The following is a 71149-nucleotide window of genomic DNA, read 5'->3' as shown; positions in this document are numbered from 1 at the left end:
AAAGGCCTGTGGGTGACAGAAGCCTAATGGTTAGTGCGCGTACCCCTGTATGGAGGCTATAGTCCTCCAAGTGGGCAGCCCAGGTTCGAGTCAGACCTGTGGCTCCTCTCCCCCATGTCATTCCCCACTCTCTCTCTCTCTCTCTCTCCCCAATTTCTGACTCTATCCACTGTGCATTCTCTAAGTAAAGGCATAAAAAGCGCAAAAATAAAACGAAAAATAACCCCCAAAAATTCAAAGGCCTTAGTCCTGCTGTGCTTAAAAACCTCTCTCCTTCTGTGAGTCCTGCTGCACTGAAGCCAGGCCTGCTGCCTCTATAACCTCTGCTGCAGGCAGGTCAGGGGAAAATTAAACACAAAAATATACTCTGCTCAAAAACCATATATCAAACTCAGCACTACTGGGTTTTTTTTTCTCTGCCCGCTGAAAGAAAAACGGCCTAGAGAATTCTGCATCTCCATGCGAGAAAAAGTGCAATAAGCGGCGGAAAGGGAAGAAAAAACACAAGGCTCTTTTTGTGCGAAGCGGCCGAGGTTTTTTATCCCTGCAAGGCCGAGTGTTGTGTAGCATTACAAATCTCAGCCCGGGCCTGGACGGACACAGGAGGGCTCTGCTGGCCCTGCTCACACACTGTCTGCATCCTTTACGCTCTGCCATGCAAATAAAACCAAATGAGAGAGAGCAGCTGAGGAAGGATGGAGATGGAAGGGGAAAAAAAGATGGAAGGAAGGAAGGGAAATAAAGGAAAGGATGAAAAGGAAATGAAGAAATGTATGTTGGGAGTAAAGCAAAGGAAGGAAGTCGATGGTTTGAAGTAGTTGCAAAGGGACAAAAAGGGAGAAAGTCTGTGTGTGTGTGTGTGTGTGTGTGTGTGTGTTTGTGTGGGACAGAAAGAAAGAAAGTAGCGGCGGTTGGAGGGGAGAGGAATGCCCGGGCCTGGCACAGCAGAATGGGACGGAGGGTGGAGTATGTTCACACTGTTGCTGCCAGCCGAGCACATTCCCTCTGCAGAGTCATGGAGACTTTTTAACCTACACATCCTGAGACAGCAGCTCGTTCCTTCAGGAGAGTTTTTCCCACCGTGCTATACGGACACTGTAGGTCTGATGGGGCTTGATTTTTATGAATCATTGTTGATAAATAAGGCCTGAAAAAGAATCTCAAATGATGCTGAAATCATCTTCTGAGGCCAAGAACATGCATCATTAATTCCTCTGTCTCTTTTTAAACCCGAGCTGAAGGCAGAGACGGGATATTTGGGAGGAAGAGTGAGGGCTGTTTGACGTGTAATGATAGAGCAGAGAACAATGTGAACACGGTTTGTGTTAGGGTTGTCACAAAACCAGTATGTTAAACTCTAATACTTGAAACAATGACATCAATACTTGTTTTGATACCATGGCAACACAAATAGAAGTCCGAGGCATCCAATATTGGGTCATTTCAGGTTTTTAATTAGAAAAATACCAGGCAAGCTCCTGATCGCTGTCTCAAGTGTATAAAATCATGAGCAGCATTTGGTTGCAGAAATGTTCCAACGTTCTCTCTCTTTGGGTTAAACGTAAAACATGTTTAGTTTCTTTTTCTTCATACTATCGATCATTAGCAAAAAAAAAATAAAAAAGTTTTAAAAACACACCAGTATCAAAAAAATATCACCGTATGAAAAATGTTGACCTTAGCACATGTGAAGTCCAGCAGGCCTTTTGTACGTTTGTACCTTTTGTATGTTTTGATTAAAGGTGAGTACACAGCACTGATTATGAAAGGGTGACGAACTCATCCACACACAAACACGAGCAAGTCCTGATAAGAACTTAAATGAAAAAAAGGAACAGCGTGTTCTTTCTTTGACTCAAAATGTGAGTTTAGTGGAAGGTTATTTTAAAAGACAAATTCATCTTTGACCCGACTACACTTACTAACTTCTCATTACAATCACCAGTCCATTGAAGATATTTGCAAACACTTGCCATAATAAAGACTTTGAGTGGCAGATAAGTTATTTTCCAAAATTACATTCATTGACAGGGACCAATCACAGACAAGAACAATCTAAAAAGAAATATATATATATATATATATATATATATCAGAATGCAATTCTAAAAACATAACGGGCCACAGCTGGTAACACATTTATCACCACAAACGGCACGCTATGTTCTCCAGTTAGACCTCAGAGTAAGGAAAACTAACAAAAGCTTGAACCAGAACCATCCATTCAAGAGACCATCCAAACTGCAGACAGGGGCGCCGATAGCCTAGCGGTTACGAGGTGCGGCCAATTTATGGAGGCAATGGGCTTCAGCGCAAGCGGCCGTCGGTTCGAATCCGACCTCGGCCCTTTGCTGCATGTTATCCCCCTATCTCTCCTCCAAACACTTCCTGTCTCTCTTCAACTAGAACAGTTGAAGAGAGACAGTCAGTCAATCAGACAGTCTGATAAGAAGGCAAAACGCCCGAAAAATATCAAGAACTGCTGAGTGACATGGAATAAATGTGAGGTTTGATGCCTCTGCTACGGCTGGTTTAGCATCAGACCTTTACTGCATGTGATTCATTTTATACATTTACTCACCCAGAATGATAAAATGTACTTTTACTCCACTACTTTCATCTGAAAGTAGTCAAACTCAAACATTTGATCCCTTAAAGAAATATAATGAATTGTTATCGATTGAAGTGAAAAAAGTAGTTGAAATAAAGCTTCAACTTCCTCCTCTGCAGTCTTAAGAGGGCTGATAACATGCTAATGCATCATTAATAATAATGTGATTTTGTAACAAATAGAATTAGACTTAAAGGGGTCTTTTAATCCATTTGATCATTTCAGTACAAATGTTTAATACTTCAGCAGTTCAACACTCTACTTGCAGGAGTTTCACTACCACGCGCACGTTTGTTAAATTGTAATAAACGACTGAAGGACGGGAATATTCTGTGTACCACTGTTGGAGAGTGTAAGTCTGCGGTTTTAAAGCTTTGTGTGAAGCTCGACACTTTTAACTGCGAGGAAACAGCGACAAAGATTGTGAGCCCGAGTCAAACATGAGCAGCGAGCGGGACGAGGAGCCGTTTGTCTTTCTGAACACAGACCTCCACTTTCCAAGAAATTTGCTAAAGTAATGTGTGCACAAGTGTCTTTGTTTATCAATGGCTGACATTAGGCTCAGCGCACACACAGACACACACACAGACACACACACAGACACACACAGACACACACAGAAACACACAGACACACACACACACTCAGACACAGAGAGTTAAGCAGATAAAGAAGTTCAGTTTTTCAATCAGACATTTTGGATAAGCAAATTTAGGAAAACCATAAAGACAAAATTATGAGTATTACGGTTGTTATTATCAGTTTAGGTATAAGCAGTATTAAAGGTATTATTATTTATCTTTTCCAGGTTTTATTAGATGATTGATCACCATTTATTTTGACACACTCGGCCCATTTTTCAAAGTAAAATCTGGAAACACAGCTGGTTTGACTTGGTTTTGAAACAGGATTTTCTATTTCTTTTATACTGAATATCATATCATATTATTGTATCACGTCAAACATCATACTTTTCAATCTTGTGGAAATCTAAATTAACAATTTGGATTTCGTTTCCGAGTTGTGTGATGGCCATGTTTCAGACTTTTTGTCCTCTCAACAGACTAAACTACCAGCTGATTATAAAAAAATAAATAACAGTACGGTTAAAGAAATACCTTCTTAATTATTTTAAATATTTCTTGCGACAATTGTTATCATAATGATGACTATTATTGCTAGTAATTGTTCAAACAGGGACAAAAATGAAGCACACATCCTTTCCTTGAGGACACAGTGACACACTGCGGCCTGTGTGTGTCCAAACTCTGTGTGTGTGTGTGTGTGTGTGTGTGTGTGTGTGTGTGTGTGTGAGTGTGTGTGTGAGAGTGTGTGTGTCCACCACCCTCTGAAGCAGGCCGATCCGCCCTGACATCACTCCTCTTTGTGTCATAAACAATTAGCAAACGTGACCTGAAGTTAGCTCATCTAAACTGCGGCGCGCACACACTGCCATTGTGTCTCCACCTTCTCCACCCATCCACCCGGCGAGCGGGGACGACTTCAGCACCGGGCGGATTTGTTCTGGGCTGGGCAGGTCAGGGGGGGGAATTATAAAAGTTAGTTAGTTTTAGGTTTGTGAGGAAAGGAGGCGGAGGAGGGCAGTTAAATGGAGGTTGTGTGTGTGTGTGTGTGTGTGTGTGTGTGTGTGTGTGTGTGTGTGTGTGTGCTCCCCCAGGAGAAAAGAGGACTCCTAATCTGTTTTCCTGGCTCTCCTTTAAAGGGAGAGCAAGACACACTAGAGGCTCCCTCTGATCTGCTGCCCCATCCATCCCTCACTTTCTCCCTCTCTCTCCTCCATCCCTCCTTTTCCTCGCCTCCATCATCTGTCTCTCGCTCCCTCTGCTTTTAGCCCCTCGTTTTCTCGGCCCCCCGTCCCTATGCTCTCTCATCTGTCGTGTTGGCCCGCTCTGGTCTTTGTATGGCGACAGCTCCCGTCTCCAGATACTGCCTAAGAGCTCTGATTCCACTTAATCACTCCGTTTTTTATTAGTTTTCCCTCGCAGGGTATTTTGTGTTCTGAATTGCGTTTATCTATTATGCTGTTTCAGATTTATTGCTTTAGGAGGCAGACTGTGTGGCACGCTACCCACCAATACGGTACACGATGCTGTGATCTCTCTACGTCTGCCCCTCTTTATGCCTGTCTGCTTTCATCCCTTCAAAATTAAATGAACAAATACACAAGCAGGGTGCCGTGCCACAATCGCTCACAACTCCTCGCATACTTTTTCCCTATACTTTTTTTATTAGTTTTCTCTTTATTGGGCGTCTCCAGCTCTCCGCTCGGGTTATTTAGCGTGGAGCAAAGACCTCGGGGGACGAGAATATGGCATTGGTTTCTCAGGATGGTACTCTTCTCTTGGATCCATCTGGCCTGGCATCTTTTTCGCCTCATTGCTTTACTTTTCCAATTTGAGAAATAAAAAATGAAAGTCACAGGTATGGCTTTCTCTGTGAGCACAGATGTCAGTCTTTGAACAAATTTTCAGTAATTAGCGGGATATTTACAGTGGCTTAGCAGTGACTGTGGCACCTTTAAATCACAGTGTGTTCCGAAAAGGCAAAAAAATAAACTGTTTATTGTTCATTAATTTTGAGCTTTCAGAATTTTTTTTGCAAACAAACAATGATGCGTGAGGTCATTTCTTTTTTGTTGCCATGGCTTTGCAGTGCAGGCTGAGCCGCTTATTTCTACTCGATAACGAAACATGGCTCGCATACTCAAAATATTTTGCCCCAAAATGGCGGCAATACCATCCCGGCCCTCCATTTTGTTCTGTCACTGGAATCGAGTCTGGTTCCTGCACCTGACTTGTTGGACCAGTGCTCGCATTTGAAAGTACCCCCTCTTCATGCCCCGCTGTTACTATGCTCCCCTCCAATGGTTACCGGTCACCTCAAGTGTCGTTAACCTGCTGCACCAATAGGAAGCGGGCCTTCAGACTGACATTCCCGCCTTCTCCGCTCTGCTTTCCAGGGGCTTCCTGTGACCAGGGGGGGATACATGGGCGCTGGCCATCACCTCGACTGAATCCAGAACCGACAGAGAGAGAGAGAGAGAGAGAGACGGAGAGAGAGGGAGAGAGAGCGAGGGAGAGAGAGGGAGAGAGAGCGAGGGAGAGAGAGGGAGAGAGAGAGAGAGGGAGAGAGAGGGAGAGAGAAGTCCAGAGAATCAGAGAAAGGCATAAACAGAAGCAGAGTGGAAGTGTGTTTCTAAAAAAAAAAGTATACATCAATAATCAAGAAATCAAGACAACAGCTCCTTTTTAAGTGGAAAAAAATCAAATCAAATAATTAATATTCATGACCCCGTCCCACCCATCCAAATTCTGCGCCCTCCCTTCTTCTCTCCCCACCCCAAATTCCCACCTCCTCCTCCTCCTCACTTCCTCTCCCCTCCATTGGGTGGCAACACTTGGTAGGGCACATGGTGAGACAGCTGTTGCAGGGCAACATGGGCATCTGTGGTGCTACATAGAGGAGAGGGGATAGCATGGGGAGAGGAGGGGCGGGGGGGGGGGGGGGGTTCTGTGGGGTGGGGTGGGGTGGGGTGGAGACGACATCAAGACATCGAGAAACTCCTCTTTCTTTGCTGTGTGTTTGTGTTTGAGCTTGTCCGAAAAGTTTCCGCCTTTATTGTCGGATCCATGTGGAAAGGTGGAGAGGTTTTTCAGGGACGGACAAGAGAGAAAAAGAGAGACTGAGGTAAGATGAAGAAGGCCTCTCGTCTTCTTCTTCTTCTTCTTCTTCTCCTCCTCCTATGCCAAGCAATGGATGAAAAGTAGCACCTGTCCTCCAAAGCTACGGCAGAAACACCATTAGCATAAGAACACTTAGATGGACTGCTCCAAGACTGGAGTTGATGCCTTCAACACCTAAACCCTCACACACACACACACACACACACACACACACACGCTTCTCCATGTCTACATTATATACGCTCTTTCTCTCACACATACACAGACTACACCCTCCTCCTCCGTCTGCACCTTCTCAGCCTCTTCAGAGGGGTTTTTTTCCCAGGGTTATTATCAGATGCCAGGTGCCCCCTATTTCTCTTCATATATACACACACATACATCTCCCCCACCCCACCCCACCCCTTTCAATCATTTCCCCCCATTTCACCCCCCTCCCCTCTCCCAGCACCTACCACACACCCTTGCCATTTCTCTCTACCCCAAAGCGCCAGCGCAGCCCCACCTCATGGTGCCAAAGTGGGCAGCCTCTGCTTTGGCGTCGCCTGGGCCTTCTGGTGCCCTAGATAGCTGCGTTTGTGTGTGAGTGTGTGTGTGTGTGTGTGTGTGTGTGTGTGTCGTCCGTATATGTGTGTTTGTGAGTGTGTGTTTGTTATGAGCACTGGCCCGGCTCCGTGTGGACACAGCCAGCCCTTTAAACTGTGTCGAGGCTCCAGATGCTGGGAGAGACTGGGATTAACACAGGCGTTTGTATGCAGACACGTACGCACAAACAGATGCACACATAATATTCTCTCAGCCGATGTATTGCATCACACCACAAATGCTTTGTGTTACATGTTTTGACCTAAGTCTGAACTAGTCTAACACAGAGAAAGAAAGTGTGAAAACGACACACACACACACACACACACACACACACACACAAAAAGGGCCCGGTACACCTGCTTCGATGTTTGTCAAAACGGATTCACTTTCATGAAGGCACCGGAGCATACAATCCCTCCTTTTTTTGACATGATTAAAATGCCAGATCACACGCAGAAATGTATGCAACATGATACAAAGGTGTCAGATATGCTACGACGAGCAAGCGGTCACTGGCGAACCTCTGAGTTGATGCACTGATGCCAACGCCGCACCTCAGAAAGTGGATTTGGATGATGCAGACAGAGAAAAGGACCTCAGAGACCTGACATACACACACACCCCAGTGTCCGTACACCAGCCCTTTAGCAGCATGCCACTACCCTAAGGGCATAAACACACACACACAAATATGCAAAGACACAGGAATACCAACCAAGTGTCCACCTACTGTTTCTTTAGTGATGTGCCACTGCCCTTAGGGTATCCAGAATGGCACACACACACACTCTCACAAACACACACCAGTGTGCACATTCCACTGCTGATTCTGACATCACTACATCTGAACTCACTGAAAAGGACCAGAGTGTTGTGAATGATAGCAAATGACCAAGACATACCCCACCGCAAACTAGCAAAGGCTACAGACTGCTAATTACAAGAATGCAAAGATGTGTGTGAAAAAGAGCGAGTGAGGGAATGTTTTCTTCTTCAGCGTCTCTCTCTCCCTGTCGCTCGTTCACTCTTGTCTGTATGTCTTGCTGCGCAGTAGTTATGGTGCCAGTTATGGAGTGTTTGCCATAGCAGGGAGCTGCCTTGGCACGGTGCCCTAATTTAGAGGAATTAAAAAGCACTAGACAGGCCCCTTTGTGGCACCGTGCGCCCGCTTTAATCTCCCCACGCCTCAGCGGGCACCCACAGCACCGGGAGTGGGCACAGTGCCCACATGACCCCAGGCAATATGGAAATCGCCACCAAAAAATCCTAACTAAGCGCCGAAGCCCTGCCCCTGGTGCAGAGTGTACACAGTACTCACAGACATGCGCAAAGCGAGGACGTCACACACACACACACACACACAGGCATACATACACATAAAGGGACAACACAATGGGCCTTTGCACACTGTACTCCCTCACACACACATACTTACACATGTGATTAAAAACATGAAAAAGTAATTGCAGGCTGCTCACATGTGTACATAATTACAACATCGAAATACACACAGCCTAACTCACACATGTAGTATTTCAGAGCACAGGGGCATGAAATGAAATACTCCTGCTGTTGTCCCTGCTGGCACACATGCAGGCGCACACACACACACACACACACACACACACACACACACACACACACACACACACACACACACACACACACACACACACACACACACACACACACACACACACACACACACACACACACACACACACACACACACACACACACACACACACACACACACAAATTTACTTTTCCACTCATCCAAAGTTGGAGTGTGTTCTGTTTGAAGTGTAGGTGAGTGTAATGCTTGTCATGAGGTCATCCATCAGGGCTAATGAAACTGGCAGACCCCGACACTGTCTCACTGGGCAGCACCGCTGGCGCCGCAAGCTAACTCAAGGAGAAATGGACTGATTTAATTACACAGCGAGGGCACACACACACACACACACACACACACACACACACACACACACACACACACACACACACACACTACTGTGAACACTTAAAAACAGAAAAAGGATACACTAACACACTGAAACCTGCACACTCACAATCTTTGCATACAGGTAGATAATCATGAGTAGAAATGCGTACACACACACACATATTAAAGTGCCAAATGTTGTACAAATCCACACACAGTCACACACACACACACACATACACACTAACACTCTCTACTCAATCCAATTTTGCCCATTAGCCCCTTCTTGCCAACACCATGTAATGCCAACTAGCAGGCGGGTGCAACCTTTCAAAGTAGCTGAAAATGTGAGATTGAACACATCATGTTTTTAAACTCTTTTTTTTTCTCGAATACATAAAAACAATATATCGTTTCAGTAATAATACCTTTTCTTTTACTTTTTTCCATAGGTAAAAATCTATTGATTGCACTTTAAGCGCGCTAGCCGTGCCTCCTCACTGAAGGTTCACAATGTTCCTTTCCCTAAAACAAAGACCCACTTTGGCCCTGGAACAGGACGCACTCCCATCCCTCTCTCTCTCTCTCTCTCTCTCTCTCTCTCTCTCTCTGTCTGTCTGTCTAACTCTCTCTCTCTCCCTGTCCGTTTTCTCCCTACTGGTTTCACTTAATAAGCTTCAAAGGTTTCTGGGCAACGTGACTTTGAGAAAAAAAAAAGTTACCATGGCATTTTTTTTGGCACAAAGCATCCTCCCTCTTGCTGAGGATATGGGGTTGCCATGACATTGGTGGGCACCTTATAAAGCATACAATTGTGTATGTTTGTTTGAGTGTGTGTGTGAGTGACTGTGTGTGTGTGTGTGTGTGTGTGTGTGTGTGTGTGTGCGCGTTGGACAACTTGTGCCAACCTCGGCTAAATGCTTAGACACTGGTAGGAAACCCGAGACAGCAGCGAGGCCAGCGAGTTCATCTTTACGCGCCAACTCATGCTGCCTACAATATATATATTCAAACACACACACACACACACACACACTGCCTACTCTATGTATTGCTATGCTCTTAAAGTTTTCATTGTGTCTTATTGTTTCTATGCATGTGTACTGTGGTCTATATGTACTAATGTGGTATAAAAGCATAGCATGTGATTGGCTGCATCATATTATTGATTAATAAACTCAACAACAAAAGAACTGGCTCGGAGTGAAACAGCACACATGCATTTTCTGCGAGTGCATTCTGTGTTTGTTTTGGTTAAACTTACCCCAGAGAGACTCAAATCCAAGTGCTAACTTTAAAGTTGGCTCAGGATCTACCACTGATGGTTAATGTTTTCATACTGGCATCTTTCTTTGTCCCTGCTAATGTTTGTGTGTGTAACTTTGTCTGCGTGTGTGCACTGATTTTGTGCGTTCTGAGCCAAAATAATTAGCAGTGAGTGGAGAAGTAACCTGCAGTAAACACGGCAGATTATGATGAATGTAAAGGTCAGCGCCTTAAAACCAATGCTTAATATCTGACAGTGTGTTTTGTTTATAAGTAAGTAACTATGACAACAAAAGTTCTTTTTGGCGATAATCAGGTTATTCCTTGACCTCAGATGTGCATCTTGCCAAAGTGAACCCACAATTTCTTGGTTTCTTTTTTAGCAGTCAGTGCTTATTCAGGCAGCCTCCAATAATGGGAAGCAAATTGAAACTATGAGTGAAAGCAGCACGTCTGTGATTTGGATCACATTTTAAAATAAAATATATGTATTAAAAAAAACATCTGATTTGAATCCACCCTAACCTAAATTATTTAAAATACCTCTTTTTTTATTCTTTTGTTTTTCAGTGGCAAACATTGTGCTATGATCAGTTTTTGTGCAGTTTACAAAAATCCCCACATCATCACGTTAAAACAAAAAGTTATAGTTATCATTTGTGCTCTACATGCTCCTGTACTTACATCTGTGCAGTCCTACGGGCAGGGCCTCTAGTGGCCTCTAGTGGTTTGAATATGATGATACATTAACCCTGTGCACATCTGAGTCCCACATCCAAGCTTCATACCTTCTGCATTACAAAACAGACGTACAGTCATAGTGTGCTTTTTCAATAACTTGTACGTTGAACATAGAACTTCAAAATACTCTCACAGGAAATGACGCTACATGTGATGAGAATTTACATTTTTTGAAGATTTTTTTAAACTCAGTGAGAAATCTCAATGTTCTTCCTTCGATGTCGTTCTTTTGTTCTCCAAGATTGTTCCCCAGCCTCTTAACTTCTAACTCATCTACGTTTGTTTGATTCCCTTTGTGCATTGCATTATGGTAGCATAGTGTGCATCAAGAGCGCACTCAAAAATTAACCCTCTTGGGGCGCCGGTGGCCTAGTGGTTGGTGTACTCCGGGCGAGCGGCCTGTGGCTCCTTTACTGCATGATTTTCCAGACTCTATCCACTGTCCTATCTCTAAATAAAGGCATGAAAAATAACTCTCTCTACAGTAATGTGTAAGCTGTTTGATGTGTTTCCATGATTTTATCACGGTTTGATTGCACAGCAAATATTAAATATGTGTGGTTTGGATAAGATGATTGTTTGATAATAAAGGTAATGCAAGACTGCATATGTTTCACATCTGTGTAGGTGTATATCCGGCCAACACAACACTTGCTGTTATATAATGCATATCAATTTACCCATCAGCCTTTGCAGATCAAATATAACGTTCTATATTTTTCACAGTAGAGAAAAAAAAAAAAAACACTTCATCTCCTGCTCAAAGTCAGAGCAAAAAATCAGACGCAAAATATTAAATCATCCACCGTAAAATCTCAACAAAAATGGGAGATTTTATTTATTTTTTTTACCAGAGAATAAAGTGCAGCCCTAAAACAATCATAAGCAACGAAATAGGAAATGGGCTTAGCGTTCAATCTCACCTAAATCACATCTCAAACAACGCCTCTCTCTTCAGGGAGAACATTCAAACTGGCGCTTTATTTGCCTGCTAATTGTTACGCACCTGGACTTAATAGTGCACACAGAGATTAAATTCTGCGTCACTAAGGGCTCAATACTGGAGTTGTTTTTAAATGAGCCGGCATGTTCAGTATTAAGGTTTATTTGAAACAACAAGAGAACAGCTTGAAAAAATGTTTTAATTTTTGGTACTAACAGCGAAAAAATCTCAAAGTTATACGTGAGCAAGAATTGATGTGAAAACGATCACACAGACGACACTCAAGAGATTTACAGGATTTATGCTTCTGGAGATATTTAGGAATTAAACACATCTTTAGTCTTTAGTAGATGTTCAATAATCTCGTAGTTTGATTTGAGAGTGAAGTGTTTACGTTAGGACTGTGGGAGATCGGAGGCCTTAGCCAATTCTTTCCTGCAGTCTAAAAAAAAAAAAAGCAAAGAAATTACAAGCTTTAAAAAACAAGTGAAGATGGAATATTTCTAAGATCATTATAACCAAAAGAAACTGAACGCTGGTTACATTTTAACCACTTTCTGAGAATGACAGATATTCTGTTTTCAGGATGAGACCAGTAAGAGAAAAGCGAGGATTGTGACGGCTTTGAGGAAATAAACCTCCGACAGGTTCTGCTCTTGCAGTGGATGCATGCAGCACTAATCTCCGTTCACCCCAGCAGTATAAAACACCCTACAGAGCTCAGGTCATATCGTTTGCTTTAAAAAAAATTAAAAAAAAATCCCCGGGACCAAGAAAACAAGTTTAATAGTTCTTCTTATGAGCTGCTCCCACTGCTGGAAGCCTGCAAAATAAAAACGCTGTTTTTCTGTTGATCTGTTTACGCTCGCCTGAGGAACTTTACAACCGAGAGAGCAAAGACTCCAGAGAAAGATTAAAAAAAAAAAAAACTTTCTCTCTGCCTCACAGCCAAAGTGGACTTATTATGTTACTGATGGCAGAATTCCCAGTGTGGAATTAGGACTTTGAGCCCCGATATCGTTCCTGAATCCCAGCAAGGCGCTGTTTTTTTTTTTTTTACTGGTGGTGGTCACACACTGTTTTCTGCTGTGCCCCGAGCCAAACCAGCCGAGGAATTAGTCATTAATAGGGGGAAGACTTCAGGCTGCTACTGTTTCCCATACTGATGAAGAAAGAGAATAACAGTGCAATGATCTCTGTGATGCTGTGAGAGGTTTACAAAAGGTTTCCCCTCAGCCATTTTGAGTGTGTGAACGACGGCTGGATGAAATCTTAACCATTTACGTGCTCCATTCTGAATGTATGCATTTAGAAGTCTGTGTTCTGCTACCTGGCTGTCTCTGCTCACCTGTCTCACTCCTCACATGGCCTCCATGCCATAAATGAACCAGCATTCAGTCACTTTTATTTAAAGTCTGTCTGTGTCTGCTTCTCCTCACCATTAGCGCTATAGCCTCTCTGTCCCTGCGTTGCCATGGTAAAACAATAGAGTGCAAATCTTCCAATCTCCTTAATGTTCACTAATCTAACGAGTGCGGCGGGGATATTAAGCAGATTGCTGAGCATTACGTTTTACCATTAGAGACACAGCCACCAGCTATTTCAGCACTTCTGCTCTGGAAAAAAAAAAGAATCTGATTTTACCATTATTTCTGCAGTCTGATCCTATCGGCCTGCTGCGTCTTGGGTAGATTATGATTTGGCACGATGAAGAGTGCGGTTACTGCTGAGTGTGGGAGAAAGTGAGTGGGAGTATGTGTGACCATACGTGTGTGCGTGTGCGTGTGTGCATGTGTGTTTGATAGTGAGGGAGGAAAAATGGAGAAAATGGCGTAATAACAGGCCAAGTTAATAAAGGGAAACAATTAGGACATAAAAGATTGACATGACCCAATCGATTTGAACACTTTAGTCTGTCGTAATGAAATCCCTTTGACTCTATCTGCTTCACACACACACACACACACACACACACACACACACACACACACACACACACACACACACACACACACACACACACACACACACACACACACACACACGCACAGACATATAGACATGTACACGCTCGTTATAGTGGTCTCATTGCTACCCTCAGGCTCTCCTGACAGGTGTGGCTCCCACACACAGACACACAGAGATAAACATTCACAAACACACACACACACACACACACACAAACACAAACACACACACACAGACACACACAATCACACACAAAAACACACACAAGGCCCTACAGGGCATTTTCTCTATCCTGGGACTGCACAATGGGCACTTTGTACACCCTTCCAGCCCTTACACCATCAGCCCCCCACCGGCTTCCAGCACATCCCTCTTTAAATGGGAGATTATGCAAATGAGCTCACAGCAGCGCGGCACCCCACATATAAGTGATGTGCATTCAGAAAAATCTAACGTCTGTCTATGAGAGTCGGGGCATGAATGTTTCTCTTCACTGAGAGACGGAAGTGGTCGGCGTCCCAGGTGTTCAAACTCTACAGGAATAATTCTCTCAGTGAATCACAGGCTGCACTGCTTCATTGTTGCCGTTTTTCACGTTCCGCCTCATTTTTTAAAAATTTTAACAGCAAATATGTTTCGCTAAAAAAAAAAAAAAAAAAAAAAAAAAAAAGTCTGCAAACGCCGCTAAAAATAAAAACGCTTCAGCTCGCAGGCGAGACTCTGGTGGCTGAGAAAACGTCTCTGATCTGTAGCAGCTGTGAGTGGACTGATGGAAGAGCACGAACAATATGGTGCTGAGACTCATTAATTGAAATCAACTGAGCAAGTTGTCGAAACCGTGTGCCATATTATTAGGACTGTTAATTCCAGTGGTGAAAGAAGTATTAAGAGGCTTAGCTGAAGGAAAAGTGGAAAAAACACAAAGTGGAGAAAAAAAACTCTACAATAAAAAGTTCTGCAAACAAATGTTTACTACAGTAAAGGTATTAAAGTATCAAAAGTTAAACTTCTTAGAGGGGGAAAATAATTATATGAATACATTAATATGTTCTTATTGTCGCTCTTACAATAATGGAACATATTTAACTTGTTTATATAGATGCATTAAACACCCAATATCAAGGAACAATCTAACATCAAGGAAGCTGTTCTATAAATATACTAATGTATATTATCCTGCCATATGTCGCAGCGTTTGAGTTCATAATAGGATAATGTTTAAATACTGGAACAACATACCTGGGTCATTTTTTATAAAGTTCCACCTCTGGTTGCAGAGAGTTCTTCTATTTCCTTTTTAGGACCTGTGCAGATCAAAAAACAACATTACAGGTAAGAGGCTTTAAAAAAAATGATTATTATAAATAATAGGATGCACTTTAAGCATTAAAAGTATAATCACTACATATGCAGAGAAAAGGCTGCTGTCTAAGGTTGTCACATTTCAGACACTTTGATGCGTTTTGATGCCACTTACTTTGAAACAAATCAATCTTCATTATTTGAATGATCCAAAGTATTGAAAAGTACCAAAGATTAAAAAAAAAAATAAAAAAAACCTACAGATCTTAAGTCATATTTTGAACCCAAAGAGAGAGGGTGCTGCCTAGTTTGCACAAATACGTCGGCAACATTTCTGTCTCGATATGTTGCCGACATATTAGTGCAGTTTGGACAGTGTGAAGGAGTTTGCCTAGTTTGTGGTAATCAAAAACAAGAAACAACCCAGTATATTGTTGAATATGTATTTAAAGTTTCCTCATATAGTGTAATGGGATTTTATGTGATCAACTGTTGTACATTTTTACTCTGTGTGTTTACCCAAAGCCCAAACTCGGGACACAAGTTGGAAATTATCAATAGCTATAAACTCTCCGTTTCATGGTCTGTGTTGAAACTATGTTAAATTGCATTGTACCTATTAAATAAATAAATTCTAATTGGGTGCCTATGACTTCTATTTTTGTTGCCATCTCTATCTATCTCTTATTAACACTGGCACCTTTACTGGTGTCTTTATGAATGATCTACATATCATACTGAGCTGTAGGCGATGATGCATGGATGAGTATGGAGTATTTTATTTATCAGTAAGTTGAATTTGACCTAAGTTGTTTTTATATTTTACTTTATTTGCAGTAACAAGTGATTTGTAACTACGCCTGTTTGATAAATGTATTTGAGCAGAAACACAAAGTAGAAACGAAGCAAATACTCACAAAAATAAATTAAAAATTGTTTTAAAGTAGAGAACTGGAGTAAATGTGTTAACTGATGACTTCACTCCAGTAAATATGAATGACACATCATTGATAGCTGGTTTTGCATGTAGATCAAAGTGCATAAATAAAACAAATTCCCAGTATTGTAGAAATTCAAGGGAAACACTTTGAGTAATTGTGGGACCCCTGATAGAGGCGAGATCAGGTGACCAGAAGCCATCTTCACAGCAGACATGAGAGAACGTCTCACAGGTGGAGAACGAGCTAGAGGCAGTCCAGTGTGAAGTTTGGGAAAAGAACGTCAGACAGAGAGAGAGAGAGAGAGTGCTCATGCTGTCTTCCATAGGGTGCCTGTTACATGAGTGAGCAGACTGAGACATACGAGAGCGTGTACACACAAACACACACCGCAGGCTTGTTACATACAGCAGTCAGGTTCGGGGTCAGGCCGGGACACAGGTTACCACAGGGTTAAAGCCTCGTGCACATGAGAAAAACAGCAGAAACAGATTTAAGAGAGACGTGCATGCCAAGAGTGCCATCTGCTTTAGTTCCCCCCCCACCCCCCTTTCCAGTTTCCTCTCTCTCCTCTCTCGTCCCTCCCCGGCTCCATCTTTGTTTTCCCGCACATTCCCCCTGTTCCTATCTCCCACTAAAAAACACATACATATTTTGTCAATAGCTAAATATTACCATTCAGTATTTGTTTTCCACACCGCTCGAGCTCTGATAATAAACTATGATGGTATAGATACAAGGACGGGTGTGAGGGCGGGGGGGGAAAGGGGGGTAAGATAAGTCCAAATCTGGCAACCGTCTCAAGTGTAATGACACCTCCATCTCTATGGAAAACCATCCCCTTTTGTCTTCACTTGCATGGGAGCTCTTTCTTTTTACTGTTTTGTTCCCAGAAAACCCATGGAACATTTGCCAACATTTTTAAGAGCTGCGAAAAGCAGGATTTTTTTTTTTTTTTTTCTCTGCTGGTTTTTTAAGTCTTCCACCTCGCAGGTGTTTCTTTTTAAGGCGTGCTCGACAATGCCAAGCTCGTCTTGGCTAGTCTTGAATGCCGCGGGCCTCAAGGGGAGGGGGGGGTTGGGAGGAAAAAAAAAAAAACAAGGTTGGAGAAATCTTATTGATTAGCAGTCGTCGCTTCCCTTTTCTTTATCTCGCTGTGGCTCTCGTCTTCTGCATCCCTCACCCTGTCTCGCACACTTTTTTAAGTTTTGATAGGAGAGTGAGAAATCTTTGAAGGACAGGCCAGAAAGAAAATACAGCAAAAGAAATCTTAACTGTGACTTAAAACACTCTTATCTCTTACAGGGAGTAGTGGGAACTGAGGTGTCACAGTGCAAAACTGCAGCGTGAAGTTAAACTTCTTCCATTTCCTTTAAATCATGTATGCATGCGTTTTTGTGTAAGTGTTCACGTGTCACTGACTCCCAGAAAAGTCCAACTTAACCGAGGCCTGCTGAATGTGGAGCCTTTATTAAGGGGTGTCTAATTTCCCTCCCGACCTTTAGGCTAAACTCCGGCTTCACAGATGCTGTCAAACCTGATTTATGATGCACGTCTGCATGTCATACCGAAAATGAAAAAAAAGGGATAATCAATCTTATCTCAATCTGATGAGCCCATGTTTGTCTGATTAGTATTCTGTGGGTAATTGACACAATTGCAGCCAAAGCGGGGTTCATTAATGGTGAGACAGATTGCTGCTCGTTAGAGCCACCATGTGGTGCAAACACAAACAGCAGCCATCGTTTTGGAAAAAAAGGTGGCGTTGATAACTGTGTAAGCTGTGTTTAGTCTTAACAAAATGTCATGTAAAGTAATAAGTAATAATAAAACCATGTTATTGCCCTTGAGAGAGAGCAAAAATGATTCAGGTATTTAAATAAGAGATGGAAGGGGAAAGACTGAATAAACAGGTGGACTGCCAGTTAGGATCAGTGATTTGCCGGCTGGATGGAAAGAAACGCGGGACAAAAAAAGAAGTGAGGGGGGTAGTTTAGAGAGAGGGATGAAAAGAGGGAGCCGGGAAAGAAGTACCATCTGTTTTTTAGGCACCAGGAAGATAAAAATGTGGGTAGCGCTCAGAGGCAGCATGTTGATGTAGACACAGGGTGCAAGAGGAGGAAGCTAGGCGAGGTAAGGGAGAGAGAGAGAGGGCAGATAAGAGGAAGGCGGACAGATGGAAGACAGGAAGATGAGAGAGGGAGAAAGAGTGAGAGCGAGCGTGGAGGAGACGGGGAGCAGAGATTGGAGGTCTGGCAGCGGTGTGAGCGCACTGGGCACGCTCACATCAGGAGGGGACATGACTCGACATGCCTGCTCAGCCCAGCTGGGTCAACGCTCTGCACTGCCATGTTGTTTTGGCTCCTATGGACACACACACACACGAACACACACTCTCTCTCTCACACACACACACACACACACACACACACACACACACAGACGCATTGTGGCACAAACTGAAAAACAATCCCCCAGCTCGCTCCTCTCTCTGTCTCATATCTGGACACACACTCAGTCACAGGCAAACACACACAAGCTCACACCCAAAATGCCAGGGTTTTGGCGAGAGCGGGCCGGGCGGGCGAGGGCCCTGGACTAATGGAAACGCCAAACTCGTTACTCTAACGCTGGGTGACAAGGGCACCTTGGGCTGCAGATGTTCCTGCTGATGACAGATGGAGGCGGGCACTGCCAGGGGACAGTGGGCCAGGCCGGCGCCAGCTCCATGCCACCTGCACCCCTTCCTCTGTACCCCTCCACACACAACTCCAACACGCACACACTCCCTTGCTTTCTCACTTGGCCTATCTCTCTTCAACACTGGCGCCCTGCTTCCCCTCTTTTTCCACCCGCCTATGTGTCTGTCTGTCTCTCTCGCTCTCTCAATCTCTCTTCCTCTTTCTCTTGTCCACACACTGGCATGCCACTCTTCCTCCTCTGCCCACTGTGAGGATGACTGTTTGCGGACAGATATCTATGACACTGGCAGAATGTTGTTGGATGAATTGTGGCTGTATATGTGTTGATACTATTACCAGACAGAAGTCAGATTAGTGCGTCATGAACATAATTCAAGACGAGGAAATTAACAAACTGTTTTGCTGTGAAATGTTTGCTGCAGTATCCCAGAGCGCTGGAAAAAAAAAGAGATTGTTGCACACTTTGACAGCGCGATCTGATGACTGAGTGTAATCCATGCAGCCATTTCTGAGCAGGAAGTGGATTCCAGATCAGCTAATGCGTGATGGAGACTGTGTAATGATACCATTTATCTTCATGGAAGTGGTGACAGGCTTCTGGAGGTGATTCGCCGGCCTGGCTCGAGGAAACCGTCCACCAGGATAATTTGCTTGATGCTGCTTGTAGCCAGATTACCAAAGTGTGCTCAGCTGTAATTTTGATGATGGTGGTTTTTCACGAGGCTTTTTAACTCACCAGGAAAGCTTTTCACAGCGTCCCAGTGCGCGGCAAAAAAAAAAAAAATTATAATAAATGCAGCTAATCCTGCAAAATATTTAATGGCGAGTTTAAAAAGCCAAAGCTGCATTTAGCTGCAATTGCTTGCAGTCAAATGGTTCTAACAAATAGAAAGGGAGTTGTGCTTGACTGGATAGACACATGAAGAAGGGTTCACATCAAAGTCTTTTCTCTCAGAAAATGTGATGAGTTTCTGGGAGAGTGCTCGTTCCACCACGCCAGCAACAAATTCAGGAATATCGCCTGTCAGTCTGGGAATCCAAGTGTTGAAAGAACACCAAGCAACTGAGATGCATATGTTTGCCGTTCAATAAATTTTGATAAATCGGACCCGGCTTTGTAGCCAGAGTTGTGTCTCCAGCTTGGCCCGGTGTTTCTGTTCCCACTGTTGGAATCTGCAGACAGTGAGATTGAACTACTCGGTGATTAATGTGTATTTTGACATTGAAATCTCCTACATGTGCTGTGAGTGGACAACAATGTGCACGGTCATAATCAAAGTTTCATGGGAGTTTGTGAACCTGCCAGCGTAAAACAAAACAGCGTTGCGTTGTGGCTGCTGCTTCTTGGAGCACTTTCCTCGTCTGCAACCCCCTCCTCTGCACTTTCACCACTTTTGCACAAACCCGGCGTGCCTTCCCCCCGCCCCCCACCTCCTCCCTTCAGTACCACCTCATCCAAAAACCATGTGCAGCGTGTCATTTCAACTCCCTCAATGCTGAAGAAGGGCCCCTAACAAAACAAAACAATTATCTCTACCCTCGTTAGGACCTGGCGCGCATCCCCTCTCCCTATTTAACTCCTCTTTTTTTCTCCTGCCGGACCCGGCCTTCGCTCTTACCCCAGCCGTAGCCGTCTGTGACAATAAGTCGAGCTGAGGGTCTCTTAAGTGCTTCTGAAGTGGGGCGTTTAGCTGATTTTAGGCTTCATGTTTCTTTTAAAGGCCCCGGCAGAAGCAGAGGCACGGGATGGTTGAGATTGCCCATGAGAGAAAGATTAAGAAAGGGCAAGAGAGCAGAGAAACGCAATGGTACGTATCTGTACGAGGTGGTGGATGCTTTGAGGTGGGCTCTGATGTGTGCCGGTGAAGAGGAAGAGGAAGAGGGAATGGATGGGCTGGCAGCAGGAGGGTGGGCAGGCCTCACCGTGCCAGCTCTTAATTACTTTAATTGGAGTCATTAGCTAAGTGAGCATGAGAGACATCACCTGCACGGCACGCAGGACCGCACCTGCCACATCATCATCTCACTCCAGCGGAGGGTTTACTGACAGCTCAACACCCGACCGACCGCCCTACTGCTGCCACGACGAGGCCACAGTCAGTACAAGAAGGCTAAGACGCAAACACATGAGAATTAAAGGAATAAAAACAATTCAACAGAGCGGAGGAGGTCAGGGTGTCAAATAGTTGTTATCATCAAGAGCCAGACTAAAATGAAAGTGGGAAACAATGCAAATATACAAGCTCCAGAAAATTGCTAAATGAAAGAAGACTTTAAGTAGAAGACATCGGGTTACCTTTTCATGCAATAAGGCATTTGGATGTGGGCACATCACTACAACAAACTAACAATTAAGGATAAGAGTCAGTAGATTTTCCTTCAAAAAAACAGACTTATACAAAAGTAATGTGAACTTATCAACTATTGTTTATCAGAGGGCAAGATGGCTGATCACGGCCCTTTCATTTACTCCAGACAGATCTGATGAATCTCTGGCATGTTTGAAATCTGGGTCTTAAAACTTCATAACCTCTCTTGGTGATGCTGACTACGTGTTTGTGTGTGTGTGTGTGTGTGTGTGTGTGTGTGTGTGTGTGTGTGTGTGTGTGTGTGTGTGTGTGTGTGTGTGTGTGTGTGTGTGTGTGTGTGTGTGTGTGTGTGTTTGTATGTGTGTGTGTATGAGAGAGAGAAAGCAAGAGCGTTTTCACCGTAATTGTACATGAATTTATGTGACAAGTGAAATACACATAAACTCGACTTCAACCTCAGTCTGTGGAAATTTTCAAAGGAAACCTTACTGACAATTGTCAATGCTCCGTCCTGATTTAACTGGTACTGTACATTGTGAGCACTCAAGTCGTGGCAGACAATCGGACCGTACTGTGTGTACACGGAAATCTTGAGCTTTGGTGGTGCTGGAACCATTTTAACCTTTTTGAGACCAAGTCAGGCAGTTGTTGAAACTAAATAGATTGTAGATCCTTACTCGTGTATAAACACACCTAAAAGTCTGTGGGTCAAAGTGTATTAAAGTTGAACGGTAAGCTAAATATATTTTGAAGTTAAACAACATGAAACACATACGGTATGAAAGTCTCCTTTCATTTCCGAGGATTCGACCACTAGTTCTGTAGTTCCCTATGATGTCACTCACCTTATAGTTTGATGCTGTAGGAGGGGGACAGCCTGGGACACGACAGGAGGTAGAATAGATGATTCTTCATTAATGTTGTGATGCTACTGCCCATGTCCAGCCTGAAACACTGAACTCACACACAGACAAAAAAAAAAAAAAGAATACGTTCATGTCATAAACATTGCTTTTTGCTACTTTTGACAGTTGTAGTATAGGATACCAAAACCTCTGAAGGACTTTGTTCAATGACGAACTTTGATGATGTCCAGACCTGCAGGCTACACCTTCCTCTGTCCTCCACAGCACCCAGCAGACAGCCTGGCAGGCGTGCTGGCAGACAGGAAGGGTGGCAGTGGGCTGGTTGTCTTCGCCCGGGGCACCATCTCCTGCAGAGCCAACTCTGACCAGCTGGTCCAGACTAACACCACCGAGTGAGCGCGCACAACCGGATCAGCGGGGAGGTAGATACTAGCTGCAGTCCAGACCCTCTCACACCTCAAGCCTGACACCTAAGGCAGAAAACCTGCACCCATGAGATTCAGGTGAGAAGACTCTGTCTGGTTTACGACTTAACAGGTTGTCACATTTCTCCTGGCGGACCCTGACACCATCCCTATTGCGTTCCAGAAAGCAGAGCATTATGGACCCCTGTTTGCCATCACCTGCTGATGCCAGATCTGAGAGCCCGGTCCCCAGTCAGGGTCGGTCCAATCTAATGTGATGGTTTAGCTCCAACAGAGCTCCAAGTTGCGAGGGAAAGTCTGGTGGACTGCCCTGTTCCAGCTTGATTAAGCTAGTTAGTTAGCTTAGCAGTGTTAAGCATGAGATTCAGAGGACACCACGACAAGTCAGTAAACAAAAGGTTTACAATAGGACGCAGATTCAGCTCAGTTGGCGGACCGCGTGTCCCATGTGCAGAGTCAACAGTCCTCACCTGCAACGACCCCAGGTTTGACCCCCGATCCTCCACCCCTTGAACTGCATGTCTTCCCCACTTTCTCCACCCAAATGTTTCCCATCTCTCTACAGCTGAACCATCATAAGAGCAATAATCTGAAAAAAAGAGTTCATAACGTCACAATAAACTGACCGGGGAATATTTGTTTTCAAGTCAATTATAAGACAAAGAAGAAAATAAGAAGCCTGTGCTGTTAATTAACAACTTCTGATGGTCTAGAAAAACATTTTTCAAAGACAATCTTCCAAGAAAACGCACAAAAATAGGCCTCAAACAGTCCATTGATGATTCAGTTCCCCCTTGATACACCTTGATTGACCTGATATCGTTTGAGCTTCCCCCCCCCCCACACTGCACACCTCGCAACCACTTCCACGTCTGACAGTTAAAAGGCCTACACACACAGAGAAAGAGCAGGCAGCTCATTGTGCGTTTTAAAGCGCTAACTAGGCCACTTAGCACCCCGTGACGCTGATCTGATCCCCGAGGCGCTGAACTTGGCAGAGGGCCCTCCTCCTTTTCGCTCCTTCCTTTCCCCCTCGCCATGGGAACCAGGCCATCCTTAATGACGCAGGAGTGCTCCGCCGGATCCCACAATGCAAAGGGGGCTGACATCTGTCTTGCTAAGTGGTGCACTCTCTTGTGCACCTTGTTTGTTCAATCAACAACTCTCTCTTCCCCCCCCCCCACACACACACACACAACTCCCCGCTCCTCCTCCCTCCCCTCCTTCCTCTACGCCGGCTTTCTTTTTTATCCCTTTCTCGTATTAAAAAAGACAAAAGATTGGAAGAAGAGAGGTACAGAGTTTGAAAAGAATAGACACTGAGATAGTGAGATCATGACTCTCTTCACCGCCATCATCACACACACACACACACACACACACACACACACACACACACACAACAGCACAGTGGGCAGATTATTACCGCATGCAAGTGAAGTGCACCACAGCACAGTGACAGAGATGGATTGCTAAACACATTGCAGCTGAAGTTATGAATCTGGCATTTCACAAACAACAATCTGCACTAGGAGGAAGGAGAGTTTTGAAAGCAAGAACTGATCACAGCTAGCAGGCCTCTGTGAGCCTCACAACCTCTTCTGCATATTTAGAAAAATAAATAAGTGCCTGATTAAAAGTGGCCCCCTAAATCCTCCTAGTTAAGACCTGGGCAAATATTTGTCCCATCAATCTTGGAAAATATAGCCATCAATCCAAGATGTTAATCACATGCTAATGGAATCCGAGGGGCTCAATGCAACCCCCGTAGCGCAATGAGCGCTTTCACTTTTTCAGAAAGCCCACGTGAATACAAATGGCCATCTAAACAGTCACTTTGACAGCATGCCAAGGCAACGTAAAGAGCCCCCTTCTCTATGCCCCTCTGGGAATGTATGTAGGCATGTGTGGGATGAGTTCACTTTACCAGGCCCAGGTGCCAGGGTATAAATGAATAATAGGTTTTATGGAGCCCTAACTGAAAAAAGTGCATACACACATAATCACACATGCTCAGCCGCTCAAGTGCATCTGCAGAGAAGGATGTTCAAATTCCCACAACAACCCTGAAAAGAGATTGGGCATGAGAATAGGTGGTTCCTATACATAATTCAGGGGTCCATGCTGAAACAATTATGTTTGCTTACTCCTAAGTACCCGTGCTCAATAGCTCGTTTGCTCTCTAGTTTGGTGCTTTCAGATGTAAGTGCTATGTGCTAAAAGTCGGCGGAACAAGGCTTTTTTAATAAAATATAGGAGCTGACACTTGAACGCTTGAATACGAGAGTGGATGGAAAAAAACAAATGCTCTTCATGTTTTAACTCCAGCTTTGCATGCAAACTAAATTGCACTTGTGACTATAACAGTGTTAGCAGAAAACTAATTAGCAACGCCCAGGCAAAAGGAATCAGGACAAACAGGAGATTTTAATGACGATATTACAAGTTCACAATATTCCAGTTTAGTTGAATCTAAACACTTTTTCTGAAAACATAACACTAGTCCAGTGTGGACAGATCGGTCTGTTGCAACATGACCAAAATATAGGTCATTTTGTCATCAATCATTGGTGTGAATAAACACCACAACATATTATTCTGAATAAAACATTCAGACTCGTAATCAAACACAGATACAAACACTGATACACATGTTCATAAAGATGCATGCTTCTAGTTCATTTTCATGAAGTGAGGATAAAGTCGATGAGTGCAGTGATCTCACAGAGAATGAAGGTATCAGCCAGGATTAAAACGATTACCTGCCCCTTAAAAAATCCTGGACAATCATGAATGTTTTTTTGGACAACATTTGTAACAGAATCACAGGTGTGTGGAAGCCACAGCATCTGCCCTCTTTTCCTCACGGCCTGTCTCGCACTTGCACTCCTCCACCACCACCAGCCGCCTCTCCCTGACCTCAGCTCCACAGCGCAGAGGCACGGTCACGGTGTGAGATTTAGACGGGGCGCAGCGGGAGCAGGGGGCCCGGTGACGGAGTGACCCTGTCCCAGAAGAACCCGGCCCTGCAAACTCTCCTTCCGACGGGACAAACAGGGAGCTGCACTGACCGAAACACAGCTTGTTGTGCACGGTTACTGTGCTGCATCCCTCCGCTGTCACATGCTGGGAGGAAGAAAGAGAGGAGCAAGATTAGATCAAGCATCACAGCTAGTTTTTCTTCTAAAGCCATCTCCAAAGATTCAATACACAACACTTTTGTGTTTACATACCATGCACCTTATTCATACTGCAACATTTTTTCCTGCAATGTAATTATCAGGTTGGGAAGCTCAAATGCTGTCATAATACTGTACTGTTGTGTTCCAGTTAAGGTTGTCAAAATAACCTTTTTTTCAATACTTACAATCAGGACAAGACAAGTGACAACAGTGTTCAATTAAAGCTGAATGCTAAATCAAGCTGTTGTCTGACTGTAGCTGATGGGTTATCAAAGATGACCAGGTTTCTCTCTGACTTTCACTGGCCATTGTTTTGTAAGGGTACAAATTCCTGGCTTCACCCATGATATAAAAATAATCATAGTTTCTTACCTGGGTGAAAGGTATAGCAGTGCACGTCTGTTTTGTGTCCTTCAGGTTGATTGGCAGGTGCATCTTCTCTCCTTTGTTTATGGCTCTCTGCCACATCTGCAGGCCTTGCGTCTTCTTCACCTCTATCTCATTTTTAGGCTTCAGGTGGTGTAGTGGACTCAGTGGGGTCCTGGGGCCTGAAGCAGGACCTGGACGTCCCTGGGACAAGAAAGCTGGGAAGGACAGTCTGGAGCTGAGGGAGGGGGCTCTTCTGGGGGTCAGACCTTGTCTGAAGAAGCCTGAATGGGCCAGGGACCGAGGGTCCAGCTGCACCACCTTTACTACTCCCCGGACAGGTTCATCTGGTCCGCTTCCTGATGACTCAAAGTCGACTCTTGATCCTTTCACGATGTTGTCAAAGGCATTGTGAGGTAATGTAAGAGCCAGGGTCCAATGGGATAGAAGGACGAGGATGAGAGGAAAGGCCATTCTTGTAAATAAACAGGGATAGATCTAAAAGTAGAAGTAGCACAATTATTTTCAAATTCTGACAGAAAAAAGTTACAGCTAAATTTGCGAAAAAAAATGAAAATCTTTGTCTGGAGGTTTGGTCCAAGGTTCCAAATGGCAACCTTGCTGTCAGTGCTTTGTGGGAGTGAAGGAGGGAGCCTTTTATATAGGTAGCTGCCAGTTCTCACCTGAGTTTAAATGGAAGTGAAGGTGTCGCAATTCCCACACCAGGCCAGACATCACACCGAGACTAGAACTCCAGCTCGGGGATAGTCGCCAGACTGGGAGGACTTCAGAGTCAAGGTGAGCGTTAAAAACAACGTCATAAACAAATTAGCCCTTAACCAAAGTATTGCAATGTATTTTCTATTTTGGTAACGTAGATCCCTTTAAGTTATTTAAAGGAATTTAAAAACTCAGGTTTAGTGAAATATTTAAAGAAAAATAGCCATGAGCCACCTAAACATTCATTGGGTTAGTAGGGTTGTTAAGATACCAGAATTTTAAACTTTGTTACTATATTACAAAATCAAACGATATCAATACCTGTTTGATACACCAGCGACAAAAAAATAAGTCCTTGGTTGGCCCCCAATACTGGGTCATTTTCATGTTTATAACAAAAATTGCAATCAAACTCCTGTACATTGTCTAAATTGCACAAATAAATTGATGTCAATGTTTTGATAAAGCTATGTGTGCAATTTAGACGGTGCTCTCTCTTGTTGAGTTCAAAATATGACTTAAGAGCCTTCATTTTTTTAAAGCTTCATCAGTACTTTTGGATACTGTCAATAATTAAAACATTATGCATAACTATGCACTTAACATCATTCTTCCAGAGGAGAAGTCTTCATTTCATGTTTCGATGATATTGAAAGCTCTGCCTCAAAAGTCTTTGAGAATCTGCATCAAGGTTTAGTCGCTTCAATCTGTGATTTTTAAAACTATAGAGTATGAAACCATATGAAACATACTATTCATTCAGAATCACAATCAACAAACACATTTCAACCCCTTTACAAGTAAATGATCATCATAAAAGTAGACAATACCCGCGACATGCACAAGGAAAACTTCATACCACGAGGACGTATTAATTCAACAATAGCATAGTAGGGTTGTCACAGTATGATACTAGTAAAATTCAAATGGTATGATATCTGTTGAGATGCACAGCAACAGAATTAAAAGTCTTAGGAACACAATGTTGGGTCATTTCTTGTTTTTAAGTACCAAAATTTGCGAGACAAATCCTGCACAGCCACGCTGTCTCAATTATACAAAACATGAATTTGTGACATTCAGGCAGGGCTCTCTTTTTTTGGGTTTAAAATATGACTCAAGTTCTGTCGTCTTTTGTAGTCTTAAATTTTAGGTCCTTTTCAATAGCATGGATAGTTAAACTAACATACCTCTCTGTATATACGTCTACATCAAAAACAATCTAGATATCAATCGTTTTGACAACCTGACGGTAAAGTAATGCAGCCAGGGGAAACTTTTCTGAACGATTTAGGAAGACCACTCGTTCAAAATGTGCCCTTGTCTACAATAAAACCCTCATTTAGCAGGTGTTCCCGTTACATTTGGTCATAAAGCAGTAATGACTTTATGTTCTCTGGGCAAACAAACCGTCTCCTGTCCATTTTTCCCACAGCCCCAACTTGTCGTCCCATCATTATACCATTAGACTTCAGTGAGCTCGCTCAGCCGTGACCTGATCACACAGCGGAGCTGCTGGAAGGTAAACCGGCTGACAGAGTAATAATATTCAGGGTGTTTGACTTTCTCAAAGTGCTCTTGGTGACCAGAGGCACGCTTACGCCATAAACTCTTTCCTAAATCTGTTTCATGTCTCAAACTTTGTCTTATGGTGCAGACAGATTCACAGAAGAATGGAAGATGTTCAATTTAATCTTCACTGACCTGAAACATTTAAACATAAGCTGGTGAGGTCTATTCTCAAGATTTTTTTAAACAATTATACAGTTAAAAATCATTACCGAATGTGTTCAGTATTATTACAGGAAAATATCATCCCTGTTTCTGCAGTTTATATGTTTTCCACAAGAGGGCAGACTTTACAAAGAATATAGTCTCCCCTCCTATCCACCTGCTCTCTCACTATTTGGCAGCCTGGTCTGTATGAACTATTGAGGACATCTAAAAAAAAAAAGAAAAAAATGTGTCATACAACTTTTCGTTTTTCCTTCTCACACACTAACACAATGCATATCTCTTTTTATGATGTGAATGTATTTAACGTTGACTCTATTTTCACAATCGTAAGACCCAGTGACACATTTGGAAAAACGAATGACTAAGCTGAAGTTTATCTTGAGGTTAGCACATTTTAAACCAGTAGCTGTTGAGGTGTTATGTTTTTTTTTTTCCTTTTAGAAAACAGAAACTCAGTTTAACAACAGTTTAGTCTGACACAAAACTGTGAACAAATAAACTTATAGGGCCAAGAGAAATTAGGTCAATATAAGCAGATAAAATGGTGTAAAGTTTACATTATCAGTAAAACAAATGCTCAGGAAACAACTGAATCTTGGAGCTACGTTCCAATTCTTGAACTGGCCTCCCTGGAGGAAAAGGCAAATAAAGGGGAAACAGGTGAAATCTGAAGCAAGCCTCTGGACAGGCCTTCCTCGTCAGCTGACTTCTCTGTGAACTATCATAAAGTGGCCAATCAAGTAAAAGACAGAGAGTACAAAGTGTACAGCAAAGAAGGGAAAAGCCCAGCCTTGTTTTAGATGCTCAAGGGCTCGACAAATTCTGTGGCCGTGCTCGATTATAATGTTGGTTTTGCCCATAATAAAGATTATTTCATTCAGAGCAGACAGTAAGCCTTTTGAGCTCATTGAAAAAAAAAAAGTGAAAGATCCCATACAAATGTTTATACTATGGAGCAGTTTGAGAAATAACACCCTTATGTGTTTATAACTGAAAATGTTGAATAAGTACCGGATCACACCAACACATTATGTTACAAGAAATCTTTTTACTTATGATGTTCCCAAATATTGTTTCTCTTCTCTGTGATCTAAAATTAACTTTTACAAGAGTACTTCCAACAACCAGACACTAACCAAGAGAACAACATCATGACGCAGGACATGGCAGAGTTGTCACATGTTGCATTTTACTGCAGTTCAAACTGTTTTATGATGAGAAAGAGACAGAGAGCGATGATGTTTATTCAGATTATGACGCCACTGAGAAGGCTCATCAGGTAACTGTAACATGTGACAGGACAACCTGCTGCTTCAGCAGTTAGCACACATTAAACTTTACATGAATGCTGACACACACTGTGATCCGTCCACTCTCAAGTGAACCGCTTTGAAACAAATCCTGAAATGCTGTTTCCACAACTGCATTAGTGCGTCACGATACCAGAATTTTAAACTTCAATATTATACTGGTAAAACCAAACTATTACTACTACCTGTTTCAACACCACAACAACTAAAATGTACTAAGTCTTTGGCAGTAGATAAATATTGGGTAATTTGGGGTTTAGAAATTGCAAAAAATCCCAAGCCAACTCCAGCACACAATCTAAACATTCACTATACAATGGCAACGTTTCAGTGCTGATTCGTTGCCAACATATTTAAGTTAGGGTACTTTCTATCAGTTAAATATTGGAGCTTTATTGTTTAAAAACATGTGGAAATGAAAAGTAGTGAAGAATTACAATTTTCGACAAGCTCCCACTGCATAAAGCAAATGACAGTAGCTCTAGTTTGACCATACGGCTCGACCATGTTTAACAGCTCACCTTTCTGTCGCTCCATGTGCAGCTTCATAACTGTTCATTCCTATTATTCATAATTGCCATGTAACCCTTTTAACCTTCCTAGAATCAATACAAATGACCTGCCACAGACACTAAAAAGGTATCCAACAACAACACAGGCTGCAGAGGAATGTGATGGATAACATCAGCTACAAAACAGAACAGATTCATGTGAACAACTCATTGACTCTGTGAGACATCAGTGTCATAAAGTCCCTTTCTAACTTTCTTACTCAGCTTGTGCTCACACAACGTCGGTAGTTCTTTCAAATGTAGAAAACCACAACCTACTGGCTTGAAAAGAAGCTCAGCTCATGAGTTTGAAAATCAAGAATACGTGAACAGATTTCTCTACCACCTGTTGGCTGCAGACACGAGCTGATGACAAAACACGGACAAATTGTAAGTCATATTGTAGACCTGTCATGTACTGAACCTCTGTTCAACAAACACCTTATTGGTCTACAATGACAAAAACATTATTTCTCTATAGCTGTTAAATGCACCACCATCAACAAATCCACATAGATTTGTCTATTTGGTGGAGGGCAGAAAGTGTGCACTATTGAACTGTCGGGGTCAGCCCTATGTTCCCACAGCCCAAAGGTCCCACAGCCCAATGGTCCCACAGCCCTATGGTCCCACAGCCCTATGGTCCCACAGCCCTATGGTCCCACAGCCCAATGGTCCCACAGCCCTATGGTCCCACAGCCCAATGGTCCCACAGCCCTATGGTCCCACAGCCCTATGGTCCCACAGCCCAATGGTCCCACAGCCCTATGGTCCCACAGCCCAATGGTCCCACAGCCCAATGGTCCCACAGCCCTATGTTCCCACAGCCCAATGGTCCCACAGCCCAATGGTCCCACAGCCCTATGGTCCCACAGCCCAATGGTCCCACAGCCCTATGTTCCCACAGCCCAATGGTCCCACAGCCCAATGGTCCCACAGCCCTATGGTCCCACAGCCCAAAGGTCCCACAGCCCAATGGTCCCACAGCCCTATGTTCCAACATTTTTTCTCAAAATTAAACCCTATGTTCCCACAACTATGCTTTGCGACCAGTTGCTGCGCTTCATTTGACTGATCTGACCGGAAGCTAGTCAATGCGAGGCCTCTGTGCTACTCAGTATAGTTTGTTTATTTAAAAGGACAACTGTTTGCAATAAACAAAGAGATGGGCGCACCAGATTTAGCTAAAAGCTACATTCCATCTGTAGTCCATTACTACTGGATAATAATAGTTGGGTGTAATTGGCTACCAAATTGGGAAAAAGGGGAATAAAATCTGATACAAATTTATGAAAAAGGAAATGTGGGAACATAGGGCCTCATTTTGGAGAAAAAACATCTACGAACTGTGGGAACATAGGGTTCTGGGAACATAGGGCTGTGGGAACATAGGGCTGTGGGAACATAGGGCTGTGGGAACATAGGGCTCTGGGAACATAGGGCTGTGGGAACATAGGGCTCTGGGAACATAGGGCTGTGGGAACATAGGGCTGTGGGAACATAGGGCTCTGGGAACATAGGGCTGTGGGAACATAGGGCTGTGGGAACATAGGGCTGTGGGAACATAGGGCTCTGGGAACATAGGGCTGTGGGAACATAGGGCTCTGGGAACATAGGGTTCTGGGAACATAGGGCTCTGGGAACATAGGGCTGTGGGAACATAGGGCTGTGGGAACATAGGGCTCTGGGAACATAGGGCTCTGGGAACATAGACACGCTCCCGAATTGTCAAAGCCTTTGTTTTTTTAAACAGCTGCTTACTCAACAAACTCTACACAACAATTTTTAAAACTGATATGACATTTTAAACAGAAAAACATCCTGTTGTAAACAATCCCTCCTGCAAGTTGGTGTATTATTTCAAACATGTTGTTAGTTGCACGTAAGCGAGCTCTCCTACATAAATAATAATAGATAATAATAATAGATTAAATAATAGAATAATAATAAAGTAAATAATAGATAACTAGAGGCATTCTTAAGAGAATAATGTATGAGTAGCCTACACATCAGAAGTTAAAGTTAACAAATCTACTCTAGTAATAAACATGACTGAAACACTACATTGAAAGCAGGTGTATCTGACACAATGTCAACATCAACACACAACTCCTGCTGGTGAGTAGCTGAACTGCTCGCTAACGTTGGTCCTCGGCTACACAGCATTATAACACATGTAGCTCACTTTTAGCCCACAATGCTAACTTACAGTGTTGAAGCAGCTCGGCCAGTTCTTTACAGCGTCACAAAACCGTCCTCTTTATCTTCCATTATCTGAGTTTCCACCGCATTAGCGATGATAATCCTTCCTAACTGGATTAATTATTAGCCGCCTCCGATGGTTGACCGTCATCTTCCTCCTTTCTTTCCATAAACACAATAAACGCGCTCCACAACCAGAACTTGTTGAATTTTAACCGAAACGATTAAAAAACATGTATTATTTATTAAAATAGAAGCTGAACAAGCTTTTAACTTCGTGTTGACCAACCTGTCCACAGGTAGAGCGATTCAAACAGATTCAAACCGGCCAATCACAAAGCAGTATAGAGCAACGGTCGTCATCATCACTGACGTCACGGAATCTTAATATTATTTTTTTTATATTATTTTCTCTTATTTCACGTGTGATGTAATATTTACAGTCTTATATGGTAATATGCATAATAACCTTTTGCACTGTCGTCAACCTATTCATTTGATTATCACATTTCAAAGTTCAAAGTTCTTAACTAACTCCCTAACTTTAGTTTTTAGTTTTTACAAAATGATTCTGTCAATTAAATTAATATATTTTATATATATATAGAATTCTCTTTGTACTTATGATGACCCTGGCATGTGTGGCTGTTTGTACATTTCCACATGTCAATATAGTAAAGAATAATAATAATTAAATAGGCTATATATATATATATATATATATGTATATATATAATTTTCTCAGCCAAGTGTTTTGAATACTGTTTCTAATTAACATACCAGGTTTATGTCTTGATTAATCTAGCTGGTACTGATAAGACATTAGATTCTTATACTTGTAGTTACATGAAAACCACAAGTCTCAAAGTGAGGTTGTTACAATTTTAATATTTTTATGAGGAAAGGGGGGCTGTTCTTGCTTGCCACTTGAAGTTTGGATTGATAAACAATAAATGGGTCTAATCTGATCTGTTTGAAGCCAGAGAGACTGAATGTTGTGTGCTGTTATCTTTGACAATGATGTAATCAATTTCGCTTCTAAAAGGACAATCACTGAATGAATATATCTGAATTAGAATTACTTTATAATAATCAACAAATATGAGATAATACCCCACTCACAGGCTTTAAGTTCAAATTCTAATACTTTTTTTAATCTATTTTAGTTCAGTGTAGAATACAATTTATGTGTCTGATGAATTATCATTTGGTGTTGTTAATTCAAAAAGATCTAAGCAAGTATGTAAACAACAATGTTTACCAAATGATTTATGAAAATATGGAATATAAATAAGGAGATCATAAGTCAAGATTGAAATCTTCATTTATTTATTTAAATTTGATCAAACATACAAAAATAAGTATTTTATTACTACAGTGAATGCAAGAGATAAAAAATAACTGTCAATGGGGCGCTGGTGGAGCAGTGGGTAATGTGTGGTTCCATGTACAGAGGCTGTAGTCCTCCCAGCGGGTGGCCCGGGTTCAAATCCAACCTGTGGCTCCTTTCCCGCATGTCGTTCCCCACTCTCTCGCTCCCTGATTTCCAACTCTATCTACTGTCCTATCGCTCCAATAAACGCGCACGAAATCCAAAAATAAACCTTATAAAACAAAACTTTTCTGCACTGTGCATCATTACACACATCCTCATGTATTAGCACATGCACTGTCAGCATACAGCAGCTCTATTCAGACATAAATAATTCACATATAAATGTGTACATATACAATTATGAAACCACAAAAACGTCAGCTTCACTGACCACCTCTCCGTCTGAGATTTCAATGCCTTATAAAAGGGCCAATAATAAGGAAGATCGCAGGTAGAGCATTAAGCAGCGTTGATCTGTCTGTTTTGAATCAAGGAATAAGAAAACGCTATACTTTAAAAGCTGCTCAGAGGTTCAATTTCTCCACCAATTATGCTTGTGCCTACTTGCTGCCAATTTTGTTGTAGAGGACCATCGACACCACCATGGCAGCAACCTGCAAAGAAAATAATTCATCAACACAAAATCTGAACACAGTTGAATGGATCGGAGATATATCTCTGGTCAAATTAATTCAGTCCTGTGGGATAAATATTTGGAATTTAATTATTTTTCGAACAGCAAAAGGAGTAAGACTTTTAGCTTCATATAAACTTTGAATGTGGAGTTTATAACCTTGAAATCATGTTGGACCTTCTTTTATTTATTATTTTTGTCTATTTTTGGCATCATGAAAACATTAAAGGGATCATTTTTAGATTTTTGACGGGCAGATTTTGAAAATGGTCAAAAATCAGTTTTTTTCTTCTTCTGACAACCTCTTGTTATTTTTTTCATCAGGGCAAGGTGGCACCAGCATACAAATGTAAAAATAATCTAAAATGTTAGAGGTAATAACACCAGTTTTACATTAAATTCAGCGGTCCTCATCAAGGCGTGTAAAAAAGACTGAAGGATGAAACTCAAGTCATACTGACTTTTTAGATTTTGCTCCTGATGTCAGAAATGTATTTATAAAACAGCAAATAGCGCCAGACTGCTAAACTGCAGATTTTGGTGATGATTCTCTTTTGCCCCCATAAACACAGCAATGCACTGCACTGTCATTATAAAGATATTGACCATCTCTAGAGATCAGAATATTTGCTGTACAGCATAGATAGTAGGAAATAATGATGATGATGATATTCATATTAATGTATTCATAACACATTCTATGATAAAGTCAAATAAAAAACAATTCAAAGATATTTTAGATATTTCAATTTTCATTTTGTAACCGCCAAAAAAAATCAACTGGGACCACAGCGCACAGCATTCTTCTACACTGGTGGCTGAGAAAACGTAAAGAACCCAGGCGGACATTGTTGTTTGTACCTCAAAAAAACTGATTCCTAGAGCCACGGCTGCAACGATCACAGCGTTGTCCTCTATGAACTGTAGCAGCTTGCTAAAGCAGCCATCAATCATCTGAAAGAAAAACGATAGAGATCAGGATTTTTTTCAGGCTTTAAAATTCAATTGAGTCAAAAATGAGTCAAACCGTACCGAATTATGTGCTGCATTTTCATTGCAAACATCCGGCGTGGTGGTAACGTTGCAACACATGGTCGGATAAAGGTTTTCGTGACCAACGTTAAAAGGAGAGCCATCAAAATCTGTGTAGTTCTTGTATCCGCAGCATTTAAACTAGAAGGAAAACAAAGACAAACACGAACAGTTCAGTGACTTTTCTTAGGTGCTGTAAGTCTGTGAGACATGTGGGACTGCTTCATTTATAAAAAAATGAATAAAATGATGACATCAGCATGAGGTTGTTATCAATGTTTCCACTCCAACAAAGACAAAGAGGGTATTGACTGTGTTCCTAAGAGTGTGCATATTCAGGAAATCAAAAAATTGTCAGTGTTTTGTCAGGGGCGGGGCGACTGTGGCTCAGTTGGTAGAGTTGGTCGTCTCTCAACCAGAAGGTCGTGGGCTCGATCCCCAGCTCCTGCAGCAACATGTCCGATGTGTCCTTGGGCAGGTCACTTAAACCTGAATTGCTCCTGCTGCTTCATCAGCAGTGTATGAATGAGATTGGTTACGTCTGATGGTCACTTAACATATCAACCTCTGCCATCAGTGTGTGAATAGGTGTGAATAGGTAGGTGTGACATGCGGTTAAAAAAAGCTCCATTTACCATTTACCATATCATGACTTGGGTCATTAACCATCGGCATACCTGTGGTCTGAAGTATTTAGTTACATGTATATATAGAGTGTACCTGTTCCATGGTGGTGTTCCAGAGAGACGTCAGACTTTCACTGTCTCCATAGTGTTCTTGAATGCCTTTTCTTACTCCATCCTCCAGATCTGAAAGAATCTCGCCAGCCTGAGGAAAAGATATAACAAATTAAATGAATTCAAAGTAAAGAGAGCTCTTAAGGTTTTTTTTTTGTTAAGGGTGCTGCATGTTTACACTGGCATATATGATTAGCTTGTTCCTGTTTGGCTTTCAAGAGAGACATACCAAATCCTGGAAGACGAGCAGCACCACAGCTCCAGCGACCTCGACAAGGAAAATAATGAGCACGATGCTGAAAAACTGAATGGGGAAAGAAAGATGAATCATTACCGGTATGTGAGCTCTTTACTTTGTGTGTAAAATGAAGTCTCAGCATGGGAGTAATAAAAACAGGCCTCGAAACTGGACATGCACAGATGTTAAAGTACTGTAGGTAATCAAGTCCAAAGCTATTTACAATAATATCCAACATAGAGCTACAATATTAGGGACAGAGTCAGAAGGTGTTCTTCTTCACTTCTCTGTTGAAATTACCAACAGAAATAACATTAGAATTTCTATCTCTGAGTCACTCACCGTCAGCAGCATGCACCTGCTCTCCTTGACGGCTCCACAGCAGCCCAGGAAGCCGATGATCAGCAGCACAGCACCCACCCCAATGAGCAGGTAGCCGACGTAGACCAGCTGGGACAACTCAGACGGAGCGCCATCCACGCTGTCCAGTATGCCCAGCAGAGAACCGCTGTCCACCTTCACCCACACACCAACACCCAGGATGGCTGCACCTGCCAACTGCATGAGGCGTAAGGAAGGAATAGTGTTATAATAATGTTAAAATAGGTCTGTTGTTTTAAATATTGCCACTAGCAGTAACAATAAGAAAAGTCAAAAGTCAGGCAAAGTGAAACCGAAAGAAATTAGTTGAGACATTTACATTCAGTTTATTCAAAATGACTATTTCTGTGATGACAGACACAGGATGAGACAGCATTTTTAATGTGGTGACTGCCTTTGTTGGGCTTCAAAATTCCCCTTCAGTAACCAAAGGTGACGTCACTGAGACTACGTCCATGTTTTATACAGTCTAAGGCAGGAACTCCACTACTGAATGCTAGTTAGCTTCACCCTTGTTGTTAGCATGGTGCCCTCTACAGTGGTCACTTTTGAAGCATTTCCCAAACAAGAGGTGGTCTATTATGCTAAGCTAGGCTGCTTGTTGGCTTCATCTTTAACAAACAGATATATGAGACATCTTTCACTGTTACCTAGATTAGTGAGTGTAATGTGTGCTGTCCAGTAGCTTTGTTGCCACATGTGTTAATAGAAAGCAAAGCTGGACAACAGGAAACAGAATTTACAGTTCGTCTTTCTTCAACTTACAAAAATGCCGCCGTTGAAGACAAACATCATAATTTTGAGAAAACTGGAGCAACACATCTTGGCTTTTTTTGGGGGTTTTTTTCACACTGCAGTAAGAAAAAAAAGGACAAAAGGTTTGTTAGTTGAGCAAATAACAGAGTTATTAAATAACAGGTCAAACATACAGTATTTGTTTTTGCTTATGGGGTTGTTGGCTAAATTTCCTATCAAAAAGCTCTGATAGGAAAATCAACAGCATGAATGGGAACAGCTTTTAAAAAAAACCAAGCACCAACATGGGTCAAATGGCATTTGCTTTGGTTGTACATTAACCAGAGTAACTGGCAGGGAAAAAAAACACAAAGGGTCTCACTCTCCTTTAAATGTGCTCAGCCTTCATGCTGACGTAACCCAAAGTTTCAGTTCATGTGTTAAATAAGGTGCATGTTCATATCCAGTATCCACACTTCTTTTATATTTTGCCGCCTCCTTAAAGCTATTTAAAAGATCTTCATTCGAGTTGTATGTTTTAAGGCTTCCTTTTTACACATATGACTCCATGTGGTACAGACTTCCTCGTGCTCTGAACTACTGTGTATTACTCCGAGCACGCTGTACTCTTCATGTTCAGCTGTATAAGTGAGTTTTGTATGACTGCAGCTCTCACGTCTTTTTCCTTTAAGCCATAAAAGATTATGAAACACAAGTTGAAAACGAAGAAGAAGGTCAAGGGCATGTTGTAATTCATTTAATCAGATGCCCTCTTCTAATGAGCTCATAATTAAGGTCAAGTTCAAGTATTTTATCACCTTACTGGTAGTCACACTGCAAGTAGCCCAGAAGTCATAAAATACAGTGGTACCCTTGTCTCCAATCTTGCACAACCCCGCCCCCCCCCCCCCCTCCTGTTCTCTGCATCCGACATGAGCTCAGTTTCATAGTTACTGATCTCTTCTTTTTCTTCCTTATTGCCCCCTAATACAGATATAGGTCACAGGGACACTACTTAGATCCTGGTTCCTTATTGCAAGAGGCTATAAAATGTTTCCACACCGACAACAAAATGTACAAGGTGTTTGTTTGAACACATCCATTTGATGCCTTTGGGACATTAAAAAAAAGACACAAATAGTTTCTATGCAAATCGAGTGGTTTGAGAAAATCCTGTTGTTGCTTTTTTTTTTTAACATCAGATCTGTGACCAGAAATGTCACAGCTGACAGAACTGGTTTCCTCTGCTGTGTACAGTCAGTGTTCTTTTTGTTGCTCACACTTTCTGTTCAAATAAACTGAGCTGAACAAAACTTCAGTCCGTAGGTAGTTAAAGTATAGTGTTGTTTTACATGAACCCACTCAAAAAATACAACTATCCCTCCCAAAAGGAAATATCTTAAAAATGGAAGCCCTGAATCTGGTCTCTGTTGGAGACAGTGCAACAAACTAAAGGCTGACGACAAGTCATCCAAGCATATTAGAAAGAAGTACAATCAGTGTTGGGTTTTCAGATTGCAGGTAGTTTTAAAAATAGTAGTACTTGTATCAAGCAAAAAAAGCAATAACCAGAAAGTGGTGAGAAAAGAAACAACAAAAAAGGGAGGATAACTATTTAAAAAATTTAAATTTTCTCTCTCATGATAAGATTTGTAGGTACAGATGGTTAAATCATATGAATAATGAATTTACATAGAAAGGAAAAACTGGGAGCACAATGACCTCTTCTCACTTTCTACTTTTCTTGTTCTCTTGTTTTCTGTGACTTATTCAAGGTATTAAGAATTGGATTGTATGTAAATGTGGTCTGTGAATGCCACATGTGACCATCATCTTGAATCCTCTTTGAAAAGGAGACTGAGACGGACATGTAACCTGAGGTAATCCAACAGAGTCAGGAGGTTTTATCCCTAGCCTCTCTTTATACTCTAGACTTTTGAGATTGAAACCATGAACTGAAATTCAACAACAAACAACCTATGAGCTGTATATTTTGTACCACCAGTGATGACCTGTTTCTTCAGTTATTCAGTGTAATTTAAGTTGTGAAAAAGCAAAAAAAAAAAAAGAAACACACATTGCCGTTCTTCTTTCATTGGTGAAAAATTTAAAATCCTTAATTCAAAATCATGTTTTAAGGTGTATTTAGTCAAATGTAAAAGTTTTCAGTGGTTGATGATATGATTCAATATTTAAATATAAAGAAGTACAAAGCTCTTACCTCTAATATACCGTCTGTCTGTCTGTCTGCTGAGGTCTGCTCACTCAAGAGTGTCTGCTCAACAAGAGTGTCTGCTCAACAAGAGTGTCTGCTCAACAAGAGTGTCTGCTCAACAAGGGTTTCGCATGCCGCTTTATCTTTCACCGACACACACACATGAACACACACACATGAACACACACACACAAACACACACTAAGGTACACACTGATCGGAGAGAAAGGAGTTCATGACCTGCACGTCACCGACTTTGCATTGAGGGTTAACAACACTTCCTATGACCAAAGTCTGTTTAAAAGTAGCAACTTCATGACTTCATGACCAAACCGTGTTCAAACTTTTAATACTGATGTCTATTAATGATTGAACATCCAACACAGAGCACAACACACAGGTCCATTTAAATAATAATAAAAAAAGGAGCCTATCAGAGGAATTGAATAATTCAATTTTAGGAATAATCACTCTGTTTTAGTTTCAACAGTTTGGGGATAAAATGTATAACATGACTGAATCAACTGTTTCTTAATGTTCCCACTGTGTAGAAAGTTATAAAGAACTATAAAACCTTTGCTACCTTTTAGAAGTCGTGTTTAAAACAGTGAAAACGTTTAACCACTGTCTGAACACATGAAATCCAACAGACGGGATTTATGGTTTGACATCTTTTAATCTTTTGACATTTTGAGCGACAAAATAAATCTGTTGAGGGAAAAGTTGAACTTGCATTTACAATAGAAATAAAACAACAAACAATATAAATAAAAAGCAAATGAGAATATCCCTCTGGAGCTATGATAATAATATTGGACTTAGCGCGTCGACCTCGAATGACACAGCACCTTTCAGGTATGTCTGACTTTGTACTCCCTCTGCAGGGACTAATGGGGGGAAATAAGAGGACACAGTGTGAAGTAGAGTCACAGTGATGTATTTTCATGAAACACCCACTAGGGGGTAGCATGACTCAAGTTAATCACACTGCCATGCTGATGTGGGCTGCTGTCATTATTCAGTTACCTCACTTTAAACAGGTGCTGTACCTTCACTATTTAAAAAACAAAACAATGAAGAAGAGGTCTCATGGGGAAAAAAGGCACAGCTGCTTAGTGCAGCTCTTTGGCATCTCAGTGCAACAGTCACATTCAGTTAACAGTGAAATGCTGAGGAAAAGGTAAATTATAAAGAAAGCACCCATGACAATATCGCAGTAAAATAAGTTAAAGTACATTCATAATGAGAGATAGCTGATCGATTATCTGTTTACGTGTTTGCATGTGAGTGTGACTTTGAAACCGGCTTTCTGTGGTCAGCTATCAGCACGCGCACCCCCCCTGGCTGCTGCGGGGTGTTTCGTTCAGGTCAGTTCTCTTCTGATTGGCCGACAGACCGGCCTCTCCGTTGGGGCTTTCATTCATCTTCTCGCAGATGACGTCCACCAGCTTGTCAAAAACCTGCTTCACGTTGATGTTGTCTTTGGCGCTGGCCTCGAAGAACTGAAAGCCTGGAGAGAGAGAGAGAGAGAGAGAGAGAGAGAGAGAGAGAGAGAGAAAGAGAGAGAGAAAGAGAGAGCGATAGAGAGAGAAAGAGAGAGAGAGAGAGAGATAGAGAGAGAGATAGAGAGGGAGAGAGAGATAGAGAGAGAGAGAGAGAGAGAGAGATAGAGAGGGAGAGAGAGATAGAGAGAGAGAGAGATAGAGAGGGAGAGAGAGAGAGAAAGAGAGGGAGAGAGAGAGAGAAAGAGAGAGAGAGATAGAGAGGGAGAGAGAGAGAGAGATAGAGAGAGAGAGATAGAGAGGGAGAGAGAGAGAAAGAGAGAGAGAGAGAGAGAGGGATGAGTTAGGAGTCATTATTAAGTAATGTGTGCTCTGCTGAGTATGTGAGAAAAGTGTGTGTATGTGCCAACCGAGCTCTGTAGCCAGTCTTTTTCCGTCTTCAGCAGGGACCTGCCTGTCTTCTTCCAAGTCCAGTTTATTGCCTACCAGCGCTACTTGAGCGTTGCCCCACGAGTACGTCTTGATCTGGGTTGCCCTGGCAAACAAAAACATAACATTTTCACAACCACAATAATGCATCTCCTGCAGCAATTCTGTATCTTCACCCAGTAAAGGTTTTAGTCGAGTGTACTAAACAAGTGCTTCAATTCCATTCCCAGAGGAAAGTATAGTACCGATCCTATATTATCTTACTTATCTTATTAGTTATTATCTTATATTATCTTACTTATCTAAACAGTATCGTTACTTACATCAGATTGTAATCTCACATAAAAACACCCCAGAAGCAAACTGTGACATTGAATGCTGCTTATTTTAATGCATAATAAATATTACAAATTGGAAAGACCATAATAAGATAACAACTTTGAAAGAAGGCATCCTTAACAAGTACTTTAACTTCTGAATGTTTAGACTTCAGGGGCCGTGTCCACACCACCTCCTAAGTACAGAGTTGCTCTTCATGACGATATTCTAAAAAACAGAATTAAGATATTTTCTCTGAATTTTCCCTTAAAGTTAAGACTAGATCCCTTTAAAAAAAAAGTTATTCACAAAGCACAAGAGAGCTCCTCAGGTGCAAAGCTGTTAGGAGAAGAATTGAGGGACTTTTAAGAGTTTCTAAAGCTGTCAGGAAAGACGGAGAGAACGGTGATCACACAAACAATTACATCTTTGACACTGCTTCATGTTTATCTCGATTAGATTAAGTACTAAAATCTATTTACTTACTTTTTCTATTGCAAAGAAACATGAGGAAATAAATAAAAGGGTCCAGCAAGGAAGGATTTGCACACAGAGAACAAAAGGAATACAGATATAAGAATATTGACTCATAGAAAAATTATTATTTATGCTTTTATCTTTTTTACTTTATGTGAATATGGGCCCAGGACTTTTTTCCACCTTTACTTTAGTGAAAGGTAAAAACAAATATCAATAGGGGAATATATTGTTGTCTTGCCATGTATAATAAAATTATAAAATTTCTGGTGCGGAAGATCAATATTTAAATTTTAAAAATATGGCGCTCCAAACAGATTTCTCTGATGATTTGACTCACTGCCTTCCTGATTCATTATTTCTTACACTGACGCTTATGACAATGAGGGTAACAGTAAAAATACGTTTATTAGCCGAAGAAGAGGTTAACAGCAGAATAAAAGAAGAAGAAGACAGCAGGAAAATGTCTGATAGCGGTGAAAAGAAGTGAAGAGATAGAGCTTGATAAGAGGTAAAACTTAACACATAAATCTGAAGAATATAAAATTCCCCTCTGAAGGTAAACCAGATGTCGTGATCTGTGATTATATGACTGTGTCTAACATATAACTCATCGCTGAAACTTCAATAAATGGCTCAAAGACTCCCGATCCCCTCACCTACTGGATAACGGAGCCAGGAAAAGAAGAGCATTACATGTGGAGGAGTACCCACCAGTCCTGTACCGCACAGAAAGACTCCTGGCTGGTGATGTCATACATGAGCAGGAATCCCATGGCTCCTCTGTAGTAAGCCGTGGTGATGGTCCGGTAACGTTCCTGCCCTGCTGTGTCCTGTAAACACATCACACACCTCATAAACAAGACATACAAGACGTACCTAAAATCCAGAACATGACATACTGTACACTGCTCAGAAAAATGAAGGGAACACTTAAATCACACATCATATCTAGATGATTAAATTATTCAACGTGTAATTCTTTACTGAACAAAATAACATGAATACAGTTGATGGAAACCAAAATAATTCTATTCTACTCTACTTTATTTTATCACAGCAACTGATAACGTGACTCTGTCGTGTGTTTGGCTGAACGCACTCCCGACTACGTCTGGGCTCCTCATGATTCAGCTGACGGTTTAAAGGGCGAACTCCTACCAGACCTGGTTCAGGGCATCAGTGGGGGTTACTTGGCGTCGTCGGATGCACCATTACATAACGCCCCGTAAATGCTCAATTGGATTAAGTGAGGGGAACATGAGGGCCAGTTGAGAGCATGAGTACCTTCATCACCAGGAACTGCCTAAAAACTGTGGCCAGCGTAAAGTCGAACAACACAAAGGGGACTATTACTGAAAACAAGGAAGTAAAACTATTCCAATGCTGAATGTCTAATCCGCATTAATAGTATCAACAATTAGAAGGAAAAAAAACATTCCTTAAATGAGTATAGAAATATACAAGTGAAAAAAACTAAAAAAAATGGGGTGAAGAAAACAAATGGTTAACCAGGTCGTCCTGAGAGGAAAAGGTGAATCATTAACTCTCTCAAAACAGAAGTGTTGATGTGGCCACACCCTGTATACACACAAGGATCTGCTCGGGGGCAAAGCCCTGAGGACAAAAATAAACTCTGAAGATGTTTTGTGTTTCTTCTCTCTGCTCTTGAAGGTCACGAGGAAATAGGTTAAGCATGTATACACAACTCTGATGTAGGAACTAAAGATCCATTTTAAAATGCGACACAAAAAAAAAGAGACTTTAACTGAATTAACTGCAATATTAATTTCATGAAGATGCCGACCTTACAGCTGGAAAATGACCAACAATATGTCTAACAGAGACCACACTTGGGGAGTCACAGCATGAGCTTTTATTACGTTTCCCATGAAACCCACTGAAGTGGCTCAGCAGCCAATAAAACTACACTTGGCACTTTCCTTGTGTAAATGTCCGCAACTGTATCATTGTTAAGCGGAGCAGAGAGGGCCTGCTAGGCTAAATATTTAAAGCTTGAAAAGTGATCACTTTCCTCCAACAGGAGAGCTGTGGGTGACTCTTTGCCTCCCTCTTACATTCAGTAATAGATCTGCTCTGAGTGTCAGTCTGCGCAGTAAGCACATTCAGCTCCTGCAGCTTGTACCCATGCATCTTTCATGAACCCGGCCGTCTGGAGACGATGTTAAACATCAACTGTCATTAACTCCAGAGGGTGAGAGATTACTCTGCAGCACAATCATGACAGGGGGGGCGGGCATGTAAGAGGGGCAAACTACATATTGGGCTGAGCGTAAACACAGTCTGTAGTGGGTAACAATGCTTTCAAAAGCAGTAGTCACTCTGCATGCGGTTGAATCTGAGTTTAAGGTCCTCTCACCCACAGTTAAAGATGGATTTACGTCCGTCAATCTGTGAGCATAATGTGCGTATCATTCTCCATCTGGTCTTTTCTCAGCCTTGTTAAACTTAACTATGATTAAACCTGCTGTGGTTTGAAATCAATCCAGCTGTCAAGACATTTATTTTAGTTGACAACAGTAACGGTGGGTCAAAGTGTATCAGATATTTGGAAATAAAAAGTTTTTAAATTACTGATTCCAGCTATTAAAATGAGAGCATTAGCTTCTTTTCTTTGCAATCTATGAGAGTAAATAATGCATATTTGGGTTTTGAATGGCTTGATGGAAAAGAAAAACAGTCACTTAGTATTTTATAATGATACTACAGCTCTGAGGTTTTGTGTATTTTTCTGGTTTGATAACCAGACTGTTCTCATCTTGGAACCAGTCGAATCTGTGAGCTCATATTTTCACCTGGTTAAAAGGTAATCGTAAATGGACTTCCTGGATACTGTATCCTACTTTTCTAGTCTTCTGACCACTCAAAGTTCTTTTACACTACACAACTTCACACTCGTTCATTCACACCATATTCACACACTGATGGCAGAGGGTGATATGTAAAGTGCCAAACTGCCCATCAGTACTTCCTTTCACACACACACATATGCAGCAGAAGCAATTTGTGGTTCAGCGCCTTGCCTAAGGACACTTCCACACGTGATAGCAAGAGCTGGGGATCGGCCCCCCCTTTGTTGTCTGTCTGACGACAGACTACCGCTGAACCACAGCCGCGTTCTGTCAGATGTGTCTGGTTCCTATCCAGGTTTCCATCCATCCTCAATTTGGACCTGGCCTTTCAAAACCATGCATGTGATGCTGGGCAGGTTTAATTGTGCAGAGTCATTTTGGATAACAGCTATAATGGATGCAGCTGATGGTGAATATTCTCATAACACCACCTTGTATTTTACTGTGAACTGGAAAGCAGCTCAACCTATGAAGAAAAGGTACGTATAGATCATTCTATCATGTCATGCAAAACACCTTTATCTGTATCAATGTGTTAAATTAAGTATTATGAATTGGATTTCAGATCTAGCTACTTAACCTTCAGCTACAACAGTGAGTTCTTTTCTCTGATTTCTTGTATCTTTCATAGAAGATTTGTTTGCCTCTGTTTGTAATACCGCTTTGAAATCAGAAGAGCGATTTTTTAATTTGCATATTGATCCGTTTATAGTAAGTACAACCGTCACATTTTTAGAATAATTGGCAGCACTTAGACAATAACGGACTCTCTAAGCTTAAATTACAGGAAAGTGTGATCCATGGCTTTGTGAGTAAATGGGTTCCTTTTATCCATTTGGCTGAAAGCGTGATTTAGCTTTTTCACTAATCAAATGCATATTAAGTACATTTCATTTTCCTTCTACATCATTCATTAATATTTTTGCATATTAACTTGGATAAGACGATTGTATTGTTAATCACACTCTTTTTCAAGATTTATTTTTGGGCTTTTTGTGCCTTTAATGCAGAGATAGGACAGTGGATAGAGTCGGAAACCAGGGAGAGAGAGAGCGGGGAATGACGTGCGGAAAGAGGCCACGGGTGGAGGCGAACCCGGGCCTCCCGCTCGAGACGACAGCCTCAATACATGGGACGCGCGCCCTAACCATTGCGCCACAAGCGCGCCCGAGAGGAGCTAGTTTTATAAATAAATATAAGCAGTTTAAATTGAGAGTTTTTTTGTTTTGGTCTTTTTAGTATTTTTCTTTGTGCAAACAAAAATCTAGGACAGATACGTGCTGAACAGGTTTGTAAATAAAACCGAACTTTCAGTTCTGTGACCCACATGACTACTTCAGGTGTGTATTTACTCAAACAGGGAGCCTAAAGTCGCACTAAACACGGCCTGGACTATCTCATGGAGGTGTACAGAGCTAAAGAAGCATGAGTTGACCATGTTCAAACTACTGTTAGATTATGTTTTTATTTTTTATCCCCAGTTTTTCCTACCTGGAAATGGAAAAGATATTTGCAAAACTTACTACTTCATAATTTTTCAGCTTGAATGTGGCACCACAAACTCGTTGAGAATGGAATGCATTTCAGGGCTTCACGCAGGACGTGCTGATCATATTTTTCTATATATTGAAAAAGATTGTCTGACTGATTTTAACTATCTCACCCAGATCTGAAGTTTGACCCTCTTGTCGTTCCTGTAGATGGTCTTCACTTTGAAGTCGATGCCCACCGTGCTGACGAAGGCTGAAGTGAAGGAGTCGTCTGCAAAGCGGAACAGAAAGGACGTCTTCCCCACGCTGCTGTTTCCGATGATCAGCAGCTTGAACATGTAGTCAAAGTTTTGGTCGGCTGCATCCCTCTGCTCCGGGCCTGGCGCTGGATCTCTGGCTGAAGCCATCTGTTGATGAAGGAGGACAACAGGAGAGTGAGGGCTTTGAATGTTACACAGAAGAAAATAACCTTTTTTTCAAACTTTTTGGGCTTTTTATGCCTTTATTAGAGAGACAGGACAGTGGATAGAGTCAGAAATCGTGGAGAGAGAGAGAGAGAGAGAGAGTGGGGAATGACATGCGGGAAAGGTGCCACAGGTTGGATTCTAACCTAGGCCGCCCGCTTTGAGTACAGCCTCTGTACTCGGGGCGTGTGCACTAACCACTAGGCTACCATTGCCCTGATCATTTGATCCGTTTTTTAATTTTCAAGATGTCCTTATTTACTTTATATTGAATTTTGTTTGGTTTAGACAATAACCAGAATAAAAACAAGAATTTGATCACATAAAGTAACACTTATGGCGATTGTGGTGGGGACTTTTCAATAGACTTTGAGATCCTGAAGGTTCTTCCTTACCAGAAATGTCCCGATTCCTTGATAATGAAAAATAGAAAAAAAAAAGACATTCACTTCCCTCAGTGGGTGCTGGATTCCAAAAACACGAATAGGTAATGAAAGCAAAAGAAGAATATGCTCTTCCTCAGACTTGAAGGTGAATTCTATTTGGTTTGCGGATCTTGTTTTGCTTTCCTCACAGATTCGAGGAAAGCAAAAAAAAAAAAAAAGATGATGATTCAGTCAGAAGAGAGTAAAAAATGACATCATAGTGTGTAACTATGTTTTAATGCAAAAGGAAACAAGTGATTATTTTATGGAAAGTTTCAAAACTCAGACAAATGATCCGACACCGGACATCTTTTGAAAGAATTTCATGAATGTCAATAACATCTTTCATAAAAGAGAAATGATAAGGGGATGTTAATGCAGTGAGTGCTCTTCTGTCTACTTCAAATAATTAAATATTCAAAGTAAAGTACTTTAAATGATCCTACCAATGAAGCTTCTTGGATATGGATTTCAAGTCTATCAGCAAACCATAGATTTATTATCTGGTGCAGAGTTTACTTTAGTAAAAAAAAAAAGAAGGACTGAAAAAGGTGAAGAAGAAGAAGAAGAAATGCAAAGCAGGAACAGTCCATAAAGAGTTCTCTTTAAAGGTTAACAGAATAGTGTTGGAATAAGAAGGTCTACAGGATGCTGAGCTGATGAATCACATGTGCTGTAGATATGCAGCTTATGAACCTAACAGAAAATACTTTCTGTTAATAATATCTTCCAGCTGCAGTAATAGCTCTCCTTGCTGAAGATGGAGGAGTTGGAGTTCTGGGAAAGTGGAGTGCTGAGACAGTAGGCCTACTTGTGTGTTTAAATTGTCAGAGTGAGGAATCTCAGCTATTTGAGAATTCACATTAACAATCACATGGCTGAAAATGCTCTCTTATAGCTGAGAAGGTACTTATTGGTAAATGGAGGTGTTGTTTTTAAAAAAAAAGAATGGTCTGTTGCCCACTCTTATTCCTCCTAGCTCTCATCCTGTGCCATGAATCACAGCTTGATGGGCGTGCTCCCTCCGCTCGTTCTCCCTCTATCAGTCACCCACTGCTCCCCTGTGGACATTACTCACATGGACTCCCCGTATGAAACTTAAGAAATCAGTGGATGCTGAGCGGTGGATGAGGGGGTGATAGATTAGCCTTCCCCCTCTCTGTATGTTTCATCCACCACCCATCGGACCACTCATCCACCAACCGACACACCCATTTAAACCGCACACACACACTAAAACACACAGCCATTTATCCTCCTTTACACTCTCTCGGTTTCATCCATCTTTGCATCCCTCCTGTCATAATCCATCCATGTCTCACACCTCTCTCCTAGTCCACACTCCTTCCTCCCTGTGCATCATAAAGGGGGCTGAACCCTCCATTCATCCTCACATCCTCAACCCCCCCTCCACACACCTCCCCCCCCCCCCCACCCTCGGTTTTATACTCCTCCCTGATTGCTGACATTTCTCATGAGACTGGCTCAGTAATACCGCTTCCAAGATCATAAAAAGGAGGGACGGGCCGCCGGCGTGCTGCTGGACGCACTCAGCAAAACATCAATATCTGCGCATGCGTAGTACGAACAACTATGAAAAACGCATACAAACTAGTGTTTGGGTCGAAAAACACTGGGTGTATTGACTACGGCAGAAAAAAAACAACTGTATCATATTGCGTAAAAATCAAAAACTTAATTAATTTGTGGAGGCAAATGTTGACTTCGGCAGTGAAGCAGCTGGAAAAATGTAAAGAAAATAGGGTGTGTAGCCTACTTGGCGTTTTAATTAAGACCCATGGAGTCAAAATAGTTCTTATTTCACTGCAATAAATGATTTCAAAACAAAGTTAAACGCTGATGAACCTGTACACCCCGTTAACCTTATTTGCGTACTCCGTCCTACCATACGGTGGCAAAACTGCAACCTGATGCCACTTGAATAAAGTCCTGTTCTGTGACTGAAAAACTACGTGACTGTTTCTTACCTCGGATGTAGATTATGAGTCTGTGTCCTCCCGTCCTGTCCTCGGTCTTTCACCTCCACCTGAAAGCCGATGGGTGTGCGCAGCTGTCGGGCGCTCCTGTTCAGGCGCTCCGCTCCCGGATCTCCACACTGTGCATGTGCCTGTCACCGGGACTCCCCACCCCACACCAGACTGTATAAAACACACTGTAGCCATAAGTCAAGTCTGCAGGAGTACACGCACACGCACACGCAGCACTTCCTTTACACAAGTTCAAAATAAAATAGCTAGCTTTCATTCAAGCGTCAAAATCAGGATAAACTTCTGTCAACCTACAGCAGTGCAAAGTGGAAGAGAATTTTTGAACACTTTAAATCTCTTTACGCGAGAATGACAATGTTTCTGGTGATGTTTTAAGAGGATAATGTACTACGACTACTGATTATTTGATGAAAGCTTGTCCTGTCCTAAGGGGCTTGTCAGTCCAGTCTATCCAACATGAAAATATTTTAGGATAACATGGAAGCATGAATTGTATTCTTCATTTTTGTTGTTGTTTTTTATTTTATTTATTATTTTTATTAATCAATTATTATTGATTGATATGTATGTATGTATAGGTTTGTGTGGATATATGCATGTACGAAACTGGGGGGGAGGGGGTGGCTGAGTGGGAACTTGCAGGCAGGCTTGGGAACATATAGCCTCTGAATAATTTATGTTTAGAGTTTTTCCTTGTATTTTTTTCCCCATTGCCTGTTTCTGTTTTAATTTTAAAAAAAACCTTCAATTAAAAAAAAAAATATATATATATATATATATATATAAAAAAAGAAAAAAGAAAGCTTGTCCTGCGCGTCTTTTATTTTGAAGGTGAAATCCCCACCTGTCCGGCATAGTGTCGTCACTCACCAGCCAACTTGCGCAGCTTCTACAAACTTTAGGAGGCTCTGCTCGACCATGTGTTGTATGTCGAGGGCGTTACGCACTAGCAACGCATCCAAACTCATGACCTCTCAGTGTAATCGGTCACTCACACACCGTGGATAAAATATAGCAGCTGATTTCTAAGGTCTAAAATTCTCATTTGGTACGCCTCACTAAAACATCTGAACTGCTGAAATATTAATACACTCCACTGAGAAAAACCAGTTCAGGCCTTAATCAACAGGCATCAGCCTGACTGTTGAGCAATGCAGGGGCAGTCTTACAACAAGGCACATTAATCATGTCCAAACCCCCATCCGCTCGACTTGCAAACCTCAAATGCTGATAATATTTCAGCAGTGAGGATACCAGCATGTATTTGTGCTGTAAGAGCTTTCATGTCGGAGCAGGAGAAAAAACTACAGCTGCAGGGCAATGATGCAACAAACCTGCCAAAAACTGCAGCATGAAAGAGGGGTTTTTATTGGTGCTTGGCAAACATAATAATGCCTGAGACCACAGAGGCACAACCTAAACAATACACTGGATTTTAAACCTAGTGTCATTATGCTACATGAGGTGAACGGTGTATTGTCTTTTGTAATTGATGGCAATAAACTCAAATTCCTTAACTAGTCCAGATTATCCCTTATTACTCCAATACCAAACTAGCCCGGATAATCCCTTGTTTGGACGGGGAACATGTGTAAAGTAATACACTGTTGATAACAAAGTAAGCATTTAAAAAATATTATTTACTTGATCTGCTCAGAAGAGATCAGTCACCGATTAAAATGTAATATTTTGAAAAGTCAAAAAAACCTCTAACTTTAATTAAGGAAAGAAAGAATCTTTCTTAATACAAACAGAAGTACTTTCTTTCAAACTGAAGGACAAAGAAAATGTGGATGTCATCTTATTTTTTGGCAGTCCTCAACACAACAACTGCAGGACATTACCTTGGTTATAATGCAAGAGAAACAACTGAATGGAACAGAAACTCACATTACACACTGCGAGACAAAATCAGGCTTAAGTCTGTCTGAGGTCAAATGCCTGCCATGAAACATCCGTTATCTTGAGTAGTGCTACTGTCGCTCGAACAAATCTTCAGAGAAACTAGAAAACGTTTAATTTTGTAGACGTTCAAGTGCCAAGACTGTGATGTTGGCCTGGCTCATTGCAAACCCACAACCTGTCGAACTCCTTGATGAACGGTCGCAGCAGGTCGGGCTCCTCAGTGACGAGGACGTTCTCCATGTTGGCCTGCACTGCTTGCAGCGTCCAGTTGAGGGAGCCGGTGATGAGCAGTCGGCCGTCAACCACCGCAAACTTGTGATGCATGTACACGGAGCCTCTGGAGCCCCCGTCGCAGCGCACACAGATCCCTGAGGAACCAGACAGGTAGACACTGAGCAGCATGGTAAATATTCTAAAAATGCTACAGATGTGTTGATCTACTCAACTATCAGCTTTAAATACTCTGCTGGAAATGCTACGTCATAGGAACTTCTCTAGGGTCAAAACACTCAGATGAACATTTCAAAATAAAGGGTGTTGAAGTCACCTGACATGTTAAGGTAATAAAATGCATTCAAACCTATTCCCTTTCACTACAGGGACTTTTCAAACGCACCGCATCACCATTTCATCAAAAGCTTCCAACAGACTGTAGTTTTTATTTTTTATATTTGTGAGCAGAGGAAATTTCTCAAAAAAACAGAAATCATGCAGAGGTTCAATTTAGAGTCCAGGCCTGTTTTATTCCTCTTAGTTGACTTTTTTTTTAAAGGTCCTGTGAGGAACTTTTGGTATGTGTGTATTTTGGCGCCCCCTGTGGACAAAGAGGTATCCGTTATCTTTGCTGATTTTTGTCCTGTACATGCGAAAGTAGTCTTTTTTTTTTTAAACAAACAAATAAAACTCTCGTCCGCTTCCTTTCTTTTAACTAACTTTTTTCAAGGAAAAATATTTCAAAAGAAAACTGTTCCTGCAGAGTGCAGTGAAGCACTTTGTCTGACACCTGCCTCCAGCAGCAGTTTCAAAAAATAAAAACAACTATGTAAAAATATTCCATCTTCATGCTGACGGTCTTGTTAATATTGAGACATCAATATGATTTCACTGTGTCATAAGATACAAACACTCCTAACAGGAGCATGAACATTTTGATATGTTCATAAAGGTTATACATTCTTCTACAATAATTTTATAGATGCCAAGCTACTGTATGCACTTATTCAATGTTTTACTGAACCATGTATAAAAAAAGATTCTCATTTACTCTTATTGTCGAGTATCAAAATGAAAAAAAAATAAAAATACTGTTGACTAAATCATTGCCGAAGACATTTTCAATAAACTAAGAATATGAATCAAAAACATGATATTGATTTTATTCCAGGAGTCATATAAAAAGATGTTTAAATATTTAATTCCAAAACATTTTCTCTTGGGGGAGTGGTTAGGATGTTTACCCCATGTACGGAGGCTGTAGCCCCCGAAGCGGGCAGGCCGGGTTCAAATCCAACATGTGACTCCTTTCCCACACGTCATTCCCCACTCTATCCACTGTCCTCTCTCTACCATAAAGACATAAAATGCCCCAAATTAAATCTAAAAAAAACTAAAAAAAACATTTTCTCTTTATTTGTGCACAGAAAACTCTTTTGGACAGAAGCTTTACTTTTGAAGGACATTTGACATCAGCTTGCATCGCATTGTAGAATACCAATTTTTTAGAGTGGACTGCAGACTAAACCCAGACAGCGATTAGTCATGCGAGCTCTCTCATGCGATGCTAAGAGCACAGCCCTTAGCAAGTAGTGAAAAACAATTACCAGAAACATATTTTTAAGAGACAACTTTCTGAGCATTTCTCTCCAGAGATTCATGTCCTCATGACCCTCTGCTTTCAGAATATTCAGATCATTGTGAAGATAGCCAAAGCATGACCTGAAAGAGTAAATGCTTCTTGTAATTCAAGTTTCATGTATTTGGACGTTTGACCCCATGGCACAGACAGTCCAGAAGATTTCCCTGCTATTTCAGAGCGTGCAGAGCATCACTCAACATTGCTTTTATGACCGAATAGTTTTAAGCAAACTCTGGAGTATCAAAAACAAACAGCAACAGCAAACTAAGCCAAGGCGCGGTGCTCAGGTGCCAATCACCATCAGCTATTTGAGGATAAAAGCTGATTGTACCTCGTGCCAAAGTGGTTCTCATGAGGTCTGCAGTCAACATACACAAACTCTTAGAAACACTTTGCTTAATGAAAATTCCCTGCCTGGTTGCCAATTTTGTACTTACTTAATTCTTAGTTAACCATATGCACAGGCAGTAATTCACTAAATGCAGAAGGCTGAGAGAGAAAGAGAGACAGTGCGAGCCCGGCACGTGACACAAAATCTTTCAGAGCTCTTAGAACGTGATTACTCTTGACTCACAGGAGCGCTTGTGGTGGCAACCTCTATTCAACCAGACAATTCCTATCAGCTATCCATTTTCGCCCACTTACGAAACCCTGCAGGGCTTACCGACAATGACACTTGTGATTCAAGAAGACAGAGTGAGCACCTTTTGGTGAGCAACATCCTCGTCATCCTTTCCCGTATCTCAAGGTAAAGTTGCCCACAGTAATCACCCCAAAACGGTTGGTTTGACTTTCTTTAAATGACTTTTAAAAGGTCTAAAGATGACCCCCCCCTGGGCCTATAGTTTTTTGGTTGTTATTACATGTGGATGATTTGTCACACACATAAAAATTCCTGAAGCACGTAACCATAAAAAAAAAGTTTCCCTTACCGGCTTTGCGGAGAACACCTATCTGGGAGCCAGTGATGGCAGCATAGTCCTTGTCTGTGAGGACTCGCATGACGACACCTTTGTTGTGCAGCGCTAGTACGGCCCTGCAGAGGTCCATGTTGGAAAAGGCAAAGACACACAGGTCCAGAGTGGAGGAAGCAGACAGGAGGATTCGGAGGAGACGGGAGAAAGACGTCTCCACACCGTGGGGAAACGGGCACAAACAGGTACTGAAAGAGAAATGAACATTAACACCTTCAACCTTAACCTTTGATCTTTAACAGCCTCACAACGTGCACATATGCAGAATCATATTAATGGATATAGAACATGCTATTATCAAACCCAGAAAGGTGAAGAACACATATGTCAGCAGAAAGTGAATGATGAAAGATTTTCACACAGTTTTTGTGTCTCCCTTTATGTCTACAGAGAGGTTCTCTTCAGTCAGGTTTTCGAAAACAAATAACTTACATTTCACTGCACATCTGTATGAGCATGTGACAAATAAAAATCTTGAATCTAAAGAATATTGAACATTATCATACATAGTGAATCAATGTTTATGAATGACCACTCTCTGCTTCATGTGCTGCAAACAGTGCTGAGAGTATTCTGAAGGAAGGAGATGGTGTGCGCCCTGCTGGACAGACTACATGATGACAGTTTCTAAATTACCCAAGAATAACTTTTCTGGATTCTATGTTCTGCAAAAGCGATTTCATATCATCATATACTGGAAAACATGAACACTGATACCAATATATCTGTGATCTGCCCTGATAGGTCTGTGTTATATCAGTCAGGGTCTGGTCGAAAAAGGCCTTCGTATTGACAAAAGCACCAGTGGGCTTATTAATGGTAAATTCCATTTGAGCTCGGAAGTCAGAAATTCCGAGTTACCGGTCAGATACGTCATCAGGAACGCCCCCCGCCCCCGGAAGTGAGAACTCAGACTAATGAATCTGATCTGAGTTACTAAGTCAGAGTTAAAATCCAACATGGCTGCTACATGCGTCAACAGCAACATTTAAACTGTAACCATTCTGTTTATTAGCAACATAGTCCTCTTTTAGTGTAACTGAGTAATTCTCACCTAAAGTATTGCGCAACTTCTATCTGTAGACATGTTGTCATGTTATGTTTGTGCACAAAGCATCAGGTAGTGTGTTACTACAGTATCCTCAGACAAAACAACAAACATTTAACTTGGTGTGATGTCATTCCCAGCTCCGAGACCCGAGTTCCGAAGTAAATGGATCAATGCACCATATTAATGTTGTTTATTCTTTCCTTTAATCTGTACTGACTAAACCACTTCCTAAAAGCATCTTGTCTTATTTGAAGTTCTGCACAGTTGGCCATTATCACAGCATCAGCAGCGATCCAGGAAATATATTACGTACTTTCCTTCCTATTAGTCAACACAGAAATTGTTACACTTACTAAGGTGAGTTGGGATTGACGATGTGCTCCACACAGGACATCTCTGAAGGAAAAAACAGGACCTCATTGCGGATCTTTCGGGGCCTAAGTCGACGGCCGAGCCAGCCGAGCAGCTCCACGCTGAGGGAAATGGCCACTAAACCCAGGCCGACCACCTTCACCATCCATACAGCTGACATTTCCTTCATAAGGAAACAATGTCTTAAAACCAAATTAAGAAAACCAAACAAAACTTTTAGACTAACATAGCATGTTCATATTGTGTCAGCAGCATAATAATAAGAGTCTTCATACATAGTACCTCATAAAAAAACTAAATCATGATCTTCTCTGTCACTATATTCTTTACTTTATTATATTTTATAAATAGTTGGGGGATGTAGAGTAAAATGTGAATTAAAAAACAGAAAGTGATGATTTACAAAACATTGAAACACCCTTTAATTGAAAAAGCAAAAAGCCAACATGTCAAATGTTGAAAGAAAGAAATTTTAATGTTTCTTGGAAACTAGTTCCGTATTTTTGAATGCGCAAGCAACACATTTAAAGAAAACGTTGGGATAGGATCATGTTTACTACTCTGTTGCATCACTGTTTCTTGTAACAACACTGAGGAGGCCAATTACTGTAAGTTTGACAAAGGAATATTTTACCAGTCCATTCTCAATGTAGGATTTCAGCTGGAGTAACCTTCAACATATTTTACAGTTCGTGTTCCAATCATTTTCAAGGAGTGACATGACCGGATTGCAGGCAAGCCAGTTTAGCCAGCAAACGGACTCCTTTACTTTGCAGCAATGCTGCAGTAATTATGTTCTTAATGGGGTTTGACAAGGCCTGCTTAAATATGCACGGCCTTGCCTTTAAAATCTGTTGTCTACTTGGCAGCTAATGTTGCTTCAAAACCTTTATAGTATATGGTTCAGCATTAATGGTGCCTTCACAAATGTGCAGGTTAAGCCCGCCATGTGCACAAATGTACCCTCATACCATCACAGATGCTGGCTTAAGAACTGTGCACTGATTCTTAAAAAACAAAAGGATGGTCCCTCTCTTCTCTAGCACAAAAACAGAGAGTCACATTTTGACTTGTCAGACTTCAGGACAGTCTTCCACTTTGTCTCAGGTCTTTTGAATGAGCATGTACCCAGAGAAAGCAGCATTTTCTGGATCTGGTTTATACACGGTTTCCTCTCTGCCTGGTAGAGTTTCCAGCTCAAGACGATGAACTGTGCTCACAGACGATGACTGTTGGAAGTGTTCATGAGCCCATGCAGTGATGTCAACTACTGAATTGAATCTCTTTTTAATGCAGCGTCGTCTGATGGCCCAAACATCACAGCCACCCAACATTGTGTTTTTTTGCCTTGTCCCCTAAACAGATTTCTTTAGAATTTTTTTTTTGTAAGATTTATTTTTGGGCTTTTCGTGCCTTTTTAATGCAGAGATAGGACAGTGGATAGAGTCGGAAACCAGGGAATGACATGTGGAGAGGGGCCACAGGTGGAGGCGAACCCGGGCCTGCTGCTCGAGACGAGGGTCTCAACACATGGGACGCGCGCCCTAACCATTGCACCACCAACGCGCCCCAGATTTCTTTAGCATTTTTGAATAATTTATTGTTATGCACCATAGCAGTCAATTGTTTGAAAACAAAACAACACAATTTTTAAGAGTTGAGCCCCTCCCCAAACACTTCAGAAGCACTCAATGGTGTTACTAACATGTTAATCTCATTAACTTTTTTAAGCATATCACATCTTTCCAAGTCTTTTCTTGCCACTGTCCTAACTTTTTGGAAACTTGTTGGTGCCATCAAATTCAAATGAGGCATATGCATTTATGAAAACATTAACATTTCTCAGTTTCAACATTAAATCTGCTGTCTGTCTGTGTGCTATTTTAAATCAAATAAGGGGTTTCGCTGATTTACAAATCATCAACTTTTGTTTTCATAAAGATTTTACAGAGTCCTAATTTTTTTTAGAAAATGGGGTTGTCTAAGGTAAAGAATATAGAAATACAGGAAAGCAGAGGATCATCATTCAGTGTTTATGTTGTATGTATATGAAGATTCTTATTATGATGCAAGTTGGACAAACCTGTAAGGGCTAAAATAAAAGGATTAAGGAAACACACATGTAGCCTACTAACATTAAGTATGCATGGATATATGCATTTCAATCTAAAATGTTCATCTGACGTTTAAAAAGCAAAATGATAAACAAACTTCAGATTAAATTCAGCAGAGCAGACAACGAATGAAAACAAAGATCATCTATAATTCTGCATCTGCTGAGATAAGGTTCTTGACTTTCTAATTGATATTAAACATTATATGATTATATTTGATAAGTTGCTTAACATACATGGAAAACTACTACTACTTTCATATAATGCTGAGCAGAAAAGACTAATTTTGCCCATGCTTTCAATCATGAAAAAAAAAAACTTAATTTGTTTTAACCAGCATTGTAGATGTCGACGAGTGGGTTATTTTAACTGTATATTAAACCACATATCATTATATTTAAGCTACAACATGACGCTGACTGCCGACTTATTGATAAAAGGTACAAACTTTACATTTCCAAAAGTTATTTTAAAAAGAAGTCGGAGGTCAGGTCTTTACATAAAGCATGAGGGCGTCTTTACCTGAGAGTTTAGCTTCTATCGCCACCGCGCGGGAGTAGGCTGTGTTATGCTGCATTCACGTGGTGTCGGACACATCGGAAAAACGAGTTTTCGAGTTGTAAAATGCACATGAACACGTCTACTCAAGTCGAAACAACAACTCGGAAACTCGGAAAAGAATTAGGTGCCCAAGTTGTCGACTTGACGTCACTATCGTCATCATTTGCGGGGCAAAATATGTTTTATTAATGTTAACATACTTTTTTATTAATTCAGGTATTGCGCATCAACTTTTTGGCCAAATATAACTTTTATCAGCCACATTTCACAGATCTTTCTTCGTAACATCAACGCAATTATTCGCTTTTGATACATCACTCCGAGCTCCGGACTTTCCGAACTGAAAATCACAAACACACTGAAGTTGGAAGAGCGACTTTCCAAATCAGAAATTCCACCATCCGAGGAGCACGTCAATGCAGCGTCAGACACTGCTCCGTCACATACCGATCAACTTGATTGACATTCCCCGACAGCCAATGAATGGCCGCGCAACACTAACCTGTCCTCCAATCATTTAACTCGAACAGATACCGGTGCCGGGTCTTGTGGAAAGACGCTGTTCTCGGTGTTGCAACGTGTATTTTTCCTTTTCTTCCAACAACCACAGGTAAACATCGTTAAACTCTCAAGTTGCAGCATAAAGAAACTGCAAGGCTATATTGTAGAGCTATAAGGAGAGACGCTTTCTTATTCAAAATTAATTTAATTCCAGGCAGTTTATGTTCGTTGTATTAGGAGATCAACAACAACCATGCTAACACTAGCATGCTAACTTTGATTGCCAACAGTTATGTTCGAGCAGCTGCTGACTGGAGGACGTTTCCCCCGGAAAAGTGTATCAGCGAATTGTCGTTCTTCTTCTCTCTGAGTGTTTGTTCTGTGTCTCATTCTCACTCAGACTTGATTCACTTTGTGCGCTATGGGTCGACGCAAGTCCAAAAGAAAACCCCCCCCTAAGAAGAAGATGACGGGAGATCTGGACTCTCAGTTCACCTGTCCTTTCTGCAACCACGAGAAGTCCTGTGACGTCAAAATGTACGTACAACGCCACTTTGCAACCTCCCTAACCCCCGGAGTAACAAATCCTCCAGTTTCATCCACTTGTTTCTAACTTTTGTATGTTTTTTTTTGACAACAGGGAGAGGACCAGGAACACTGGGATAATATCATGCACTGTCTGTCTGGAGGAGTTCCAGACCCCTATCACCTGTATCCTTTAGCACACAGGACACACAGTTAGAGACCGCACCACTTTATTTCTCTGTCTCCTGTATCCTTTAGCACACAGGACACACAGTTAGAGACCGCACCACTTTATTTCTCTGTCTCCTGTATCCTTTAGCACACAGGACACACAGTTAGAGACCGCACCACTTTATTTCTCTGTCTCCTGTATCCTTTAGCACACAGGACACACAGTTAGAGACTTTATTTCTCTGTCTCCTACTGTGTCAAAAGAAGATCACATCAGTTTGTGTTTGGTCTTTTCATGATGGCAGCAGAAACAATTAAATATAGGCTGTCGAGAATTTAAAGGGGCTTTCAACATAACAATAATAATAATGATAAATTAGTCTTATATATCAATTCAATCAATTAATTGATTTTTATTTGTATAGCGTCAACTCATAACAAGTGTTATCTTGAGACACTTTACAAAAAGAGCAGGTACAATACCTTACTCTTTGTCTGTTAACATTACAAAAGAGCAGGTAAAAAGAACTTACTCATTGTTATGTTACAAAGATCCGGCCTATCCATCATGAGCACTTTAGCAAAGCAGAAAGAAAAAAACTGCCTTATTAAAAGGCAGAAATCTTCGGCTGGATCCCCGGCTCATGACGAAACAGCCTTCACAGGACTAGACTGCGCCGGGCTTGGAAAGGGGAGAGATGGGATAAGATGCAGGAAGATGCTTTTCTAGATACTAAAAGACACTTTAACAAGGGGGAAAAAAACCAACTAGGACAGCACAACGAACAAGCAATGGATGGGAGTTAGAGGTTGTAGGCAGTGTTGAAGAGGTGAGTTTAAGGGATTTCTTGAAGGAAGTGAGTGTGGGGGAGTCTGGAATGTTTTTTTGGGAGAGAGTTTCAGAGGGTGGGAGCAAGCAGCATGGAGAAGGCTCTGTCCCCCCAGGACCGATAGTTTGTTCTGCAGGGGGGGGGGGGGGGGGGCAGGAGCTTTGCATCAGCAGACCTGAGAGTGCAGGTGGGGGTGTGTCGGTGGAGGAGGTCAGACAGGTAGGGGGGAGCCAGGTTCACATAAAAGGCTACCGTACTGCATCAGTAATACTTTTAGAGATAGTCAAATAGCTTTAGGACCCCCCCCGAACACCTTTCGTATGCCAAGTGAGAGTGGGTTGTCTTTGCATCGCTGTAGCTTTCCAAAACTAGCATTTCAACAATCTTAACACCCACTTCATGCTGTATTATGTCAGCTGGGTGGTGCATAGGAAGCTGCAAGGGCTCGAACTTCTCTTCCTAGAGGCCGCTTTCATCCACTACAACCAAATACTGAGTGCAACTGTATGATACCAACACAATATAGATATAACAAGCTAATCGTTGTTTATTTATATTAGTATTAATGACTGCGTGTGACAAATGGATCAGCTGAGGACTGTATTTTCTTTCTTTATGATCTGACAAATTGTCCTGGACTAGTTCTGGTCATGCATAGCCCGTAGTTTTCATCATTAATCAGAGTTGGTCAGTTGTCATCGAGGCGGCTTTAACTACATCCTCAATGAGCTGTCTCATCTGTAAAAATGTAAATACAACTTGTGTCCAATGTTCAAGCTATCCAACCTCAACCCCCTAGTTATCACAGTGTAACACCTCATAGTTAAAAAAAAAAAAAAAAACACAAAGTATTTCTCTGTATAAGCCTTAAACTGTGTTTAAAAAAACAACAACAACTACATCACCCCTGAGGATCTCACAGCACTATTAGAGGTATTGTTTTTGAATCTAATTACAGTTGTTGAATATATCAACAAACAAACCTTTTAGTTTTTGCTTTTAGGTAAGTGAGATGAAAAACATAAAATACTGAAAATGAAGAGCTTGGTGTGCTTAGAATTTTAAAGTGTATCGATGGTGCTGTTTGGTGGGACTACATGCATTCAGAAGGGGGAGAAACACCAGGCACTGCTAAATCAGACACGTTATGTTTTTCAAAGGCAGTGTAAGAACAACCTGTTACTCAGCTTCTGTTTTTCTATATATGACTTTTTTTTTTTTTTTTAATAAAAAAATGTGTACGTGCTCATGTTTGTGTTGACTTTAAACTCAACATATTCTAAATTGACATCATGCTCTATGTTAGCTGTTTGTGTTAATGTGCAGTCTGTGCATGGAGCTGATATCAAAGTATGATAAGCCACCAGCTAACGGCACAGCAAACAACGTGGTAATGAAGTATGAGCCCCCCCCACCACGACCTTTGCCCTCTGGAAGTGACAGTTTTTTCTGGATGATAAATATTATGATTAATATAGAAACGAATATCACATCAGACTCCAGTTTTTACTGGAGAACTAATGCTTACCCGCAGTGGAGTACACAAACAAGTTATTCACATTTGATCTTGATTTCTGTATTGATTTCCCATCTTTAGGTTGTTGTGCTTTTTTTGTAAACTTTCATTTAGGCAACAGAATTCCTTTTTTGTCCTTAACTTGTTGCTCTTCAGATCTGTCCGAGCCGGTTGACGTGTACAGTGACTGGATAGATGCCTGTGAAGCCGCCAATCAGTAGCCCTAGTTGAGCCTGATGTCCTTCCGGAGCAGGGGGAGGATGATGGGGAGGATTATGATGTGGCTGGTGAACGCGGGCCCATTAGGATCAAGCTGGTCAGGGGACATTTCAGAAACCTGAATTATTCAGTTTTCCCATATGGTCACTTGAGTTTTACAGCTGTGTGAACAGCAGTTCCACTGATGAGGTCTTCAGCCTCAGAGCTGCTCTCAAGTGTTCCCGCTCTCTTCTGATTTCTCCCCTTTCTGTGTAAGCAACAACCCTAGTTTTCGTTCTTCATTATCTGATTTGTTACATAATTTGTGATTTGCAGCGATGACTGATTTTAGTCCTTGCACATTGAGCAAGGCTTTCTATGTTGTTTCGTTTTATTTGATTGGTCTCAGATGTTTTAGATGCAGCGTAAACGAGCCTCAAATGAGTAGCTGTTAAATTTAAACAGAAATGTGTTCCTTAGTTTTTATTCTTTGCAACGTTGAGATATTGTAAGCTGCTTGAAAATCTTTTTAAAGAGGCCTCTAGTTACAAAAAACAAACAAACTGGGATCCCATCTTGGCATTTAAATATGAAATCCATCTGAAAGCGAGGAGTGTTTCTGTTTGATTGTGCGAGTGAGACGTGAAAGTGTTGATCTACACAGAAAAAGTTAAAAATCAGAATTTCCTTTAAAAATGATTCCAAACTCATTCCCTATCAAACACTCTGAAGCTAGCTGCAGGACCTGGTGGGAGAGGAACATTTTCAGGGAAGGCTACACCATCAGACTTTACAAAGTGTAGTGTAATAGTGAACTTCTCCCCTGTTGAGGCAGGATGTTACAGTTTGTGTTGACAGTAATAATTACCCACAGCTCTCGGCGTCCTCCTTAAAGACAGATATGTCACATCAGGTCATGCCGCTGATGACAGGGATGAAAATGTACAAGGTTTATGCTTAGCTGCTAAGTTTTGAATTGCTCTCTAATCATTCATTTTGTTTCAGTTGATTGTCTTAAGCTTACAATTTCTCAAAATAAACATTTTGAAAAGACAAAAAAAGATGTTTTTTATTAAAGATGTGTGTACAGACTGTGTGATCTTATCCTTAAATCAAGCATTAGTAATGGAAATGTCTTTACTATGCAAGAGCCATCAGTGTTGAAAAGCTTTAAATGAAGCTGTATGTTTTTTTAACCCTCTGAATTTGACACGTGTGAACTTGGAAATAAACAAGCAATAAGACTTGACAACAGAAATGTTGGTTGGTTTTCAGTTTATTGTGTTATGATAAGGTGAATGTCCTTTTGTTTTAATAGAGTTAAAGGGAGATCATTACAACGGCTTACACAGGACAAAAAAAGCTACAACCTGAACCACACAATAACCGATCTTTGAATTTGAATATGTAGGAGTATGTCGTAATGTTAATATATGAAGCTTTTTTTATAACTAGGAAATCAAAGGTTGTGATTGTCTCCTAAAGAATGAGAAAGAGAATAACCAGCTGGTGACAAATTAAAAGGTAACAGTTAAATTGAAATAGCCTTGTGTTGACTTAATATAAGAGTGTAAAATTAAAGAAAAGGCTTACTCTCCAAGTATGTTGTTTTATTTGATCTTTCTGTTCTCTACTTTTCCCTCCCATCATTTAACACAGGTGTAGCCAGCCTAGAAAAACATGTTTTTTTTGATAAACCTGGTACAAAGGGATCCCCTCAGCCAGAGAATGGGATGGAGAACGACCAAAAAACACATTTTTAATAATTACACCACTTCAATTCAAAGGTGTCAAACAGCAGTGGAAGTGCCACGTTCAAAGTAAAGCGTGTCTGTGCACGGCTTCTGATCTACTCTCCTGTGGCATCTGTGACCGTGACACATTTTCAGGAGTCCAGTATCCATTCATGCCCGCTGAGCGCAGGATGTAGCGGATCACAAATGAAAGCAGACACAGTGTAGTGAGGCTGTGCACCAGGCAGAGCTGAGTGATAATAGATGAGATGTGGAGTGCCTGCCTGGGCTCTCCACCCAGGAAGGAGTGTGTCGTGCATGCGCGCCCCTTCACCGTGCATTGTGTTTGATGATGGACCCCAGCTGGAGAGGTATTGCCGACGCCTTATGAAACATGCTGGAGGATGATTACAATAGAGAATGATTATCACTTAGTCTCTCATCTGTCTGTGCTCGTCCCCTCCCACTGCCTCCCCCTCTCTCTTCTATTTCTCGCTCCTTCTTTCTCCTCTACCATTCAGCACGCGAGGTCAAGTGTCACTCCGTCTCCGTTGTCAAGGCTGCCAATCACCCACACAGTGAGTGCGAGGCAACTGTTGCCAAGGAAACAGAGCCATTCGGTTGCTAGGCACCTGGAGCTGTGCTCACAATAGTCATTTTGTTGCTTAGAACACACACACATGCACATGCATACACAAATACACACAAAACCACAGAAACAGCTTTGCCAAATCAACAAGTTTACACGTCAGTGTGAAATGTGTATAAATTATAATTACTTACTGTGCTAATAAATAAGAGATTTGCTTACGCAGGAGTAAGAAATCATGGAGTAGTAAGCGATGAGAGTGTAATTCATCACAGGCACATTCGCTAACAGATGCTAATATATTGCTGAATTTGCAATGAAACTTTGAGATTTTAATTTATAGTACTTAGCAATAATGCTAATGTACCTAAAATGTATTTCTGGATGTTTTATTCCAACTCCACCGCTACCTGATTAATCAGCATGCTCTGACTCTATGAATTCTTCAGACCTGCACCTCAACTTGATCGATAAAAGACATAAACATCCATCATTCTGACTAAAAATAGTTACCCATAATATCAATCAATCCCTTATTTCCCCACTGGCACATGGACCCATTGAACCTCACTGCAATGTGTGTGCATCCAAATATGTATGTGTGGGGATCTGAATGCTGGTTTTCTTAAGACCCATCAATCCCTTATTTCCCTACAGGCATGTAGATCATGTGAACCCTCGTGCAGTTTATATATATATATGTGTGTGTGTGTGTGTGTGTGTGTGTGTATGTATGTGTGTGAGTCTCCATTATGACAGCCAGTCAGCTGAGCCGAAAGCTGAAATGTCAGCAACGGGTGCAAGCCTTGACATGTCCTCATGTGTTACTGTCTCCTGTTGCTGCTACAGGCATCAAACTCTTTGCACATTTTTAGCATGAGCCAGGAAGACAGAAAATAGGAGTGTGAAAGTAGAGGCAGCAGCGGGATGATGGTTATGCACAAATATCTACCATCCCGTGGCATTTCCGTCCCACAACAAAAAAAAAAGAAGCTTTTTTTTTTTTTTTTTTTGCACAGATTTTGCAAACTTAAAAATTTCCGTTCAGAATGAGGGAAATGTTTGGTGCAGAGTGTGAAGGGCTGTGAAAGACATTCATCAACTGATAAGATTATGGGCTCACTTGTGTGCTCGACTGACTGACAAGGGTATGTAATCAAGAAGGTTTGGAATTAACGTCTGAGTCTGAAGACTTTTGTGTTAAGCTCCCTGAACTAATGCCTGGGGGGGGTTTAGCTTAGTGGCATGGTGCGAGCCCCCACCCCTCCTGCAGGAGAGGCTGAAATTGGGCGGCGAAACAAACTCATTTCCTCCACAGGTGTGAAGAGTGACATGGTTGATAAAGCTACGATGATAAAACCTTTTCAGTGGCTGGATTTGATTTGGCTGGCCCCTGATTGCGTTCTATTTAAAAAGCCTTTTCTGATAGAACAAAATAAGCCCTTTCCTATAAAAAAAAAGTCACCTCTGGGTGCTTAATTAAAAACCATCCCATGTCTGTGCCACCTCCTCGTCCCGTCTACACATTTCTATGTGTCTGCTATTGTAATTTACTGAATAGATCTCTGCTTTTTGGACCCTTATAGATGACAAAGCTTCCACTCGACTACGCGTATTCTCAAGCAATAACATCCACATCTGTATTATCAACCCAAGAATACCCGTGGTCGAGACCGGAGCAAAGAGTCCCACCTCCTCCACTTCCATTACTTTTTTTTTCCTCTCCTGGTTTCCTCCATTCTTCTTCGTCTCTGTGTGCATCCTTTTTCAGCCTCTTTAGCTCTCTGAGTATGATCGCAGTGTGGAGGGAAGGAAGGAGGAGGTCTGTGCGGAGGCAAATCTTTCAGGATAGCACCTAGGATAAGAGACACAAAACACATCGTATTTATCCTTGAAAAAACAATGCAGCAGCACTGCTCAAAGAGGTTGCACTGTAATACACACTTTGTGCACGCTTCAAGTCATGTCTTGTGCACCGTGGGGGGGGGGGGGGGGGGGGCCTACATTGTAGGCTTTATGCAATAGCCACCACACACACACACTCACAAAAAATAGACATGCAGGCAGCCGGCAATGCATCTTTACCTGAGCTGCACAGAGTAAACAGATTGCACTGCCAACAGCTAGTCCCTCTGCTCTCCCTGGTATCAAGCAACCGTTTAGCCCGGCGCTGAGGGAGAGGGCAGGCTCACCAATTATCAAATAGGTGTCAGTGTGTGTTAGACTGCACTGAGGGGAGACACTGATTATCAAACAGATGTTCAGCCCTTACCTTCATGCTTTCCTTTCATTACATTCTCCTTTCCTCCTCTGTCTACCTATCTTTGTCTCCTCCTCTCACTTCTTATTCGGAGACTCTGGTAGCACACACACACACACACACACACACACACACTCACTCACACTCACACTCACACTCACACTCACACACACACTGCTTTCCTTTATTTATTTTTTGCTCTGTCCCATGGAGAATAAGCCTGAATCTCCCCCATCCACACTTGCCAATTAGAGACACAGTAGTTGTCAATCAACAGCTGAGGAGAAGAGAGGGAGAGTCATCGGGAAAAGGGGGGGGGGGGGGGGGTTTGCATCAGCACCACAGACAGCTCCCCCTGGGTAATGCTGGCTAGTTCCCCGATACAACTCGACTTTCTCTCCCTCTCTCTCTCTTTTTCCCTCCTTCTCACATCTTCCCCCCCTTAACCTTTCCTCTCTAATCATCGAGATCTCGCCTCCGTCTTTGTGTTTACCCTTTTTAACCCCCCTCTCGCCCCAGCTTGCTCATCCTCAGATCAGCTTGTTTATCCGCTCAGACACGTGCATTAACCATACATCTGTCTCTGTGATCAAAGCTGCACACCATGAAACCTGACACTTCTGGGAAAGTTCCCATTTGCCAGTGACAGTGCTCTCACCCCACTCGCACCTGTGTCTGTCTACATGCTATCCCGCTGTCCCTGCAAAAGGAAGTGCCAAAACTGAAGCAAGAGAAGATGCTGACACTCGTCTCCCTCATTACCTAGTTTCCTCTATGTCCCTCTCGCTCTCTTTCTCTCTCTCTCTCTCGCTCTTTCTCTCTCTCTCTCTCCTCGCCTCTTACATCTTCCTCTATCCCAACTGTCCAAGTCTGGGCCGCCGATGATGACAACTCAAGTGGACGTGTCTTCTGTTCTCACTAAGAGCTGTGAAGAGATGTACGGAGGTGTCAGCGATCCGGTGTAAAAATACACCCTGCTGCTGCCGCTGCTGCTGCCCTCCTCACTACACAGGACCAGTGTGTGTCTGCTCAGTGTCACCCGAGTGTCTCTGTCTAATTTAGAGGCATGCAGTTTTTAGCTGTTTGTGTGTGTGTGTGTGTGTGTGTGTGTGTGTGTGTGTGTGTGTGTGTGTGTGGGAGGGAGTCTGGAATAGATGGGTGTGCCTGCAGGAGCCGTTTTGAATGCATGAAACAGGCCTTTTGTTTATTTGACACTGTAGTTTTTTTGTGCAACAATATCCTAAAGCTCATGAAACACTTGTGACTGCGCTTAATGCACTTGTTAATAACAGCTTTTTTTGTTCATCTTTTTTATTGCCTTTGCCCGTACGAATGCATGTAGACGTGTAGTTAATGTGATTTTCAAGGAGATGCACAGCGAATGCCATCGGAAAATCTGCAAAGACAGTAAAGGCTTTATTTTCTGTTCTTTACTACTCATTCATATCTGACCCTGTGCCCATACGTTTAAAATTACACCCTCGGCCCCAAGAAAAAGCTGCATGGACCTAATAAGAACTTTATTTCACATGGACATCTGGCTCGCTTTTACAAGAAAATCCATTTCCTGAATTGACTTGATTGAAAGTGAGTTGGCTCCAGCTGGAGGGGAGCTAATAAAAAGAAACAAGCTCGGTCTGGTTGTCATATTTGTGCCTGGCTTATCAATCCTTTAATGTACCTGGTGTTTCACAATCACAAGTGGCAGTGCCGGAGGCGAAGACAAGAGCTGAGGGCTGAGGGATGGAGACAGACTGAGCAGGATGCTGGGCTTTGCTGCTTGCACATCACTGCTTAATTGCTTGGAACTAAAGGCGCTGTTATGAAGATGTTTATGCTTATGCCTGCAACAGCAAATCTTTGCAGTCATTTTGGCTGCACTGTGGAATCTAATAGTCACTACCCAGACAGAAAAGTAAACAACCCAGTGATGGCTATTGCAACAAATTCAGCCCAGAGTGCAGAATTTAAAAAAAAAAACTTTCAATGGCAAACTTAACAGAGTTTCCTTAATCTCCCTCTGGGGCCTAAATGCATCATAAAGGCTCTATTTGGCCTACTAGCCCAGATAAGCAGACAACCACACACAAGCACTGTAAAAATGCACATTGACCAGCACCTGTCTCCTACGTGACACGCGTGGATATTAAGCTTTCTTTGTTTGTAAATACATCCGCTCCCACTGACAAGGAGAACCCAGTTCAGAGTGGCAAGCGTGGATTGAATCTTTAACCCTTTGCAGGGAGAGTTGAACCATCTTTGTCTCTGCTCCAACAGGCTACAAAGGAAGGAATGGGGGGGGGGGGAAGCCACGTTGACACATGCTGCTGGTTAAATATTAAGCTGTGTTCAGGTGCATCAAGTCGGTCGATGGGGAACTTGGGAGTGAGGCAAATGGGACCAACCCGTTTTTAGTTATCAAATTATTAAGCGTGCCAGGGACTAATTGATCGTGCGTAAATCCCACGCCGCACACTGCTACAAACCACCTCTTTTTAGCCTAAAGCCTAAATCTACTTAATGTTTCTTGACTTCGGGGTTTATCAACAAATGTCTCTTAATATCAGGGCAGTCCAAAGTGATAGGACCCCCGAAAAAACGCCGCGCTGTCAACTGTGTCCAAAACGCTCCTCACGCTAAAATAACACCAGAAAATGTCAAACTTACCGCTGTGTCCACCTTTCCTGAAGAAGCAGCCCCATATGCATCACATTGTATCCATGCTGAGGAGTGAGAATAGGCTATACCGTGCAGGGAAACGCCCCCCCCCCCCCTCCTCCTCCTCTCCCTGCTATTCCTTTCTCTCCTGTGCACTTCTCCTCCTGCTTATGGGGAATCACATAACCACTCCTTGTTTTCTGCTTTCTCTTCGAGGGAGGGAAGGGATGGAGCGATGGGTGGACGGATGGATGGAGCCTCTGCAGCAGCATCAGCAGCAGCATCCCATGCAACTCCGCTGCAACCTCTCACCTCTCCTCCCCTCCTCCCCTTTTCCTCTCTTTCTCTATCTCTCTCTCTATCTCTCTCTCTCTCTCTCTCTCTCTCTCTCTCTCTCTCTCTCTCTCTCTGTAGCCCATGCCTGACGCCGGAGAGCATGCCCTATAGTGCACCGGTCCCCAAGCTGGGGTTCGGGGACCTCAACGGGTCTCATTAAGAAGGAGTATGGTTTCTCTTCGGGCGGTTTACACAAGACGCTTGTGTTATCACTGGAGAGCTAATTGAACATAATCCATGATTGTTTTATGTCCCCAGGGTGACATTAATTGATAAAAATGTTTTAGAATCCTATTATAAGGCCTTAATCCATGATGTTTTGTGACTGCGTCTGTCCCTCTATAATATTCTTCATAATAGGGCCAGACAGACCGGCAATATATAATGCAATCCTGTGCAACAGCCTTGCAAGGAATAACCAAAGCCTGCTAAAATTTTTAGGCTTAGAATGTTATAAAATATTACTTCAACTTTCTGCTTGTATTCTGTGTTGTTGCTGCATAATATTATTTTTACCATGATTTTGCTAAACAGCTTTAGAATCAATTATAAAACGAAAATTAACACCATATATGTTGATGGTCTATAAAGAGATGACCAGACATAAGAATACAGTATAACAGACTCGTAATATGGGCTGTATAATGCTGCCCAATACAACAACACACACTATAGAAAGCATGAGCAGCCTGACACCACTTTAAGGATTTATTACACGGCTGGGCCACTGCCATACATTTTGTATTACATGAATTTACTTTTGTTTGTTTTTAACATGACTGTGATTTTAGTTTTATATCTTTACAGATATTTTCATAGCTTATTTCTTGGATCTGCATTGCCATATTTTGTGAGTACATTCTATTACATTTTTTTGCATAAATTCAGCTTTTTATAATATTGTTTTGAATAAAAAGTTAACCACACTGTTGTGGCCACCCATGAACAGATTGTCTCTTTGTTCTTTGTTAGGAAATGTATTGATACAGATTTATCTTTGAGGTGTATTGGATGCAGAATAAGCCACTGCTCTGTCAGTCATTAGCCTTGAAATCATAATAGACTGGAATGGGACTGAATGGGGTTCCCTGTAGGGTCTTAACACAGGTTTATATATGGCCTGCTGTGTGTGTGTGTGTGTGTGCGTGTGTGTGTGTGTGTGTGTGTGTGTGTGTGTGTGTGTGTGTGTGTGTGTGTGTGTGTGTGTGTGTGTGTTCCTACTCCTAATCCAGTCTCCAGGGGCCTCTGTATCCGGTTGATGGTCTTCCTTAGCAGACATGCTGGATGGGA

At 41.8% G+C, this 71149-nt stretch overlaps 5 protein-coding genes and 1 long non-coding RNA gene across 7 annotated transcripts; 1 reads left to right on the top strand and 5 right to left on the bottom strand.

Moving 5' to 3' along the window:
• Positions 1-24716: 24716 nt before the first annotated feature.
• On the bottom strand, positions 24717-32685 carry dand5 (DAN domain family, member 5). Of its 2 annotated transcripts, XM_065958324.1 has the most exons (4): positions 32384-32685; positions 26540-26641; positions 25863-26354; positions 24717-25434 (listed from the first exon to the last, which is right to left on the bottom strand). In XM_065958324.1, the coding sequence occupies exons 3-4, from the start codon at positions 26328-26330 to the stop codon at positions 25132-25134; spliced, it is 771 nt and encodes a 256-aa protein (XP_065814396.1). In that variant the 5' UTR covers positions 26331-26354; positions 26540-26641; positions 32384-32685; the 3' UTR covers positions 24717-25131. The 2 variants fall into 2 exon arrangements, with proteins under 2 accessions (XP_065814396.1, XP_065814399.1); XM_065958327.1 differs by lacking the exon at positions 26540-26641.
• A 997-nt stretch (positions 32686-33682) lies between these two features.
• Positions 33683-39869, bottom strand: LOC109993450 (tetraspanin-1). The gene is made up of 8 exons (XM_020646415.3): positions 39730-39869; positions 37539-37624; positions 36735-36950; positions 36384-36458; positions 36138-36245; positions 35418-35558; positions 35247-35339; positions 33683-34365 (listed from the first exon to the last, which is right to left on the bottom strand). Exons 2-8 carry the CDS (start codon positions 37593-37595, stop codon positions 34312-34314), a joined length of 744 nt encoding a protein of 247 aa, XP_020502071.2. The 5' UTR covers positions 37596-37624; positions 39730-39869; the 3' UTR covers positions 33683-34311.
• A 510-nt stretch (positions 39870-40379) lies between these two features.
• LOC109980034 (ras-related protein Rab-3D-like) lies at positions 40380-49866 on the bottom strand. The gene is made up of 5 exons (XM_065958312.1): positions 49690-49866; positions 46986-47219; positions 43164-43282; positions 41636-41760; positions 40380-41233 (listed from the first exon to the last, which is right to left on the bottom strand). Exons 2-5 carry the CDS (start codon positions 47217-47219, stop codon positions 41046-41048), a joined length of 666 nt encoding a protein of 221 aa, XP_065814384.1. The 5' UTR covers positions 49690-49866; the 3' UTR covers positions 40380-41045.
• Positions 49867-51060: 1194 nt separating this feature from the next.
• pld6 (phospholipase D family, member 6) lies at positions 51061-56027 on the bottom strand. Its single transcript, XM_029279818.2, has 3 exons — positions 55849-56027; positions 54403-54632; positions 51061-51983 (listed from the first exon to the last, which is right to left on the bottom strand). Exons 1-3 carry the CDS (start codon positions 56025-56027, stop codon positions 51742-51744), a joined length of 651 nt encoding a protein of 216 aa, XP_029135651.2. The 3' UTR covers positions 51061-51741.
• A 3002-nt stretch (positions 56028-59029) lies between these two features.
• On the top strand, positions 59030-63541 carry elof1 (elongation factor 1). The gene is made up of 4 exons (XM_020646416.3): positions 59030-59152; positions 59444-59580; positions 59684-59754; positions 62242-63541. The coding sequence occupies exons 2-4, from the start codon at positions 59465-59467 to the stop codon at positions 62304-62306; spliced, it is 252 nt and encodes an 83-aa protein (XP_020502072.1). The 5' UTR covers positions 59030-59152; positions 59444-59464; the 3' UTR covers positions 62307-63541.
• On the bottom strand, positions 63542-70088 carry LOC109993453 (uncharacterized). Its single transcript, XR_002278375.3, has 2 exons — positions 69533-70088; positions 63542-66460 (listed from the first exon to the last, which is right to left on the bottom strand). It is a non-coding gene; the product is annotated as an uncharacterized lncRNA (long non-coding RNA).
• Positions 70089-71149: the final 1061 nt, after the last annotated feature.

Source organism: Labrus bergylta, chromosome 1 (genome assembly GCF_963930695.1).
Source record: "Labrus bergylta chromosome 1, fLabBer1.1, whole genome shotgun sequence".
NCBI lineage: Eukaryota > Metazoa > Chordata > Actinopteri > Labriformes > Labridae > Labrus > Labrus bergylta.
This window is presented reverse-complemented; position numbering and strand designations above follow the sequence as displayed.

Coding starts and splice junctions, on each gene's coding strand:
- dand5 (XM_065958324.1), bottom strand. CDS start 26,330: ATGGCCTTTCCTCTCATCCTCGTCCTTCTATCCCATTGGACCCTGGCT. Junction 25,435..25,862: donor CTGCTATACCTTTCACCCAG/GTAAGAAACTAT, acceptor TCTTCCTCCCAG/CATGTGACAGCGGAGGGATG.
- LOC109993450 (XM_020646415.3), bottom strand. CDS start 37,595: ATGTGTTGCTCCAGTTTTCTCAAAATTATGATGTTTGTCTTCAACGGC. Junction 36,951..37,538: donor TCTTCAACGGCGGCATTTTT/GTAAGTTGAAGA, acceptor CGCCTCATGCAG/TTGGCAGGTGCAGCCATCCT. Junction 35,559..36,137: donor GGAACACCACCATGGAACAG/GTACACTCTATA, acceptor TTTTCCTTCTAG/TTTAAATGCTGCGGATACAA.
- LOC109980034 (XM_065958312.1), bottom strand. CDS start 47,219: ATGGCTTCAGCCAGAGATCCAGCGCCAGGCCCGGAGCAGAGGGATGCA. Junction 43,283..46,985: donor GGGTCAAACTTCAGATCTGG/GTGAGATAGTTA, acceptor ATGTGTTTACAG/GACACAGCAGGGCAGGAACG. Junction 41,234..41,635: donor AAGACTGGCTACAGAGCTCG/GTTGGCACATAC, acceptor CTCTCTCTCCAG/GCTTTCAGTTCTTCGAGGCC.
- pld6 (XM_029279818.2), bottom strand. CDS start 56,027: ATGTCAGCTGTATGGATGGTGAAGGTGGTCGGCCTGGGTTTAGTGGCC. Junction 54,633..55,848: donor GTCAATCCCAACTCACCTTA/GTAAGTGTAACA, acceptor TTTCTCTTTCAG/TACCTGTTTGTGCCCGTTTC. Junction 51,984..54,402: donor AGGTGTTCTCCGCAAAGCCG/GTAAGGGAAACT, acceptor CTGGTTCCTCAG/GGATCTGTGTGCGCTGCGAC.
- elof1 (XM_020646416.3), top strand. CDS start 59,465: ATGGGTCGACGCAAGTCCAAAAGAAAACCCCCCCCTAAGAAGAAGATG. Junction 59,581..59,683: donor AAGTCCTGTGACGTCAAAAT/GTACGTACAACG, acceptor TTTTGACAACAG/GGAGAGGACCAGGAACACTG. Junction 59,755..62,241: donor GTTCCAGACCCCTATCACCT/GTATCCTTTAGC, acceptor GTTGCTCTTCAG/ATCTGTCCGAGCCGGTTGAC.